General features: G+C 35.4%; 4 protein-coding genes across 9 annotated transcripts; all 4 read right to left on the bottom strand.

Moving 5' to 3' along the window:
• Window positions 1-3,607: 3,607 nt before the first annotated feature.
• On the bottom strand, window positions 3,608-12,484 carry LOC113094586 (phytanoyl-CoA hydroxylase-interacting protein-like). 2 transcript variants are annotated; one of them, XM_026260177.1, is made up of 5 exons: window positions 11,902-12,484; window positions 6,070-6,260; window positions 5,598-5,772; window positions 5,207-5,324; window positions 3,608-4,468 (listed from the first exon to the last, which is right to left on the bottom strand). In XM_026260177.1, exons 1-5 carry the CDS (start codon window positions 11,993-11,995, stop codon window positions 3,931-3,933), a joined length of 1,116 nt encoding a protein of 371 aa, XP_026115962.1. In that variant the 5' UTR covers window positions 11,996-12,484; the 3' UTR covers window positions 3,608-3,930. The 2 variants fall into 2 exon arrangements, with proteins under 2 accessions (XP_026115962.1, XP_026115963.1); XM_026260178.1 differs by lacking the exon at window positions 11,902-12,484 and adding an exon at window positions 7,572-7,640.
• Window positions 12,485-14,601: 2,117 nt separating this feature from the next.
• On the bottom strand, window positions 14,602-47,980 carry LOC113094583 (protein bicaudal C homolog 1-B-like). 4 transcript variants are annotated; one of them, XM_026260173.1, is made up of 21 exons: window positions 47,495-47,980; window positions 36,356-36,402; window positions 28,467-28,536; window positions 25,960-26,039; window positions 25,544-25,702; window positions 24,382-24,435; window positions 23,449-23,634; window positions 22,220-22,480; window positions 21,125-21,256; window positions 20,848-21,049; window positions 19,955-20,167; window positions 19,687-19,847; window positions 19,271-19,385; window positions 18,675-18,816; window positions 17,596-17,701; window positions 17,467-17,506; window positions 17,193-17,347; window positions 16,894-17,050; window positions 16,634-16,791; window positions 16,226-16,325; window positions 14,603-15,806 (listed from the first exon to the last, which is right to left on the bottom strand). In XM_026260173.1, the coding sequence occupies exons 1-21, from the start codon at window positions 47,679-47,681 to the stop codon at window positions 15,676-15,678; spliced, it is 2,856 nt and encodes a 951-aa protein (XP_026115958.1). In that variant the 5' UTR covers window positions 47,682-47,980; the 3' UTR covers window positions 14,603-15,675. The 4 variants fall into 4 exon arrangements, with proteins under 4 accessions (XP_026115955.1, XP_026115958.1, XP_026115957.1 ...); XM_026260172.1 differs by having other exon boundaries at window positions 16,634-16,794; XM_026260170.1 differs by having other exon boundaries at window positions 14,602-15,806; window positions 16,634-16,794; window positions 20,848-21,256.
• Window positions 47,981-49,053: 1,073 nt separating this feature from the next.
• LOC113094571 (ubiquitin-conjugating enzyme E2 D4-like) lies at window positions 49,054-51,682 on the bottom strand. Its single transcript, XM_026260156.1, has 7 exons — window positions 51,576-51,682; window positions 50,677-50,740; window positions 50,554-50,585; window positions 50,357-50,434; window positions 50,171-50,276; window positions 49,849-49,942; window positions 49,054-49,438 (listed from the first exon to the last, which is right to left on the bottom strand). The coding sequence occupies exons 1-7, from the start codon at window positions 51,660-51,662 to the stop codon at window positions 49,393-49,395; spliced, it is 507 nt and encodes a 168-aa protein (XP_026115941.1). The 5' UTR covers window positions 51,663-51,682; the 3' UTR covers window positions 49,054-49,392.
• Window positions 51,683-54,722: 3,040 nt separating this feature from the next.
• Window positions 54,723-57,062, bottom strand: LOC113094581 (visual system homeobox 1). 2 transcript variants are annotated; one of them, XM_026260166.1, is made up of 5 exons: window positions 56,646-57,062; window positions 56,117-56,195; window positions 55,900-56,023; window positions 55,626-55,806; window positions 54,723-55,372 (listed from the first exon to the last, which is right to left on the bottom strand). In XM_026260166.1, the coding sequence occupies exons 1-5, from the start codon at window positions 57,028-57,030 to the stop codon at window positions 55,119-55,121; spliced, it is 1,023 nt and encodes a 340-aa protein (XP_026115951.1). In that variant the 5' UTR covers window positions 57,031-57,062; the 3' UTR covers window positions 54,723-55,118. The 2 variants fall into 2 exon arrangements, with proteins under 2 accessions (XP_026115951.1, XP_026115950.1); XM_026260165.1 differs by having other exon boundaries at window positions 54,914-55,372; window positions 55,614-55,806; window positions 56,646-57,059.
• Window positions 57,063-57,869: the final 807 nt, after the last annotated feature.

A 57,869-nucleotide genomic window follows, 5' to 3' on the forward strand; every position in this document is an offset into this window, starting at 1 on the left:
CCTTGACTTCTGGGAATGTGCCATTAAAAATAACAGAAATGTCTTCATGTCCAATTCTCTCCTTTGGAAAGAATACTCTGCTCTCAAACACTAGATCCACAAACAGAGAGCCAGATTTCCACTGAAGCACCACCTGACTCCATCTTTTCCACTGAACAAATGCAGCCTGACCAGTCAACACAGCAGAAACAAGACAAAACGACCCTCTGTCCTGACCCTGCAAACAACACTTTTGGAGATCTGTGGGACTAAAGAGAGATAGAAAATGCAAGTGATAGAAATAAATATAAAAATATACTTTGAGAAAAGCATTATGACACAAAAGTTTACCTTTCACCTCAAAGTCAACCTCTCCAAGTGGCACTTTTTCTGTCCATCTTTAGTCAGCACACATTGGTACCGACCGCTGTCACCTGTCTCTGTGTAAATAATAGACCGAGAGAAATCTACATTTCTGAGGCCTTCTGCAGAAAGATATGTCCTGTTGAAGTATCTGCTGCCCTGGATAATTCTGCCAAGCTGGAACCACACAACAAGATGCTCTCCGGTCCACCACTGGATGTCCAGAAGATCAGACGTTATGATCTTGTGATGGCTGTCCTGACAGAGAAGAGTGACTGATATACCATGCTGGATGTCATCTTGATGGGTCAGTACCACGACCAGCCTCACTAAAAATAAAACACTGAAGAAGACTGAAGGGACTCGATCACTTTACAATGAACAGATTGACTTTTTTCACATTTAAACATTGATCAGGGAACATAAACAGAAAAACTGAAAATGTGGACTAAACCACATGATGCATATGATTACTTCTCTTTAGAAGAAGGTTAGACTATATTTCAGAATAAGAATATCTACTGTATATTCATGCTTTATATATATTCTGTGTTGATGCATTTATTTTTTTTATTTTTTATTTTTTTGCTGAATTTGTCATTTATGTTAATTAGTATGGGACATCATTTGGTCTCCTACTTAATTTGATTCCACCATCATTACAAGGCTGCAAGGGACCTGGAAAAATGTCATCCTGTCAAGCTGAAAACATCTTCAAAAAGGTACATTTGGACATTTCTGACACTACCTATTGTCTGCCTCAAATATTGCCACATGAGTTGTATATGAAAGACCAATATAAATAAAATCAGTTGGAGAGCTGACCTTGAGTGTTATTTTTGTCTTTGATGTGCAGCCACCCACAAGAAGAACAGCTTGATTGCAGATTAGAGACCACACAGCCATACATCTGTCTGAAGACTCTTCATTTTACGTCTGATCTTGAACATTAACACCATACAATAGCATTTTTTGTTTGCACTGAAAAGAACAATTTATGAATAACACTTATAGGATTAGAACAACACAAGGGGTGTTAAATACCACATTGTGTAGAATTTAAACAACAATAGCAGTATTACACTGTAAGGTGCAATATTAACACTAAAAATGCAACACTATGAATGGTGTACTTTTAACACTAGACAGACCTTATATTATCTTTAGTAGTGTTAAAATTGACACTTTAAGTGTTGAATTGACACTGAATGTTTTACTGTGCAGAACTTGCCAGCATGTGCATGAGAGCTAATTTTTATAGAAAGACTTCCCAAAAACTGGCACACTTAACACACACAGTAGTCTCACTCTGGATGATCTTTAATGAACAGTCACATTTGGTATTCATAAACATGGCAACAAGAAAAACAGTATTTACTGATCATATCTGTCAGTCTTGAGGCACATTCACACAGAGAGCTTGATTTTGGTTACTGTCCTGTGCAACATTTTCTACAGAATAAGATTAGAGTAAGGCAATAAAATTCATGAATTTGTGGAGTCAATAAACACATTTTTTTTGTTCCCTTTTCACCTTTATTTCACTAATGAAGGGCACAGATATTCCTGTGTCAAACAACAGACAACAGGCTTCCTGTGTAAAAAAATTTAACTAAGCAAACAGTTCCCGCTTTATCAGTCAAACAGTCATATCTCCAGCTGACACCACACTTGTGTCTAAACAGTTCTCACACTTAAACAGTATATACAGACAAAACATTCAGACAAACACAATCACACACACACACACACACAAAATCAGAACTCCCATAAAACACAAAACACTCACTGGGGTTTATGTTTTTTCACTACCATTAAAAGATTTGGTCTCAGTAAGATTTATGAAATAAATAAATAATTTTATTCAGCAAGGGTGCATTAAATTGTTCAATGGTGACAGTAAAGGCGTTTATAATGTTCCAAAAGATTTCTATTTCAAATAAATGTTGTTCTTTGTATTTACCAAATAACCATAAAAAATGAACCAAATCAGCATTTCTGATCATGTGGCACTGAAGACTTTAGTAATGGCTGTTGAAAATTCAGCTTTGCCATCACAGGAATAAATTACATTTAAAAAAAAAAAAAAAAAAAAAAAAAAATATATATATATATATATATATATATATATATATATATATATATAATTTTTTTTAATTGTAATAATGTTTCACAATATTAATGTTATTACAGTGTTACAATATTACAGTATTATAATGTATATTGTACTTCTTTAAACACACGCACACAAACTTTAAGAAAAAACCTAAGAGAAAATTTATGAGTACATAAAGTGTAGAATTTATTATAGTTTAAAAAATAATATCCTAATATTTTATTTTAAATGATGACCACAGATTTTAAGATACTGGCAGAGTTTTCAAAAAATTTAAAATAATGCATCCATGTCTGCTGCCATTGGTTTCTATTTTTGGAGCTTAAGGAACAAATAACAAGTTCAGAAACAGTAAAGCACAAAATCTTAGACATGCATCTCTGAAATTGAACTTTTTCACCACCAGAGGGTGCAAGAATGACCCCATCAGGCCTTTGACAGGACAGTGCAAACTCCTCAAGAACCTGGACAGAGCTGTGTCCAGAAATAGATATGTTCTACACAAATCAGCTCTACTTACTGTTTGACATTCTATCAGAAATCATCACACAACATTAATACTGCAACACATAAAACAAAAAAAACTATGAAACAAGAACATCAATATAATAATGAGTAAGAAAGGTTAAAGGAGAATTGCGATCAGTAGAAAATGAAAAGACTGAGGTTAAAGTAGAAGGTTTCAAGGCTGAGGTGGCATGTAGGTTCTTCAATGATCAATTGGCATAAAACTCTTAAAGCATTTGTTTTTTTGTCACATCCATCTGGATAATGTAATGATATGCAGTATACATGCAGTAGAAGACCTCAGAGGCGCATGTCAAGGGTGATTACAGGCACGCAGACCACAGGAGGAATGATCGGTGTAACTAAAGAAAATCCCCGTATAAAGGTTTAAAGGCTGAGGTGGCATTTAGATGCTTAAAGGATCAGACTTCATGCAGTACAAGTCCAACATAAAAGACACGTGGAGTTTGCCACAGCAGAAACTGAACAAGACATCCTTGTCTGAGAGTCACTGTGTTATAAAATAAAATCACAAATGGTTTGGGGATAAACAGGGCTGGGGGCTGAATTTCAAGCAGAAAAAGCACCAAGAACACATGAAAGATTCACAGTGGGATTAAGGTTTTTTTTTTTTTTTTTTTGGAAATTTAGCTTTTACTCTTAGTCTCCGTTTTCAAATTCTTCATTTTTTTTATATTAAAATCTTGGTTTGTTATCCTTATATCTTTCTCTTCTATTTTTTTCTGTTGCACTTTTTTTTTTTTTACACTTCTTAGTTCATTGAGCAAAGATATAATTTTCTAGCATTAGCTGGGGGGGCTAGGTGGCCCCCAAAACGGTCTGATTGCCACGTGGGCATTTCTGGAGGATTCTTTTATCTTGGGCTTCATCTGTATCTGGTTCTGTAATGTACCAAGCTGAGGTTGTTATGCACAGTTGGGCCTGTGTGTGAATGTTCGCCCAAGTTAGCGCCCAACGCTGATGTTGCAGGTCTTGCAGCTGGGGTCTTTCTTAGCATTGACCGTTGACAAGCTCATCAACTGGTGGCCGCTGATCTGAGAGACAGTCCCCTGGGCCAGTTGCACCGGCTCAGTATAAATCAGCTCCAGGATCACATCCTGCGCATGCTGAAACACCACCCGCCCATCCTCCCCGCTTACACGTGTGAGAAAGCGGTTGTTCGTCACATCCAGCTCTGGCAGGCGATCTCTACAGTAAAGGTCTCCACGCGAGCCCCGGGGAGCCAGGACGAGGATAACATAATGATAGGCAGTGTACATGCAGTAGAAGTCCCCGAAGTAGAGGCGAGTGTCAGGGGTGAACAGAACCTCGGCGGGTATCTGGAAGCGGAAGCGGCCGTAGGGGGAATCCTGTGGCGGCTGACCTGTGTTAAACTCAGTGTTGCAGCTGAAGAAGATGCCCTCCAGTTTACCGCTGAGAGGTGAACCATGACTACCGCTGTTATCCTTTACCGAGGGCATCATTCGGCTGCCAAGGACATCCCTGTGAGAGAAAAAAAGACATTTCTAAAATTCCTTATTCACATGTCTTTATATCATTACTCTACTGTTAAGTCGCTTATGCTCACTAAAGCAACATTTATCTTATTTTGCAAAAACAGTATTGTGAAATATTACTGCAAATTAAAACAACAGTTTTCTATTTCAATATATTTGATAATTTATTGATTTGGTGCTCAAGAAATATTTCTTATTACTATTAAATTAATGTTTTACTTTTTTGCCATGATAAGTTATTTTACTGTGATACATTTTTTCAGGATGAATACAAAATTAAAAAGAAAATAATTTATTTGAAATAGAAATCTTATTATAAAAATAATTTTTTCATATAAATAATTTACAAAATATTATTCTTAATATAAACAACTATTTTGTATTTATTGTAATCAGATTAAAGTGTATATGTGGAATAAAAGTATATATATATATATATATATATATATATATTTTTTTTTTTTAAATCATACTGACCCCAAACTTTTGAACATAAATGTAAGTGAAAATATAAAGGCATTTCACAAAAATCAGAAAGTAAACCTGACTTATTAATGAGGAAATTATTCCACAAGAGGGAGCTGTTTGCTTCCTAATGCCAAACTGAAAATCAGAAGTAAAGAAAGATAATCTTCATCTTCCTCAACCTGGATTACCTGGATTACCTTTCCCTTCTCTCTCGTATCCTTAGCATTTTTTACTAAGTTTATTTTTTTATTATTACCTGCAGTGTTGGAAGTAATCCTCATTCTGATTTCGGTAAAAGACGGAGAACTTGAGCATCCTGCCAGCAATGACTTCAGCCTTCTGCAACAGCTGTGTCAAATGCACAGAGGAATAATCTAGGAAATTGATGAAAATATTTAATTAGTCTTGTTAACCACATAAAAAGCCGATCAATATCACAACATTTTATTATCTTTATTCTCCTATTTCAAATTATTTTGGTATTTGGTATTTTTTTGTGAAATGTATGTGTGTTTTTACATTTTAATTTCAATCTCTTTTTCTAATGCCAATTTACAGCACTTTTAATTACCTTTGTGTATCAAACAGTCTCTATAGTCTTGTCTTGCATTCTTTTTTATATGTATGTGTGTGTTTGGGTGATTTACCTGCTGTACAAAATTCAACAATGTCACTCCATTGTGATACAGAGTAGTCTCCATCCGTCTGTTTGGATGCTATTTGCACGGCAACTGTGTATTCTGTCCGTGGACTCAGGAACCAATGGCCTCGCACTGTCATGGGCAACGGGACTGCCTTAGCAACAAGCTTCGTAGGCACATCCTAAAGACAGAGAGTCATCCAGGAAAGAATTGACTAATTAGTGACATTTAATCATTTTTTTATTATGACTATGAACAACAGAATGAAATGTACTAAAACTCTCTCATAAATAGGCACAAAAAAAGCCAATTAGTATTATAAACTTTTACAGACTTTGAAACCCCAGGCAATATGTCACATGAAAAAAAATTTACAGAATATTTGTAGAGTCATAGTGAAAACTAAAATTTTACTTGGCTATATATTTTTTACATAAAGGACTAAATAATTTGTGTAGTGAACTGAAACATTGAGTACCTTGTGTTTGAATTTGTTGGAGTTTTTGTTCTCCTTCTTGTTAAGATCAATGAAGTAATGTGTGATCTTCTCTGTGGTATGAGGGTCCATTTCCCAGCAGATCTTAAAGGAGTCACATGTGATGTTACTGATCTTGATGTTGCGAGCAACAGGTAATTCCATTCCTACCACTCCAGGATCCTCAGCCTTACCTGAGATAAAGAAAGAAAGTGTGTCTAAAATCCTTTGTACTGTTTGAAATATTTATACGTATGTGTTTCTCTATAAATACTGATACACTGACCCACATACACAATCGCACAGAGCAAGAAAAGTGCTTTGTTGGCTACAGTGTGTGCACTGTGCTATCTTAGTGTCCAGAATTGCACAACAGGAATGCCACACACACTCTAAACAAAGCACAGTGAACATTGAACCGCCTCTTAAAACCATGAATGGGGTCATGATAAAGCTTTACTGTACAATAAGCACCCTCAGCTCACTGTTCACTAGACACTGAGCCCTTTCTCTCCTAAACTGATTTCTTTACTACTGCTGACATATTCCTCTGGAAATAAATGACTATAATATGAACTCTGTATGAGTATTGCTTTATTGGAGGATGCATATCTGAATATGGACAGATGCTCTTATACTAAATGAATTATTGAACCCTGAAGTTTCACTAACATTTATGGACAAATTAAATTGATTAAAAAATGACAGTAATGACATTTATAGTGTTACAAAAGATTTCTATTTAAATTACATTCTGTTGTTCTGAACTTTATTAATCATATAATCCTGTAAACATGTATCATGGTTTCCAGAAAGTAATAAACACTGATAATAACAATTTTATCCTGAGCACCAAATCAGCATATTACAATGATTTCTGAAGTATTATGTGAAAAGCCAGCTTTGCCATCACAGAAAACATTTTGAAAAAGTTATATATTAAAATTGAAAAAGGATATTTTAATTATAATAATGTTTTGCAATATTTTTACTGTATTTTTAATTATTGCAGCCTTGGTAAGCATAAAAGACTTTACAAAAACATTGTCAAAAACATTAAAATTAAATCTTACTGACCCCAAAATTTTGAATGCTAGCGTATGTTTCATGCACCCTTGCTTATGACCACAGAACAATCCTGTAAAAGCCTGTTTCTGTCTTTGAATAAAAAATCAATCATGTAATAATGAGACTAAACGAAATAAGAAAGTCAAAATTTTGAGAAATTCACATTGTGTCACAATTATAGTTTCTACTACAATAAATATAGTTCAAAACAAGAAATGAAGTCAGCATAGAGAGACATAAAGTAATTTGGAAATACAAAGCCACATTGTGTTGTAAAAAGCCATATCTGTGATGAAGTCGCAATTATAGAAAATAAAGTGACAGTTTCACAAAATAAAGTTGCACTTATTTGATATAAAGTAAAAAATTAAAGAGACAAATGCATCAGAAGACTAATAAAACAGTGAAATGTCTTCTAGAAAAATAATAGTACTCACAATGTTCGGCTGAGTTATAGATATGTTCCTGTACTACACTAGTCCTCCTACAACACTGGCTCTAACAGAAGAAGCTCTCCAAACCCCGCCTCTACCAACAGCCTCTCTCACACAAACAACAGATGTCTGTTTATCAACCTTTGCTTTTCTCTGACGTCTTCTCACTGCAGAATCTGCTTTCCTTCACACTTTAAGAAACTGGTTTGATGCTGCATACGTTTAGAATACGCAAACAATTTTATCTCCAGCAAATGTTAATGTAATCTTATTGAAGCCTTGGTCAAACGGTCATTAAAAAAACTCACTACAAAATCATAAAGCAAGTGCGTAGAAATGAGATTACTTTATTTGCACCAAAAACAAGTACAAGACCAGCAGTATGCATCTCTCTAGAAACACCCACAGGTCCTTCAACATGCTTTAACAAAGACAGATGTTTCCATGGAAGCAAACCAAGGCCATTAATCAATGTAGCATAATTTAAAGAGGAAGATGGCAAAACCTTCACATACACAGTGATTACAGCTGCAGGAAGATAAATTAATTTTCATTGTCTCCATTTCTCAGAAAAGCTGACACCTTTTATACATCATGCACTACCGTTGAAAAGTTTGGGGAAAGGTTTTTTTTTTTCTTTTAAAAGAGCTTAATACTGTTTCATTTGTCATCAAAAATGACAGTATAGACTTTTTATTGATCAAAGTACCCTGGAAATAATGGTTTCCACAAAAATATTAAGCAGCACAACTGTGATAATAAGAAAACTTTCTTGAACACCACACCAGCATGTTAGAATGATTTCTGAAGGAATAAAATACATTTAAAAAATATAATAAAATAGAAAACACGTATTTTATATTGCAATAATAATGTTTTAGTGTATTTTGATCTAATAAATGCAGGCACATCAATCAACCACAAACTTTTAAATTGAAGTGTATATATAGACAAGAATTTGAGACTCAAAACAGGAGAGCACAGACAGAGAAATACCTGCTTAATCATGGGAGAGTATCAGACGGGGAACGAAAAGTGTGGAGCATCTGGTTCTATATCGACTCTAATAATGTCTAAAAGCCTCCTGAGGGACCACAGTCTATTTAAAGCAACACACACACACACACACACACATATACAGAAGAACCTACACTACTGAAACATCAGACATTTCAAATAAATCATTCACCAAAGTCCATTTTAAATATCTCCTTCATAAACATCTAAACAACCACGAATATCCATCAACAGAGAAGCTTGTGTGAGCTGCTTTCTCATAAAACTGCATTATTGCATAACAAAGCATAACATAGTTAGTCAGGCTTTACATGTTTTATGATATCTACTGCAAGTGACAGAACCTGCCACCAAACTAGCATGAAAAAGCTTGGTTAATGGTTATATACTGATTATTAAAAATATTTATCTACACTAAATAACTTTACATTTTGTTTATAAGGTTTTTAATGTTAATCCAAAGCAAACCATTCAAACAATTCCCACAAAAGCCTGCTAACATCTAACATGAGCAAAAAATATATAATAATAATACATTTTAAATGTTATATATATACACACACATATATATATATATATATATATATATATATATATACACACATATATACATATATATATATATATATATATATATATATATATATATATATATACACACACACACACACACACATATATATATATATATATATATATATATATATATATATATATATACACACATATATACATATATATATATATATATATATATATATATACATATATACATATACGTATGTATATATACATATATATATACACACACACACACACACATTTCTACATGATTCTCTTAGGATCCTAGCTCCAAATATGTGTGGGAAATTTTGCTATGAGCATAATCTGTTTCTCTCCGCCTACAATAAAGACACATTTACTTTGCAATTAACTTTTGCCAAGATGAGCTGCAGAGCTCACAATGAGTGCTGTGCACATAATATAATGGTAAAGCAGGCTGCTGTTTTCTAGTTTATGAGCCCACAGCTTCTCTAGGGGAGGGAAAATGAACTTAAGTCAAGCCTCAAGCAACATATAATAATTACAGCACTTAATCATACAGAATGAACTATTTGCATTTAATTATGGATGATTTTCCAACCAGTCTACCAATTAATTAAGCATGTGCTGTCTGTTATTCAGTAATTCAAAATGAATGTCTTTCCCTAGCTTGGAATTTGTTTCTTTTCTTTTTAAACAGCGCTGAATTGTATAGATGTTTTGTTTGTTAATTCTCTTATATTTCACTTATCACATACATCAAAGCCTAGTCTTCATATTGCATCTCTCTTCATACTTGTATCCCTTGCTCAAGGGCACAATGATGGAAGAAACAGTTTACAGTTCACTGGTTGCCTCTTACTGGAATCAAATCTACAGCCGCTTCACTACAAATCCAGGTCCTTATTAGATAGGCTCACTTCAACATCTTAAACTGTTTATGTTATTTGTGCAACGTTTCTCTAAACGTATTTGTTCATTTGTTTCCAGCTGCAGTCAGGAATTCCCAAGGTTGCTCAACATCCTGCATGGAACACATTCAGGTTTCTAGCTAATCTGATTTAGATATTTACACCAGCACTCAGCTGATGGATTAGAATTAGTCAATCCTAGAAGTTTCAATCATAATATGAATGCACACATTAACTAAAATCTTCTTTAAGAGCATAGTTTTTCAATAAAAATATCCAAAACATCATCTTATAAAGATCTTAAATTAGGGTGTTTAAAGTCAGATACAGCTGTGTCTGGTTAGGGCATCTGAACAGATGAGAAGTATGGTCCATGTTTACTACAGATAATTAGAGAGTTCAAGTAGTACCTCAAAAACAAACTCAGTTTGTTACAATTAAACAAAATGAAATGAGCACTGAAGTGTAAACGTGGTAACTCAAAGAGATAAGAAGCACTGTGCTGCCAGTACAGCAATCTATTCAGGCTAATTAATGCTGATTCAAATACATTCATGTGGGGAAGATAAAAGGGGTGAGTCATTGTGGAACACTGCATTCTTCTGAAGCCTGCCAAATTGCGTATTTGCAGTTTGTTGCTTCAGTCATTCTTAAAGAGGATGACACATTTTGACATTTTTCAAACACATGCTCACTATTGAAGCACTGATGGTTGTAGTGCTAATTAAAAAGACAAAGGTGATTCCTTCAGTTAAATGGATTTGCATTTATAGGCTTGCACTTCCACTCAAACAAAATGAGATGTTATCAAGTGATGAAAGTGAAAGGCAATTACTGTATCCTCATGTAAGACTCTACATCAAGCCTGTATGCCTTTAAAAGCCACAGCAGGTTCCTCCCAATATGAGTCCTGCTCAGTATGTGTGCGCAAGCACCTGACTTCACTTTCTGCTGTGAACATGTAGCTGTTAAAAATGTCTGATGCTCCTTGTAAACAGCTAAATAAGTTTAGTGATTCAAGAAATGTGTTTATGCATTATTTAACACATTTTAAATATTCATATAACGTCATAAAGTAACATAAATATATGTATATATATATTGGCATGTGCTCCTTGTAAACAGCTAAATATGTTTGGTTTAAAACTATAGTCTTTTTTTTCAAGGAAATGTTTTTTCATTATGTATATGAATTATGCATATGAATGTAATTTATACAAATTATTAAGACTAAACTAATATTTATATATCCGAAACAACACATATGAAAACAAATAAATTGCAAACTATAAGTATGCTATGAGTTGTTTAGGATATATGAATATATTTGACTATTATTTTTATATATTGCATGATATAAGTATATAAAATATACAAATAAAAAAAATGAACATTAAAACATATATAGCTATCACTGTCAAAAAGCCTCACCCCCAACACATCAGCATCAAGTGCTTTAGGGCACCTGAGATTTTTATATTTATATTATTTTCTACAATACCAGTTTCTTGGTTTCAGCTTGACCGACCGCATGATGATGAAAGGAGATTGCAAGAGAAAACACAGCTGACTACATGAGGGTAGTGTCCATGGTGCTGAAACGAAAGCCTCACACAGACAGTGAGATCAGATACCACAGCCAGCACACACAAAGGCAGCCTGCCATGTTTCACTATTCCGCTTTTCATGGATGTGACAGGCGATTTTTTTCCTACAGCAATGTATAACCCCGTGTTACTACAGTCTCTAAGCGCTCAATACATAAAAAAATTAACGAGGTCCCTTAGAAAGGTTTGTTAATAGGGGAAAACAGGCGTATATAATAGTGTCAAGTTTACAGTCTCTCACTGTGTGTTTCTTACCGTCTCTCTCGCACAGCTGGAGCGACTCCAGGCTCACGTTCTTGGTCATGCCCTCACGCGGTCTTACCGGGCTCGCGACCCCGTGTGCCTCCATGTCTGCAGAGGCGTGTGGATGTCTTTGGAAATAATTCTTCAGCTTTGGCTTGGAAAACCAAGTAGGCTGAGTCTGGTGCTCTGTCTCCTTGATTCCTCTCTTTCTTTTCCTTGTCGTTTTTGTGGAAAATGCGTCTTCACCACCACCACACTGTTGGACATGGATACATGGCCAGAAGCATAGACACTAGAAGTAGATTAATTTAGTTTAGTGGCTCAATAAAATGAAGGTAGTTGTCCTCATCTTCAGAAAATAGAAAGGTATCTTAAGTTCCCTCGTTCTGACAAACGCCACAAGTGTTTTCGATGTGGAGAAAGGGATTAACGCGAAATGAACAGAAGAACGGCGCGTTCAATTATGGTTTACGTAAAGAAGAGATCACGCTCAACACTATCGTTGATTCTCAATTTCAGCACACTTCGATCCTTTACCTCCGCTCTTTATTCCACCACCCATTTCGCTGACGTCACTTTAAACGGTCGAACTCATGTCCTTATTTGGTACCGAATCGGCCCCTGCGTGAACAGGGTGGGGATATTGATTCATCCAGTGATTCGAATCTTTTGAATTCGTTCTGTAAGACAGTGAACCCTTACATCAGATCACGAGTAAATGATTCAATAAAAAAATTGTATTCATGACCGACAAAACTTCAATTATATTGTATTAAAATGCATTTCTAGATTGTGTATGGTCATTAGACATTTAAAACAGTGGGTGGTGTTATGAGTGACATTAATTCACGACAAAGTCTTAAAATGAGTGTCAACACTGTGTATTATCAGCCATTTTTACATATTCATAAGCGAAAAATAGTCACTGCAGAAGAATAAGTCGTTCACTTTCCCTAAGGTGGCTTTACAATTTTGCTAAAACGGTACAAACTGATGGATTATTTGGAGCACTTTTCCCCCCACAAGGCTTTTATCAAATTAGCATTTCCTATTGATGTACTTTAAAGCAATCTAGGCAGAAATAGATTCTAACTGAAATCTACACCAAACAAAAGCTTTTCCCCTTCATGCATCTGATCTTCAGTCTGCAGTTTCTTTAGCTAAGGGTGGTTTATGTCTCACAGAATTAAATTAGCTTATTCTAAAATGGTTAAGGTTCAAAGATTAGTTGCTTGTTAAATTACACACATTTATTTTGCATTATACTTTTTCACATCATGCTGACAGCTTCACCCTCTGGCCTCCCTCTCTCTCTCTCTCTCACTCACACACACACACACACACACACAGTTCCTCCTTTAGAGGCAGATGTACATTGATATGCAAAACACACCACAAAATCCCACACGATCACCCATGTCTTTGCTTTTACTTGAATTTACAGAGAAGTGCCTGTCTCTGTCCTTTGAGATGTGGGAAGCAGAGTGATATTTTAGTTTTTCTGTGAAATTGCTACTATCATCAACCTTAAATGTGCTCTTACAGTCTCAACTTGACCAGTTAGCCTCATTTAATTTGCATTCATCAGACAACAGCCATACATTTATACCTTTTTCACTCCCTCTTTGATTTGATTGTGTACCTAAATAAATTGTAGTTTATGTTGAATGTCTATAGATTCATAGTAACATATAAAGATCATTTGATATGGCTTGCAAAACATTTTATTTTCTAGAACAAAACCACAAATCAGTGGGAAACATTTGAAATTTTTGTTCTTACACTTTAGCTTGAAATCCCTTTCTTGTTACGTTCATAGAGGAATACTCTGGCAACACTCACAATCACAGGCAGCAAATGGCTTCTGTCCATTTTAAGAGACACTGATTTGGATTTACATAACATTCTAACATAGGTAAAAACATGAACATTCTTTTTCCTTTGTCAAAGACTTAAATGTGATACAAATGCCAGTGTGACATCCAAAACAAAAACATTTCTCCCAGAATGCTCCACTCCAAGACAATGGTAGCACAATTAGAACAGAACAGTTGTTCCCTCAAAAAAAAAAAAAAAGACACTGTTAAACCAGTGAAGTTACTTCAGTTGAAATGTTGGAATAACTGAATGAACACACATGATTTGTTAAATGCAAAGAAAACAGCATAAATCTTGATTGCAACATACTCACTGGTTCCATTATGGTGAGGAATATGGAGGTGAATCTTACCTTTATACTTTATATCTCTATAAAGTCTGTATTTTTCATGTGAATGTTATGGTATTTTCACCTTGGACCTACAATCAAGCAATTAATATCACTGAGCAATAATACAAGAGTACCACAAGCATTCTGTGCAACGTTTCAATATTGTCCAAAAAACCCAAAAAGAAAACACACAAGCATAAAAAGAAATTAGCATGGCTTCTTATGGTGAAGCATTTAACAACAGATGTTTCAAAAAGCTCTTTTCTCTTATGCATTATACATTCCTGTTTGTAGGCTGTACCGTGGATATAATACAAACCTAACATAAATGAAAACCAATTAAAGTCCAACACTGATTTACTGTGAATGCTTCTATTAATATACACAATCTGGTTGGAAAGGAACAACTACATACATATGAATATATATATATATATATATATATATATATATATATATATATATATATATATATATATATATATATATATAAACTTAATAGAATGATGAACAAAAAATGTAATTTCTGATCAAAAGCAAGTATCTAAAAAATCATAAATTTACCAACAGTAGCCTTCGAGTTTCATTTATGGCTTTGAGATATGATTAATGGATTAGTACAAACATGCACATAATTATGCACACAAACCTGAAAAAAAAAACACCTGCCAGATACGTGTTTGCACATACCAACATTAAACTTCAACAAACACCCCACTTAGACTTGAAAAGTACCTAAGACAGCTTAAATTTGATGTCTGTGCTACGAGTAATAATGTAAATACTTATTAAAGATTTTCCTAAACAAATAACAGGAATTTTATGGATAATATTTCCAAACATACAGTATTCCTTCAAAAAAGACTTCATTTACACCATAAGAATGGCTGACATCTGTCTGAGATTACTATTACACATTCTGACAAATCTGACCACAGATTAAACAATAAAAACAAATTATGTCAAAACAACCAAAACAAAAAAATAAACATAATGCCTTTTAAAAAGATTAACATAAAAAATATGAAAACATAATGAAACTATAAAATTAAATAGAATATATTTAAAATACAATAAGACCACAATAACCAATGCGTAATTAAACTGAATATGAATATAACAGTCCGGTAAACAACATAAGCATCAGCTGGTTGTGATTGCCAAGCAGATGATCTTTTGAGTGTTATCTGGAAATTCCTACTAAATAAGTGGGTTTGCTACTGGACAGCCCAATGTTACAAAAGAAAGACACTGCATACAACCTACCGGCAAAAACAGCAGAGTTTAGAGATTAAAGTGCTAGACACCAATACTGAAGCACTCTTGCTGACAGTACGGTTAGTTTTTAACTCTGTGCTTTGCCTGTTCATCCAGAGTAAACACACGACAACATTAACAGCACATTCTCTTAACAAAAGTTTCTAAATTCCCTTCCATATATTTAGGCACAAAAAGCAACCTTCATAACATTTTTTTTTTTTTTAGATCTGAGACAATCTGCATTGCTTTATGGCTTTCTGTATCAATAAGAGTCCTGTATGAAGTGGTTTGGGGTTCACATTCCCACAGGTAAGAGATCACCAGCGACCACTGACACTCGCCATGTCTGGGTGGAACTGGCGCAACAGACGACCGCTGGCCCCGCCTTCTAGGAAGGAGGAGCGAATGTTGGGTGTATCAAAGAGCTTCCTCCTGCTCTTATTCAACTCTGAGGAGACATTCAAATATCATCAGTAATCTGTCAAGTAAACACATGAGCTGTCTCTCTGCCTACATACAGGCAGCTGTATTTTAAGACAGAATCTTAACTCAAATGGAACTTCATAAGTTACTTATTTGAAACACTCTACATAGGCAGATATTCTTTTAACAGTCACCAGCACACATCACATACAAGTAAATGATAACAGCATTTTTAGGTGCTGTCTAGATAGGCTGGTTCACTAAGTTTGTAGTAAAGATACTATATAGTATTCCAATGTTAAGAATTTATTAAAGGTCATCATGGAAGAAACTGCTTGTTTTACAAAGCAGTGATTTCACATCATATTCTTTCCACATCTTTTATTTGAGTTAGTCTCTTTTTTCTGTTGAACTGTAGCTTAGATTTAAACCAAGTTTACTGACCCGAGATCGCCAGTGACATTTTCCTGCGAGCACCAAATGTTGAGATTCCCAATTCCTTCAGGTCTGGATCCGTTAGTGTGACAAATGTTTGCAGATCTATCTATTAGACAACAACGTACAGACATACACATACTGTAAAACCACTAATCCACATTTATTACAGTGCTTGCAAGGTGAAATAACAAAACATCTAACTTTATTTCCTAATGCAAGTAGAATAATCAACAAAAAAAAATAATCAAGGCATATTTTCCACACCGTTTTTTTACTAAATGAACACAAGAAGGAATAAAATAAAATAAACACTTCATTGACATTTTTTGAGTGACGATGCACACAATAATTTGCTTTTATCATTGCGAACACATGCAGATCTAAATCCATTATTAAATGTTGTTCATGAATTACCTCCTGCTGCTGGAAGATGTCTGTGTATTTGCCGAGACCGAGTTTGCTGAACAGCTCAGGGAGATCTGTTCCTTTAAGAGATGAATTGAGAGAGCAGCCATTGCTGCCAGACATAGAGATACTGTCCATATAATTACTGCTGCTGAGATACTGCTCACCTACTGACCCAAACACACAGATAAAGTGAAAGACAGAATTCCTGAGTAGGCAGTTCATTTGTTGCATCTTGTTTAGAAGGAGTAGAAACTCTTTAGTCTTACGAGATTTGTTCTTGATTCTCTTTGAGCTGCTGACAGCAGGGGAATATTCTGAATTTCCTGGCAGTCCGTTCCCATTCAAATCCCCCCAATTATCAGATTCGGTGTCGTTACCCAAACCCTCCTGACTCCCAGATTGTGAGAGAGATAGATGAGAGTCCTGAAACCATACAAACAAAAAGCAACGTTGAAACCCTGCTTTTTGAAATAATTTTAGAAGACATCATTATCAAAATCCTTAGATGAAACTTCAATTAAACAAAGTTCAGGCTGCATGTGTCTGTGCACTAGTGAGTTTGTACCTCATAAGTTGTGCTTATGCTGGGTTTATACGGTACATGGTGTGCCCTGCGCAGCTCTTTCATGCTCTCTGCTGGCATTGATTTAGAAAAGCCCAATCCGCTCCAGGTATCTGTCGGGGTCCGAACCTCTGTCACAACCGGCTTCTTTAGCATGGCTATACAAAAACAACACAAGTGTTTAACCACAGCCTAACTAGTGATCACACATTCAGATGTTATTTCATGTATATTTTTCCTTTCAGATGTTATATTAAGAGATCAAGTCTTTGCTCACCTTTAGTGGCCAGTAGCTTCTTTTTTTCATAGTCAAAAGCCTGAAAATCATTAGTACACAGTGTGACTATGTGCTAATTTGTGTACACTTGCATGTGAAAACAGTGTGTGTTTACATGTGTATATAAACCTGCATATGTGGTGCAAGTCGTCTTTCTGCAGCTCTCTCACTTCCTGGTGCTCTTTTGTCCGCCACAGGGTTCTCACAATCAGAATCAGACAACACACACTCAACACTGCAGACACACATACAAACAATATTTTGAATACTGCCTTTCATGCAGTGTGTAATGTAGCTTTATGTGAATGTAAACATTCTGCAAAAGAAAAAATAGACTCTGAATAGCCTACACGAGTCATCAGTAATTCGAAACCCACTTCCATGATGGCTACACCTGCCTTTTTTCTACGTTGTTCGTAAACTTGACCTCACCCTCAAACACTGTATCTTGTACATGTGGTTAACATCATGTCAAGAAGATGCTGTGTCCTATGGTGTTAAAATAAATTTGTGTTATTTTCACTTCTGAAAGATGAGGCTACAAAGAATCAGTGGTTTTAATTATTTTTTTCCACTGTACCACATCAGTACAGCCCCAATCTTTTTTGTGTTCCCATCACGACTGCTTCTGTAACCTCGTTGAGTTCAACACAGGATTCACAAAACGCTTGCACTTGAAAGATGTCTCAGTACACAGTTTATTTGGACCAGCTGGCTCCACTGAATCACAACCTGTATGTATGATAAATAATAGATGTTTATATATGTTTATTAGTATTACTTTGTATATATTTATATTTTTGAGTGTTCAAAATACGAAACTATGGCAATGGGCATATGGTTTCCGGCATGTGCTGTTCTCTGCAGACCAATCACAAAAGACTGGGTCATCTGACCAATCAGAGCAGGGTAGGCTCATAGAAAGGAGGGGTTTAGATGGACTGAATCTTAGAACTGCTTCAAATTAATTGTTTGAGAATCATTGGAAAATTAGGAAATATTAAATGCATATTTTAAGAAAACAAAAGTTTTTGACCTTTTGGTTTTGACCTTGCATGAATGCCAATCTTTTGTTGGAGACTCCCATAACAAAATAAGAAACCTTAAAAACTGCAGAATTGGGGCACTTTACAGCTGCAGTATAACCTTAAATAAATTAACAACTGAATTGTTATGATGAGATAAGGTCATTTTATGATTAAACATACTGAAGAATTGAGTTCTTGGCTCTCTGCAGAAGTTCCACTGTTTGTCGTTTCCCTGACGAGGCCAGCATCTGCTTCAGTTCACTCCCATTGGCTGAGTGAGACGGGCTTCTGGGCATGCCCACTTCAACAAACGTATCCGAGCCTGATACACAGATAAACAGTGGAATAACTATATAATGCATCAATATGGTGCAGAGAGAATTAGAGTTGCAAAAAAATGTGAGATAGACAAGACAGATATTCTGCATTTACAAATGCGCAGTGTAAAGTCATGAAAACACGTTGCCTCTGAACTCATGTTCTGTGGAGTGACAAATCATGCTTGACTATTTGGCAATATGATAGGAGAGTCTGGACTGTGCATAACTGTGCCCTAGTTACCTCACAAATGCTCTAATGGATGAATTGGCAAAGATTTCCACAGAAACGCTCCAAAATCTTGTGGAAAGCCTGTTATAGATTCAAATGGGGGACCTACTCCATTATTAATATCTATGTATTTAGAATGTGATGTCATTAAAGTCCCTTTTGGTGTAATGTTCAGGTGTCCCAATACTTTTGTCCATATAGTGTATTAAAATAAAAGTGTTTTATACCTTCATCTGTAGATTTATTTGAAATCGATTCTGATTGGGCATGTCCAATAACTTCCTGGGTTGTGTCACAGTGGGCAGAGTTCAGTGATACAGAGGAGATTCGACTGTAATAACTCTGGACATGCAACATCCAGCAGAAACACAAACAGGAAACATAATGAGATTAAAACAGTTTGAACAGATGCACTCATATTGGCATTGTCTTATCCACAAAGGACACATATGATGCTGCCTTGATTTTGGACAAAAATACTTTTCTTAAGAAGCAGCATATGAGATTATATTAGATTAGATTCGTCTTTATTGTCAATATGCAGAGTACAAGAACAGAGTTAATGAAATGCAGTTTTTAAATCCACAATGCCTAAAATGTTGCCTACACATAACAGTTTGGTAAATCTGATGAAGTTTCTCACATGTCCATTGAGATGTTCTGCACTGGCTGGTTTGTGTATTGGTGCGAGTCCAGGTGGAGGGGATGGTGTGTGAGCATGTGCTTGACTCTGGACCCCTGAGAGCAGAAGACCACTGAGAGTCGACTGAGAAACTGACTGCAGCATCAGGTCTGTGGAAAACCCTGAGCCAACGAAAAAGAGAGAGAAGGTTATGTAAAACACACACACACACACACACACACGTATGTGTGTGTGTGTGTGTGTGTGGTTGAAAAGAGCACACACTCACCTGTTGTGTTAGCTGATGAACTGAGTGCACTGGCCCAAAGTGAAGGTGTGTGACCAGGAGCATGTGAATGTGTCTGTGAAGGTGAATGAATGTGCTGTGTGTTGTTCAATGCTCCGTTCTGAATCTTTAACACAGAGCCGTGCCCCTTAAGAACACAGTTTGGGTTTGGGGAACCATTAGGGATGGAGCTGACAGATGACCTTAGAAGACCAGCTGATGAAAGAGAGAGAAAAGAAAAAGTGCAAAGTAAATTCTTTGTGCACAAAGTGTATACTACTCAACGTTTTTTTGTTTTTTTTTAGTTCCACTATAACTTTCAAGTGAGATACATTTCAACAACAAAGAATATTAGCATACTACTTGATCCAGAGTTATTTTGTATCATTCATACACTTTCTGTTAATTTTTTTAATTCAATTTAATTACTTATTTCAGATTTTTATTTTATTTATAATTTTTTTTTTTTACACTGAACAAAATTATAACTGTATACTGTAACTGTATTGCAAATATCCATAATTTGTGCATGAGAACAACAAGGCTTGAGTCTTGAGAACAACAGAAGTGACTGATTTAAGTCACATTAATAGTGTGTGTGTGTGTGTGTGTGTGTGTGTGTGTGTGTGTGTGTGTGTGTGTGTGAATGTGGAACACAGGCAAACACAAATGTAGCTTATTATGGGTCTGCTTGGCAGCATGAGTTGTAATCTACGAACACAGACAGTAGTAATTATAGTGACTGCAGAGCTAAAGCAGGACTGTGTATGCAGTATTGATATAAACAGGCCTTGCTTTGAATACACAATCAGTGAATTACTTTTACATCATAAATGTACCTTACACAAGCCATAAAATATATATTTAAAAAATATCTAAATATACAACTACATTACCCAGAGTGCTTAGCCTCAGTCCAGCTGAAGCGAGGGTGTCCAGTCCAATGGAGCCAGGCAGGGGAGGGGAGGCAGGAGCATGTCCGTTAACAGCCACATGGCTGATAGGAGGCGGCACACAGCTGGACTCCAGCCCCAACAGTATCCTGCGTACCTCATACATACTCCCAGCATTCCTTTCCACACTCTTTACTATCACAGACTGAGAAAGAGACATATAGTCAGTGACAGAGGCTAAATGTACCATGTGTACACAAAAGAGCTGGCTATTTACTACCTTTCTGGGTTGCTTCGGTTTAGGTTTAATACTGATGAAGACATCCAGCTGCTCCATAAGGGTCGTGATGACCTGAGACGCCACCTCCATCTCCTCCTTAATGTCAAACAGCAACACCAACGGCAGACAGCCCTAAAATATACAGACACACTTATAAAATGAATCCCCAAAAACACACCTTTGTATCATATAAACCCAAAACCAGCATAATTATACCAAGTTTCCTTAAAGAAATGTTCCAGGTTCAATATCTTTTTTTATGTATTATTATTTATAATTATTGTGTTTTAATATATACTATAATTATTATATGTAATATACTACAATTATTATAATATACTATATTTATTCATGACTATTATAATTATTTTTATATGATATAATATATTAATATTATTTATAATATTTGTTATTTATAGGTATTTTTGCTGTTGACAGAGCTTAATTTTTGAAATCAGAATGTTCCTTTAAATCATTTTTAGAAATCGAAATAAAGCTGCATTAAAATGTAAATACTACATTAAAAAACTTGTTGTTTTGCCAATTAAATGAAATAACGTTAAGCTGAGCTACTAAAATAAAGTATTTAAAATTAAATAAAAATCTTAAATTACTTATAACAAACTAAAATGAAAATGTTGAATATAACGTTCTATAATAGCATAGAAATAATACTAAAATAAAAATGCTGATTAGTCTGCTACTCCTACAATTCACAGACCAACTGATTTTGAAAATATGTCGTTTTGCACATGCCTATTATGAGACCTCTAAGATTAGATCATAGTTTGGCAGTGAGACTAAATCTGCATTTCCAGTTTTGAAAAAAAAAAAACAAGATCAGAGGAGAAGAATAAGTCTGGCATGAGTCTTGAAATCCCTCTGGTTGGGCACGTTTTCTAAAGCCTCAAGGTCTTCAGCCAGCCCAGCATGAGTATCATCATCTGTCAATATTTACAGTGACTTTCATCCAAAGATCTCTCTCAATTTCATCTCTTTCAACATATTCACCGATGAGCCACAAACATGGAGAGAGACAGTAAATTAAAGAGCATAAGACAGAATAGAAAAAAGACAGACAAACTGTTGCCATACCATTAGCTGCTGTCTAGCCGCACATACGGCATCAATGCTGCCCTGTATGTAGACTGAAGAGCGGTTAGTGAGTGTGCTGTGATTGTTGAGCTCGGGGAAGTGTATGTGGGCTCCAGTGTTTTGGGAGATATTCTTGACGTTGGCTCCGTTGCGCCCCAGAAGGAAGTTGTGGTGCTGGGGTGCGATGTCCAGTTGTGTACTGACCAGCACTGAGCTGGCCAAAGACCCAGCTAGGTGCTCCAATAACAAAGCTGTACCATGCTGAAATACACACAAATATGTTAGCACACACTTGATATAGATCTGCAGTTGCAAAAACACACACAGGGATGCCAGCATGTGAGCTTACACATAAACGCACTAATAAACCATCACCCATGTCCTGTAATGTCTAACATTTCTTGGTAGAGGCTGCTTTTTCTGGTTTCATTTCTGGCGGCTCTACTTGAAAATTAAATCTCTCCATTTCATGAAGTGACCTAGTTTCTGTAGTTCTGCTGCTCAAGAGCTTCACTCATTTCATATCTGCTAATAAATGCAACTGCTGTAGGAGGTTTTGATTTTTTGGGGTACAAAAAAAAATAACACTTTTTGGAGATGACTTAATAATAAAAAAAATATATATCAAAAAAGTTTTTACATTTTATTTTTGACATTTTTTGAAGATCATCACATTAACATCTCATGGAAAATTTTACATTAATTTTTTATTAATTTTTTTCACCTGAAATGATTTTCACATTACCATTCAAAAGTTTCAAGGTTAGTGAGATGTTTTATTTATTTTTTATACTTTTGATCAATTTAATACATTCTTGCTGACGAAAAGTGACAAAGAGTTTTAAATTGTCATTAAAATATTGTTCTTTTGAACTTTTTATTCATCAAAAATATAACTGTTTTCAACACTGATAATAAGTAATGTTTCTTGAGCACCAAATCAGCATATTAGAATGATTTCTGAAGGATCATGTGACACTGAAAAATTACATTTGAACTTAATTATAGAAAACAGCTGTTGTTGTAACTGTATTTACTGTTGTTACTGTAATGATCAATTAAAGACTGATCTAATGTTATCATCAGTTTTTATTATGCAATCATATATAGTTCACTACTTAAATAATACAAGCATAATATTGTATAATGAAATTATAATAAAATAGATTAAGTAAAATACAAACAAAAAACAAAACATTAATTTCTAAGTCTATCACTTCATCCCTCACCTTAACGCCACTGGCATTGTTCTGGTTGCCACGGACGATGGCAGTGTTGCCATAGAGACGAGAGGGTGGTTTGAAGGAGATGGAGACGTTGTAAGTGTGGGAAATATGCTGAACTACAGGAGAGGAACAGTCCACATGCTGCACCGGACCACTGCATTCAAACATCAGCATCAACGGCAACAGCTCCTACAGAGAGCATGGGGAAGAATGATGCTTTTGAGGAAATAACAACACAAGGGTTAAAGATGATGACATTTCTACCACTAGGGTGCCGCACATAAAGCTCCTGGTTGAGGCTAGATGGCATACAGCAAGAACTACTTAGCATGCATACATCAATAGAGAATAATTTTTCTCACACTGCACAACAATTACTATTTTTGCATTATTATAAGGGGTAGGTTTAGGGTCACAAGCCTAAACAATGGTTGACTTTTCAAACAGGCTCGCTAGGGGGCGCTAAAGAAGCCTTGAGAAAACAGACAGAAATGCTTTTAAGGCTGTCAGAGTTATTAATTATATAGCCTTATACATTGATATAGGTTTGTAAAACTATTTATTTTGTAAGTGTAACTTATAAAATTAAGGCAAAATTCTCTATAATCCAAATTTAATTGAAAGGGTTTCTCTTCAGTCTTTACATTGAATACTGTAATGGTGGGTAGAAAACGATTAGCTGTCAGCTTAATTGAACATATTTACAGAAATATTTGTTTACAGATTATATTTTAAATTGGTTAAGATGTAGCACAGACACAAATAAAAGACGATTCATATTCAAGACATTGTTTTTATAATCCTTGCTACATTATAATTGTTCCTTTGTGTGAAACATGGCAACAAAACGTTTGAAAACCTGCACTTAGTGTCAAGTGACTATGAAAAAAAAAAGAGAGCTTGTAAAGCAAAGGTAAACTTTTAAAAAATTCTCACTCGTATTTTAACTCTGGCTGCTTCCACGCCAGTCAGCTGCCCCGCTATTGACACCTGAGAGAAAAATAGAGAGACAAAGAAGTGATTGTACTTCATGATCTTTCTTCAGAACACGTGCAGATGTTTATTTCTTTCTGACATCCTGAAAGCTTTTTATGTTGAGCTTAAATAAGACACAGTGTCCCATCCAGAAACCTGATTTATTACCCATCAAATATTACATGAGAGTATGTGTGTGGCAGTGCACCAGTAAAAAAAAAAAAAAACAACATAATTAAGGTCCTGCATGTCTTTTTTTCTTTCCATCATCTCATCCCGACAACCACACGTTTAATCACGCCCTGTGAGAATTAATCCCGGTTCGGCCCAGTTCAGAGAGTCCATCTGGTTTGGCTCTGAAGTCGGTGATTGTCCATGCATGCACTTGTATACGCTGCTAACATTCCAAACTGTCTGCACTCCTCATCAGACCACTCAACAGTCTATTTAAACCTGAGAGCCATCCAACAGCCAATCAGATGCATCATACTCCAAACCATTCTTATCCTCCAGCCAATACAAATTGCTTCATGTCCCTCAGCCAATAAAATGATTCTGCTAGAGCTTAGCCACTGCTATATAGTAAATGTTGACTGTTTTGTGCTAAAATTTGCTAAACATATTCCCATATCAGGGATAATTCAAGCAAAAAAAAAAAAAAAAGTGGTCATGTATTCACCCTCATGTCTTTTAAAATCGGTATAAATGTATTTATTTTTTAAAATCTGTATACATTTATTTCTTGTTCCTTGAAGCAATGAATTTTACACATTAAAACACCAAAAAAAAAGTGCAATGAAATGTTATGACTTGCGCAGTATATTTCTTAAGACCAAAATGCAAGTAATTATTTGCTGGAAATCTTCCCTCAAGTGCATCACGATTAGTCCACAATACATGCAAGAACCAATGACATCATCAGTTACGTCATCTTACAGCTTTAAAAAAACAAAAGCACCAGCACATGAAAGAATTTTAGGGGGAACCTTTACGAAAATAAAAATGGAGATCGTGAAAATAGATGTGATAAAATGTTAAGATGAAAATGTGTATGGCTGATCTGCTGGTCTTGGTTGTGTCTGTTACATTTCATGTGTGTGTGTGTGTGTGTATGTGTGTGTACCTGGTTGCTCTTCTCGCCCTGGCTGTGTCTGTTGGAGTCAGGGAAGTGTATGTGACAACCAGTCTCCTCCATCACTCGTTTGATGTTATTCCCTCCTTTCCCAATAACATGGGAGTGCTCGGTGTGTGACACGTCCATCTTCAGGGTCACACGATTACTCTGTAGGTGTCAAAGGTCACAGTTCGGAAAAACAGCAGAGCATTCATGGAAACCTATTAGAGCTGAATTAAAATCCTTTAATCCTACTCCTAACTCTTAGTAGACTGCATTCAAATACATTAATATTCAAAAAGGTAATTTAGCTTTTGTAGAGGTTTAGTGTTTGTTTTTTTGTTTTTCAAGGAAAAAAAATATACTGGTTTAGAAAAGTAGGTCTTTGTAGATTTTTCCATGACAATCATAAGCTTAGCACTTACCTTTGTGTCAAGAACGGACATTATTTTCTCTTTTGCCTCTTGCACATCTTCCCTTTTTCCGCTGACCTTAATATGTGGATCTGTGAGGAGGAGGTTGAAGAGAGCAGATGAAAAGAAAGGCATACACTAATAAAGATGCTTACATTCCATTTGTTTCTCAACGCAATAAATTAAACGACAGCTGTGGATAGACAACCCTTTACATACATCATGAGAAACAGATTTACTGCTACTCTCTAAAAATAGCTCGTGTAGTGTAACTTCTTGGAATTCTGTTTTTCTCTACACACATTCTCTGACTGCCGCACTTCCCCTAAAACACTCCCACGAACTTTGGGATTGGGCCTAGAGGAGCGTGGGGGGGGAGTGGGGGGCTTTGGGATTCAAACAGGAAGGATCACTGTCTGAGACACACACATACAAAGTACATTGCTATTAGGAGAGGTATTAGAGTAACACCAGCAGGGGTCTCCTTGTCCAACCCACCACACTATCCTCTTCCTGCCATGTGGTAGTCATCAACTCCAACATGTGTGTGTGTGTGTGTGTGTGTGGGGTTGCATCTGTGGCCAGTATGTTTATGAATGGAGAACGTCTATGCATGTCTGTGAGGAATGTAATAGTTCATATGTGCATATATGATGTTATGATATCAATGCCAATGTCTGTCTTTAATTTGAAGTGCTTAACATATAGATGAGGCCGAGTAGCTATATACTATAGATTATCTTTCCTTTTTTGTGTTGATTAAATATATATAATAAATAAAGAAAACCCTTGACCTCAAGTATCTTTAACATGGTTTCAATAAATTAATTAATTTCTGTTCTCAACCAAACTGCCTGGTCTTTTCTCCAGTTGAGAGTGACTTTTTTTTGTCTGACAGACAGCCTCATTTAAAAGTGCTTTACTGACTCAGGACGGAGTGGAACAGACATCTCTCAGATTGAGAACATCTGTTACAGAGGCAGACAAAAGAAAAAAGGAAAAAAAAAATCAAGAGAAAATGAGAAACCAGTTGGAGACCTGGGAAAGTAAAATATAGTATGTGAGTCACAAAAACAGATACAGAAATACAGAAAACACGGAGAGAGAGAGAAAAAAAGATCTTGGGCACATCATTAAAAAGAATTGTGATTTGGCTGGGTATCTTATCATGGGGTGACCTGCACTATGTGAACGAAATCTTAATTTATAAGGCTACCTGATAGGATTGTGTCCATCTTACGGGGGTTATGTGAATTTGAGGAGGATTGTTATTCTGAATGTTAATTTCTTTAGGGGTTTTAAATAGACAAATTACTGAGTGTAGGTGAACCTCCTAAAATACACTCTTTGAATCTTTCAGTCATGTGGCAATGAGCAACACACCCAAAAAACGTTTGCAAACATTCACAGTCAGACAGATAAGCACAAAAACAGGTTCACAAAATACTAGCTTCAAAACTACCTTCATATGAACATTCATCATCAATTGTATGGAAATGCACAAAATAAGAGCCTGTAATTTTTTGAATGAGACTCACAAGAATTAAAGCAATCTGGCCTCTTGTCTTTTAAAAAACATTAAAAGGTAGCAAAGAACATTAATCTCATTTTAAGACTCTTAATCCATCCAATTTCATGTCACTCTTCAACCACACTAGAATCAGTTTTTTTCCTCTCACATTAATCATTTAGGAAAAAGCCTCAACAGCCTGATTATGTTCCACACTTTGTTATGATGTATTGCCACAGAATATTAGAGAACTCACAGACTTACTCCACCTAATCTCCATTACACAATCAGGCTCTAGTTAACATTTACATTTTACATACACCAACATTTAAACATTTGGGTCTGAAAGATTTTTTATGTTTTTGAAAGAAGTGTCTTGGGCTCACCAAGGCTGCATTTATTTGATTAAAATAAAAAACAGTAATATTAAGAAATATTATTACAAATTAAAATATCTGTTTCCTATTTTAATATATTTGAATTTATTCCTGTGATTTCAAAGCTGAATTTTTCAACCGCCATCAGGGTCAAATAATCTTTCAGAAATTATTCTGATATGCCGATTTGATGTTCATAAAACATTTCTTATTATTTCAATATTAAAAGCAGTTGAGCTGCTGAATATTTTGGTAGCAGGTAGTTTATTTTTGATAAACAATCTTTGATCAATGCCTAAATGGGAAATGTTGTGTACCTATCGAAACTCTTAAACAGGTCCCTAAAACAAAATCTCTTTAAAACTGAGACAAAAACAAACTGAGAAAGACAGCAAGTCTGAATACAACCAAATTCTCCATCGGGGCAGTTACTTATTAGCAGATTGTAGGTTTGGCGTGACATGGGGCCAAGTATGGTAACCCATACTCAGAATTTGTGCATTCATCAGAACTCTCTAACCATTAGGCCATGACTGCCCATGGTTTTGTGGATTGTGGCATGTGACTAGCAGACCTACTTTCCGTCTGTCTGTCTGTCTGTCTGTCTGTCTGTCCGTGTGTGTGGTGCATACCTTTCTTTGACTTTGCTCCAATCTTCAGTTTGGATGGCCAGGCAATCTGAGTGTTGGTTTCATCCATGACCTTATACACAAAAACCAATGACATAAGTGGAGGCAAATTAACGTTAATCCAAATATGAATTCAAAAACACATAAGCCTGCTAAGCTAATATTAGCAAATCCATGTTTAGCCATTCTCAAACACAAACACAAAAGAACGCACACATTTCTGTTATGCTAAAATATTCACACTGACAGTCTTACAATCATCTCTCTGGCTAAAACATGCCACACTTTTTCCCGTTCTCACACACAGCTGCTTCGAAAGCCCATGAAACATGTTACAGCCAGTTGGCAGAGCGTCTTTGACAGTCCTAGTATGCTAACCAGTGGCATATGTGAAGGAAAAGAGAGAGAAAACAAGAATGTGTTTTGTGTGCCTATAAAATACACAAAAGAGAAACTTATGGTCATTTGCAGCTACATGAAAACACAGGTTCGATGTTTATTAAAACTCTGCCGTGATTTGCCTGGAGCGCAGTCCTCCTCTGGAGCGCTTCACTATTTTTAATGGTGTTGTCTTTAATGTAATTCATTTTTTTAAGAGCAAACCGCAGCTTTGGCAACACAGACCTTTGTCTCTATACAAAACACATTTCTGTACCCGTTTTGTGGTGCACTTTCTTATCTTCCTGCCTAGAAAAACCTCTTGGCTTTCATGGTCAGCAAGGCTTTACTGTACAGCAGTTCTCATGAGAAGTTTTGGCAAGGAACCCAATTTCTTTCAGGAAAAAAAAAAAAATCTGAGCATGAAACTGCAGAAATGAATACAAAAAACCTCCAGTTTAGATTTCCACATGACATTTAAGAGAACTTCAGCCTTTGTGCTAATACCAACAAGGATTACATTTATTTTAATTAAACGTGGCATAGCTTTGCACCTGCTCCTCTATGACAGATTGTCTGAATATAATAAGCAGTCATGTAGTTTTATCTCTTCAAAGAAGCTTGGAAAGGACAGGCTGTCGTGAGTGATCATGACAGTTACTCATGCAGTGTAAATACTCCAGAATGCATGTTTACACCACAGGCTGCACGTGCTTGTGCATAAACTGGAAACATTCAGCCTCGTGCTCTTCTAAAATTTACAGCCCATGCTTTTCCAAGTTTCATTAGTCTTGGACCTGTGGTTCAACAGCAGGCTTCAGTTTTTATTTTGGTTTGACACCCTAAAGGACAAAAAACATGAGAATGTTTTTTTTAACTGAAGGAACAAGTTTATTAATCTCCCCAGATCTTCTTAAGACTGTAAATCATATGCACAGCTGTGATTCATCCTGTGATTTAGAAATGTGAAATTAAGGCTTGAAAACAGCAAAGTTCAGCAGAGCTACAATAAAACAGCAATCTATACACACCCTGTCTACAGTGTTCTTAAATCAGGCAGTTTCCTTCAATATTATAACATGCAAACACATCAGCAGTCTGACCCAAATAAAGCATAACAATTCTGACTATTAAAACATCAACATATAAATTACAGGGTTTTTCAAAGTCCAAAATTCATGCTTCATTCTCGATCATTCTGCATTTGTGATGTCATGAAAAACAACAACAAAATACATCTTAAGTTTGTTGATCTTTGTTTCATGTGTATTTATGTCTTGAAAACAGATTTTTATTTTTTATTTTATTTTTTGCATTTATTACATTGCAATTTTTACAAATTCTGCTGATTTGAATGTCACCAATGTAACAATATGTAATTAGCTAACAGAGAAACAGAACAGAAAATTATAACTAAAAGTATACAACTAAGTATTAAACATACAGGTCCTGTGAAAAAGTTCTTTATTTTCCATAATGTAATGATAAAAATTTAACTTTCATATATTTTAGATTCATTGCCACCAACTGAAATATTTCAGGTCTTTTATTGTTTTAATACTGATGATTTTGGCATACAGCTCATGAAAACCCCAAATTCCTATCTCAAAAAATTAGCATATTTCATCCGACCAATAAAAGAAAAGTGTTTTTAATACAAAAAAAGTCAACCTTCAAATAATTATGTTCAGTTATGCACTCAATACTTGGTCGGGAATCCTTTTGCAGAAATGACTGCTTCAGTGCGGCATGGCATGGAGGCAATCAGCCTGTGGCACTGCTGAGGTGTTATGGAGGCCCAGGATGCTTCGATAGCGGCCTTAAGCTCATCCAGAGTGTTGGGTCTTGCGTCTCTCAACTTTCTCTTCACAATATCCCACAAATCTCTATGGGGTTCAGGTCAGGAGAGTTGGCAGGCCAATTGAGCACAGTAATACCATGGTCAGTAAACCATTTACCAGTGGTTTTGGCACTGTGAGCAGGTGCCAGGTCGTGCTGAAAAACGAAATCTTCATCTTCATAAAGCTTTTCAGCAGATGGAAGCATGAAGTGCTCCAAAATCTCCTGATAGCTAGCTGCATTGACCCTGCCCTTGATAAAACACAGTGGACCAACACCAGCAGCTGACATGGCACCCCAGACCATCACTGACTGTGGATACTTGACACTGGACTTCAGGCATTTTGGCATTTCCTTCTCCCCAGTCTTCCTCCAGACTCTGGCACCTTGATTTCCGAATGACATGCAAAATTTGCTTTCATCCGAAAAAATTACTTTGGACCACTGAGCAACAGTCCAGTGCTGCTTCTCTGTAGCTCATTTCCTGCACACGCCTGTGCACGGTGGCTCTGGATGTTTCTACTCCAGACTCAGTCCACAGCTTCCGCAGGTCCCCCAAGGTCTGGAATCGGTCCTTCTCCACAATCTTCCTCAGGGTCCGGTCACCTCTTCTTGTTGTGCAGCGTTTTTTGCCACACTTTTTCCTTCCCACAGACTTCCCACTGATGTGCCTTGATACAGCACTCTGGGAACAGCCTATTCGTTCAGAAATTTCTTTCTGTGTCTTACCCTCTCGCTTGAGGGTGTCAATGATGGCCTTCTGGACAGCGGTCAGGTCGGCAGTCTTACCCATGATTGCGGTTTTGAGTAATGAACCAGGCTGGGAGTTTTTAAAAGCCTCAGGAATCTTTTGCAGGTGTTTAGAGTTAATTAGTTGATTCAGATGATTAGGTTAATAGCTTGTTTAGAGAACCTTTTCATGATTTGCAATTTTTTTTGATATAGGAATTTGGGGTTTTCATGAGCTGTATGCCAAAATCATCAGTATTAAAACAATAAAAGACCGGAAATATTTCATTGGTGTGCAATGAATCTAAAATATATGAAAGTTTAATTTTTATCATTACATTATGGAAAATAATGAACTTTTTCACAATATGCTAGTTTTTTGAGAAGGACCTGTATTATAAAATTGTTATTACTATTATTAGATTTATGTTTTTCATGCAGTTTTAATATTATAAAAACTGACATCCTGTCAAATTTAAATATTTTAAATTACATTTTTTTTGTTCTGTTTTCTTTTCCAATTAATACATTTTAAAAATGTTATTTATTCCTCTGATGGCAAAGCAGATTTTCCAGCAAAAAATCATTTTTGTTAAATTTATTGCACAAAGCTGATGAGTCACTTGCAGACACTAGAAACAAGACACTTGTAAGCTAAAAACAAAGTAACTTTATGATTTCAGCAGTAGAAAGAGTCATCCTGTTATTTTTGCCACATTTTACTCCTCAGTAAAGTTAAATATTGTGTTTCTGTTGAACAGTGGAAAAACATCAGAACACTGATGACCTTGAACCAAACGAAGGCACAATTAAACATGCCTGAAGGAAACTCGAACATTTCAGAAAGATGAAAAGGTGAATGGTGCTTAAAGTTTGTACAGGCAGAGCACCAGTTCCCATCTCAATTCTGTGTGTTTGCGCTGTGCCGCCACACTGCTGTGCATTGTATAGGTCTTTATTCCCAACCTGCTCTCACTTTCTCTCTTGCCTGCTTTCTTTGGCTCCAATCTGCAGATGAGGGAGATTTCTGACAGACCACACAGTAGTTTTGGGGTCTGCGGTTTATTTTTGTGAAGGACCAGCACATACCTCTCAAATGGGTCAGACGATTTCAGAAAAACTGGGTTAACTATACATTTGAAAATGTTCCTTTCCTTTTCCCCTCACACCCAATATCATCCTGTCACAGGTATGCACTCACCGTTAACAGGAGAGAGAGTTTGAAACGGCAGTGACTTCAAAGTACTGGAGTCACTGATCTTCATTAGGTCATTAAAAATGGGCACCGTGATGTAAAACAGAGTGTTTCTATTTGACAAATGATGTGTATGAGAGAGTGGATGTGCACGAGCATGTGTAAAGAGATCTGTTTCCGGTTTCCTTTGTTGATTCAGCTGAGGAGCACTCAGAAGAACGAGCAAAGAAAAGAGGTGTAAGGAGGAGAAAAGGAGGGAAACGGAATAAGAAAAAATAGAAAGTGCTGGGAAGCCTTCAGTTTGAATGGAGGCTGAGCAGCACAGGTGTGTTCTCTGGAAAAAACTAACAAATCCAATACAATCTCTGTAGTATATTTACTGATCTATAATACAGGCTCCTTTTGAACTGATGGGAATTAAAGCAATACTCCACACAAAAATGAAAATTCTGCCATTATTTACCTCACATCATTCCAAACCAGTAAGCATTGCTTTTCTGATGGAACAAAACAACACTGGAGCCCACTGACTTGATGACATGAGGGTAAATAAATACAGATATATTTGTATTATACACATTACCGTTCACATTTTAGGTTAAGATGAAAAAATTTTCTACCAAGGACACATTCTATTTATCAAACGTGACAGAAGACATTTATAATATTAAAATATTTCTATTTCAAACTAATTTTGTTTTATTAAAAAAAAAAAAAAACTGAAAAAAAATAAAATAAAAAGTCTCACAGATTCCACAAAAATATTAAGCAGCACATCTATTTTTAACATTTATAATAATACTAAATTTGTACTAAATACTATAGCACCAAATCAGCTTACCTGAATGATTTCTGAAGGATCATGTGACATTGAAGACATGATGGATCATGTCATTACATTGAAGTAATGATGCTAAAAAATTCAGCTTTGCCCTCAAAGGAATAAACCACATTTTTAAATATATTAAAATGAAAAATCAATTTGTTTTATTTTTACTCCTTTATTTTAAATTGTAATATTATTTCACAACATAACTGTTTTTACAGTATTTTTGATTTAATAAATGCAGCTTTGGTGAACATATGAGGCTTTTTGAAATAATTATATATATATATATATATATATATATATATATATATATATATATATATATATATATATATATATATATACACACACACACACATACACACATACACACACACACACACGTACAAAAGGCAACAGTAACTCAAATAACCACTCGTTACAACCAAGGTATGCAGAATACCATCTCTGAACACACCTGTCGAATCCTGAAGCAGATGGACTACAGCAGCAGAAGAACACACTAGCTGCCGCTCCTGTCAGCTAAGAACAATTTGCACAGGCTCACCAAAATTTGACAATAGAAGATTGGAAAAACAAAATCCCCCTGTCTGATAAAAAGGTCTCTGAAGATGCTTTATGATGGCAGTGGATGGGTGGTGAAAGCCCAAAAGTGAAGCAATGTGTTTGTGTAAGAAAAATATCCTTATTTAAAACTTTATAAACCGTAATCTCTAGCTTCCTCTAACTGTTGTATGCACGTTAATGAGAGAGTGGCGTTCCAGCGGATGAGGTTTATAATGACTGCTATTATAAAGCTTGGGAGAGCCAGGATATTTTTTACTATAACTCCATTGTATTCGTCTGAAAGAAGAAAGTCATAAACACCTAGGACTGCTTGAGGGCGAGTAAGTCATAGGGTCATTTTCATTTTTGGGTGAACTATCGATTTATTACTGAAACTTACTATGACTGCAGCAGTGTAATGATTCAAGATAACAAAGGTCCAAGATAATACTCATCATGTAATGTTCAAGATATTAATCATAAAGATATGGAAACAGAGACACAAAGAATGGCTGAAAAGCAAGAATGAGCAACAGTCATAATTCCAACCCTTTCACAACAGGGAAAGAAACTCAATAAAAGGTTTAATCACTGAAATGATGACTCTCTACTGCCTGCCTCCCAGAAAACCCAGTGATATCGCTTCCCATGTCACCACTAAAAATCTTTTTTGATACTAGTTTACTAGTGGATCATTCTCAAAAGTCCAAAATATAGACAACATCAGACAGAACAAAATAGTACAAAAAAGGAATACACATCACATACATAGGCAAATGTACATGAGACACAGAAACTATAAACCTATATTTATGAGGGTTTTATGCCTTTAATGGGAGTGGACATTGGAGAGCTGACAGGAAAGTGTTGGGTGGAGAGAGGGGAGCGGGATCGGCAAAGGACTGAGAGGCAGGAATCGAACTTGGGTCACCGTAAGCCCAGTACCGCTATATGTCAACACACTAACCACAAGGCTATTGGCGCAGACACCTTTATCTATTTTCGAAACATATGTTATTGATCTTATTGTGAATTATTCATCTGTGCAAAATTAACAGCTCATAATTTATCAAATTGTCTTGAAAAGATCCCTCACTACATCAATTTCATATAAAATAAAACAAATTAAAATCACCTACACACCAAATAAACTGCCAATAAATTTACCAACTGAACAGTGAATTGTGCTTCTGTATTGTTTATATATCATACATGAAAACCTGAATCATCAAGTCTGCTGTAATTTGATCTCTTACGAAGATGCATACAAGAAAATGTTTTCGGATGCATAAAAATGTCTAAATGCACCATGAATTTCCTGGGAACTGGCATTTGCTAAAAAAGATAACCACAAAGGCCTTCTGGATCGACCATAGGAAGACAGCAAAAGTGCAAGTGAGGACAGAAACCAGTGATCGTATCAATACCGCAATCAGAGAAGTACTGTTCATAGACTATACACAAACCACAATGATTTGAGCCAAACCAAGAACATTCTGATAATTTAATTGGCCCTTGTTATCTCGGTTTATTAGAAACCTAAGCAGGGATAATTTTTGGACCAAGTCAATCAAACTTCTGAATTGGCTTCTCCATCGAGTATCTTTGGTCAGATGTACTGTGTTTGAAGAAGCCTCACCACAAACTCACACACACACACAAACCAATATATGCTGGAAACACCAGCATGCTACTGCAATATGAATGACAGCTGTGATAGAGTTTGTGCGTTACATATCTACACTGTGGGATGCAGCAGATGGAAGGTCTACTTCCATCCTGTTTTGAAGCTAATGCTGAAATTGGTAACAATAAACGCATTCTTATCATTTACAGTGAAGCTTGAAGGGCTGGCTCCCCAAACAATGTATAAACAGGTAAAGTGGGACATCACAACATCAAAAACTAGGCCTACTGTTCAAAATTTTTGCGTTAATAAGATTTTAAAAGATTTTCAAATGTTTTTTTAAATATGTCCCTTATGCTCACCAATAAATTTATTTTTGATCAAAAATACAGTAAAAAAAAAATCTATTATATTTTAAAATGGTTTTTTTTCTTTCTTCAGTGTCAAATGATCCTCCAGAAATCATTCTAATATGCTGATTTAGTGCTCAGGAAACATTTCTTGATACAAAAATATTTTTGTGAAGAACGTGATCATTTTTTTTCAGGATTATTTGATGAATAGAAAGTTCAACAGTAATTATTTGAAACAGAAATATATTTTAACTTTAGAAATGTGTTTCCTGTCGCATTTAAATAAAATATTTAAAAAATATCTTTAAATAAAATGTTTTCTAGTAAGTATTTATTTCTTTAAAAAAAAAGAATGTTACTGACCCAAAACTCAAAACAAATAAAAAAATGTATTACCTTCTGAAAAAAATCCTCTCCTCCATTTATCCTCCCCTCACTGGCCGCTGTGTGAGAAAAAAAGAGAGACATTTAGATTAACAACTTTCTGAATGATATTTATGCAATAGGTTATGAGAATCCATGCTATATCGTGAATGAGTTACATTTTAAGGTTGCTATCTGGCACGATATGAACATTTTAATGCCAGATGCACATTCTCAATATGTATTTAAAAGACAACCACAAAACACACACACATACTAGAATCACACAGCATTCTCATAACCTGCTGAAACTAAATGCATTTCATATGTGACACACATGCTTTTCTTTTACACACACGCAAGAAGCTGTATGCAAGCTCACACTCATGCACTGAGTTATAGATGACAAAAAAACAGTTCATAAATCTTAATAAACACACTCACAGCATCCCACACATGGTATGACGCTCGCATATGGCTTAATGCATGTACAGCATGTGTCGAAACTACTCTTGGACACTGCAAAAAATCTATTTAAACTGAAACATTTTTCCAACCATTATCTATTAAAATGTAATTAAACTGTGATATTGAAAAACAAAACTGTTCGAAGACTCTCAGTCAGGTGCGATGAAAGCATTGGGCTCACAGGAAAATCTGAGAATTTGTTTGCTTTGGTGGGACGCTGAGTCTCCAGATGTTTGGTTGAGATTGATCTATCATATAAAATGAAACATTCTTGTGTATGTGGCTACATAGAGGGTGACTCATCTAATAGTGCCTAACCCTCTCCTTCACTTTTCTTTATCTTGAAATAAACTGAAATATGGATTTCATTGAGAGGTCAGAACAACAAACCCCAAAATGGGAGGAAATAAAAGGGTTGAAAAAAGGACAATCTTCTCATCTAAATGTCTTAATGACCCTAAAAAAACACACACACACACACACACACATCCACCCATCTCTCATGATCAAAACAAGGAAAGGAAGAGCTACAATTACAAGAAGTGCCCATCTTATTACCAGGGTTTGGTTTGATTTAAAGCCTCCTTCAATACACAGCATTGCACCGGCTAATCAATGGAGCAATGCAGGGATTTATACGGCAATGATTACATTTGGAGATTCCTTTGGAAAACAAAGAAATGGTATCATCACAATTTCTCAACAGTGTCTGGCATGTGGTAGAGAGAGAGAGAGAGAGAGAGAGATGGATGAAAACATGGACATAGAAGTGGTTTCAATTTTCAAAAAACCCCTGTGTTCCCAAAACAAAATACTTTCATTTATTATACCCGGTTTTAATAAACACAATCAGTGTTAAAAAAAAAATATATTATTTCTTGTACGTTTGCAATTTTTGCCTGTTATACTAAAATTTGAGACATGTCTAAATATAGTTTAATATGCATTTTTGTTTTTTTTTATTTAACAATAAAATCTAAATTAGATCAAATTGTACCATATTCATGGAAAATACAACTACTTCACTAATTTTAGTCAGAAAACCACTTCACACTTTAAAAATCACAAGCAACTACACTTTAAAACAAAGAGCCATTCACATTAGCTCACACAGGTCTGATTTTAGGTGAAGTGAGGACAGAGGAAGTTGTGAAATCACTTCATATCTCTTCTATCAGATGGTGTAAATTGAATCAACAGTTTCATGGGATGTTTGGATAAAATTGTATCCCTGCAGCATCTGTAATGAACACAGCATGCAACAGATTAACACTTCTGAACTAAACCTGTCCCCACTACTCACAGACCAGAACATAAATGCTTATGGTTCTATGTTAACTTCAAAAATGTTACTTTAAAATACTCTCCTTCTCATACTCAATGAAACAGGCGCACATCCAATAGAAAACATGTACATACTCAGGCTCACACACAGAGAAAAATATGAAAATAGCTAGCCACAAACCAGACAGAATGTTAAATGCAGAGAAAGAGAGTGTGTGTGTGTGTGTGTGTGTGTGTGTGTGTGTGTGTGTGTGTGTGTGTGTGTGTTAATTTCAGGCCTTTCCTGTGCTCTATTTAGGATGTGTGTCAGAAAAACTCCAGAGAAGTGTTTGATTATAGCACGGCTCCAGTAAACTATGTGTGCGTTAGGAATGTGATGAATAAGCGAGTGTAAGAACAAAAGTGTATAATTTGAGTGCAACTTCCCTTCAACTCTAGAGGACTGAGAGTGGGCAAGACATCAGAGAAACTGACCCATGATCATCATCTGGATTCAAATCTTATTCAGAACTATTAAAGATTTGAAGCCATCTGTTCTGAGTGGCGTCACAACCTACACTGCAGTTCAAAAGTTTGGGCTCAGTAAGATTTATCTTTGGCAGAAGTTAATTTTGTTCAGCAAGGACACATTAAATTGATCAGAAGTGACTGTAGACATTTATTATTTTATAAAAGAATTGTAATTTAAATAAATGCTGCATAAAAAAAATATTATGGCTTCCACAAAAATGGGCCGAATGCTTCTCAGAAACAATGTGTACCACTAAAAGACAGAAGTCTGCGAAACTATTCTACATACGATGGAAAATAGGGCAATAATCAGGCAACATGAACTGCAGAACTATTTGGGATTATAAATTACCGATGTGCTGAAAACCCATTCAAGACCTCTCCAAAGGTAGTGAGTGAAAAGGATTTGTCTGTAATGAGAATTAAATAATGTGGACATCTCATCTCTTGATGACGATAAGGAACTTTACCCCTGTCTGACAGGTTATATGAACAAAGATGAGCTTTCAGCCAAACTAAAACTCTCCCGGCACAGTTTTAGTATTCCAATACATCAGCTTCTTATGATTTATCACTCAAGTATTTTATTAAAACAATGCAAAACCTAGACCCAAGAAACTGATTTATATTTGCAAACATACAAACAGAAGTCTTCTTGGAAGAAATCTGCACCAATTCTGGCAGTGAATTTATAGCACTAGCAGAAAATGACCTGCCAGTTGCTGAAACTGAAAAAAAACATGAATAAAATAATATTAAAAATCAGCATGGTGCATCTGTCAATCCATCAAACTTTTGTTACCAAGACAACAGTACCTCAAAATTCATTCTAATACTACAACATGTGATTAATAATTCATAATTACACATCAGTTATATTGATTTATTGCTTAAATGTATTGTGTGCCTTTAATATTCAAACTGCACATGTATGCATAAAAAAAATCTAAATCCAAGACAACAGACCTGTGCTTCCCTGACAACAGTGCGCTGAGCCATGAGCACATTCCCAAAACACATCGCAATTCCTGTTGCTTTGCTCACCAATCCAGGCACATGCAGCATGTTAAGAATGATGGGATTGTATTATGCACCCAAATTATACTCAATAAATAAAACCCACATGTCAGAAAACATGCTGCACGCACAAGCAAATTAATAAAATACACAGCACAGTTATGGTGGTATCAAACCCGACCTACACACACATTCACACACAAAAGCCAGGATTAGATTGAAAATTAACTCACCGGCAGGTCATCCAAGATGTAGAGGAGTTTGTTTCTTTAATTGGAACAGATCTGGAGAAATTTAGCTTTACATCACTTGCTCTCCAGGTTATCCGCTGCAGTGAATGGGTTCCGTCAGAATGAGAGTTCAAATAACTGATAAAAACATCACAATAATCCACAAGTAATTTAGTCCATTCAATAGTATGTTTGTAAAAAAACAAATCCATCAAGAATCTGGCCAAAATACGAGTCTATAATCCATAATAATGCTTTCTTCAGTGAAAAAGTCCATCCCGTGTAGTCCTCTCACATCAAAATCCACAGACATATCGGTTTCGAATAGTTTCCGCTTGTAAACTATGCTTGCAATTTTCTCTCCTAGTTCAGACAAGACAACTTTTTCACTACAGAAAGAAAAATTATGTATAGAGGGCTTGTATTTTAGCTGGAATCAAAGGTTTGAAGTTATAAATGCACAGCTTTTCACTTCACAAGATGTTAAACGGTGAACTGGTGAACTGATTCGTGATGATTATTGTGTTTTTATCGGCTGTTTGGACTTTCAGTCTGACGGCACCCATTCAATGCTGAAGATCCATCAGTGCGCAAGTGGTGCAAAATTTCTCCAAATCTGTGAAGAAACAAACTCTTCTAGATCTTGGCTGGTGTGAGATGTACTGACATTTTGATATTTTATATTTAGTTTCACATCCTGCTGCGATAAAGAAAAACCTACAAAAATCACACATTTGGATCAAAAAGCCCCCCCGGGGGGGGGGGGGCATACGATTTCCATAAAGTCCCGAAATAAACTCCGTTGAACAAACATTACGTTTTTAATTAAAACCACACATCTAATGTAACAGCCATTGGGGTAAAGTAAAAACTGAATCCTAATATACAAACTATTCCCATATAAGTAAGTGAGAGAGAGAGAAAGAGAGACAATGCATTATTAAACTGTGTTTACATACTTTTCCCTCCGAATCGTCACTTGTTTGAGTGATTGTTTCTACATAAAATAACTTTTGTGCTTTCCTATTAAACCCTAAAGCTGTTCAGATTCCCTTGCGTGAACATTAATCATAGGTGAATCACTTTTCTCCATTAGTCTTTCTGAATAAGTCTTTAAAAATGAGCTGATATAGTTGTAGACTGGCCAAAGGGGAAAAGCACAAGAGTGGGTCTCCCTTCTGTTTCTCCCTCACCACGTTCGTCAATGTTCTTTTTAAGAAAAATTATTTTAATTGTAACTCTCTCTGTCCTGTTTCTCTCACTCTCTCTCCCATTTCCAGGAAAAGGGGAGAGAAACTGTGCCACACAATAAACTTTCACACAAAAACACACATCGCTAGATTTATGATCACGTCTACTGCTGCATCCGACCAATCAAAACAACAGCCATTCAAAACACCTCCAGATGTTCCACATCATCCGGAGCAAAGAGATGATTACGAGTCACTGAATCATAGGTGTGGGAAAAAATGCACTCATCACTACAACGATTGTAGAGTAAGCATATGAGTGTGTGTGAAAAGAGGTGTCGACAGTCTTGAAAATGTGGTAGCCTGGTGCTCTTAAGCACTCTTGTGCTGAACTGACCTTTGACCTGGGGGTCCAAATATCAAAGAAGCATTTACTCATGCAATCACACACATGAAGACATAAAAGTGGTGGAACGGGACTGAGAGTCTCAGTTTTTCCACTTTTTACAAACCATATAGTTGTAAAATTCAACAAAATACTAGAATGTAGTAGATATCAAAAATATAGTGATATCAAAAATATATAAAGAAATATGGTGAATTTTTGTGAGGACATTTTCACCTGCAGTTGCTACAGACATAAACTGTTTTTGTGAGGAATAGTTTATCCAGAAATTTTAAACACTGTTATTATTTAATTCAGCAAAATACTCATCAAGGAATACACACACACACACACACTCATACATAGATATATACATATACAGTGCCCTATACAGTGTATTGGAACAGTAAAGACAAAATGGTTTCTCTGCTGTGGAGTCAAGACATTTGCAAATATGATTAAAAGATGAATGTGCAACAAAACTACAGAATGACATTTTATTATTAGGTACTTCGACACATACATGTTTAACCATTTAAAAAAGACAGCACTTTTAGAGTTAATCTCACTATCTGATGTGAGCAAAAGTATTGGAACAGTCGAATTTAAGGCCGATGTAAAAGATTAAAAGCTAATATTTAGTTGCAGATCGCTTGCATGCAATCAGAGCATTGAGTCTGCAACCCATAGACATCCCCAGACTCTTGGTCTTATGCTTTGAAATGCTTTTCCCCAGCCTTTAACGCAGCCAATTCCAACTGTTTTGGGGAGTTTCTGTCTTTAGTCTCCTCTTCAGCTGGTGAAATTAATGTTCATTCGGATTTAAATCTGACTTTAAGACTTTACAATTCTTTGCCCTGACAAAGTCCTTGACTGAACTGGCAGGGTGTGTTGGGTCATTGCTCTGATCCAATATGAAGTGCTTTCTAATGAATTTGGTGGCATTTTCTTGAATATTAGAAAATGTCACCATTCATTCTGTTACTGCCAACATACATTAAGTCATCATTAAAATTAAGAGGTCATGTTCTAGAGACAGCCATGCATGCCCCATGCCATGACACCACCTCCACCAAGATTTACAGATGAGGTTGCATGCTTAAGATCATTTGCAGTTCCCTTTTTCTCTCCACACTTTTGATTTCCAATCACTTAGATTAAGGTTAATCTTTGTCTCATCGGTCCATCAACTCAGTTCTAAAACTCTACTGGCTCACATTTGAGAAGAAACTTGCTTTTCTCTTTTTGGTGCTGTTCAGAGTTTTGAATGTTGTGTATCTTCTGTAATCCTGTGTCAAATTCTCCTGCGGACTGTAGATTGACAGAGCATCACCCCAGCTTTCAGGAGATTGTTGGTGATTTTACAGACATGTATTTTAGGGTTCATTTTCACAGCTTTTATGATCTGTCTGCCTTCAACTACTGTTGTTTTTCTTAGCCGATCAGGTCGTAGTTGGTTGCTGATGCCGCCGGTAGTTTCCAAACTCTTGATTTCTCCATGCCCTTTGTTTTTCCTATAGTTCTAACTGACTTCCTCTATTCTTTTAGCATCAAAATAGCTTGTCGGCTTCCTCGTCTTCATCATGGTTTGTGTGTGTCATTGTCGAATGCAAGACTTAGAATGCAGAAGCAATGGATATAACTGATAAGAAACATTCCCTGCTTTTAATATCTAAATAATTAACGCAACGGACACAGCTGAACACTTAGAAAGACCTGCGAGGCAATTGTTCCAATACTTATGCTCACATCAGATAGGGAGATGAAACTCTGAAAGTGCTGATTTTCCTATCTGGTAAAACATCTTTGTGTTGAATAAACCAATAATAAAATGTGACATTCTGTAGTTTTGTCTCATTTTCATCTTTTAATCATATTTACAAATTTCTTGTTCAAATTTACAATACTTATGGAGGGCACTGTACATATATATATAAATATATATATATATATATATATATATATATATATATATATATATATATATATATATATATTTGTGTGTGTGTGTGTGTGTGTGTGTACAGTGGGGCTCGAAAGTTTGGGCACTCTTAGCAGAATCTGTGAAAATGCGAGTAATTTAAAAAAAATAAGAGAGATCATACTAAATGCATGTTATATTTTATTTAGTACTGTCCTGAGTAAGATATTGTACAAAAAAGATATTAACATTTAGTCCACAAGACAAAAAAATTGCTGAAATTACTATAATAACTACTATAATTACTCAAAAGTTTGGGAACCCTTGGTTCTTAATACTGTGTTCTGTTACCTGATGATCCACGACTGTCTTTTTGTTTTGTGATGGTTTTGCATGAGTCCCTTGTTTGTTCTGAACAGTTAAACTGAGCAGCGTTCTTCAGAAAAATCTTTAAGGTCTTGCAGATTCTTCAGTTTTCCAGCATCTTTGCATATTTGAACCCTTTCAAGCAGTGACTTTATGATTTTGAGATGCATCTTATCACACTGAGGACATTTGAGGGACACAAGTATTTAAAAAGATTCAAACATTCACTGATGCTCCAGAAGGAAACAAGATGCATTAAGAGCTGGGGGGTGAAAAAGTATTATATATATATATATATATATATATATATATATATATATATATATATATATATATATACTGTAATTCCTCAAATAAAAAGTGGTAGTCAAATAAACACTGGAATTACGGTAATTATATATATATATATATATATATATATATATATATATATACACACACACACACACACACACACACACACACACACAGTACAGACCAAAGGTTTGGACACACCTTCTCATTCAAAGAGTTTTCTTTATTTTCATGACTATGAAAATTGTAGAGTCACACTGAAGGCATCAAGGGCTATTTGACCAAGAAGGAGAGTGATGGGGTTAGAGCTGCACGATTAATCGTTAAAAGATCGCGATCTCGATTCAGACACCCTCTCGATCTCATTTCTAAAAGACGACGATTCCCCGAGTCTGTTAAACCTTTGACAAAGTCTTGCCGGATCATTCAAATCCGTGCGCGCACTGCCGCTGACACAGAGAGAGCTCTTACCATGTTTGGTTAAGAAACATCTTCACAAACAGTCTTTTCAACTACACAGTATTATATCTGTCTTACAGTCATTTATATTATCACAGAAATACTGGGATAAAGTTTATAGTTTAAATATAAACATTGATGTCTATATGGCAGCGATCAAAATATAACAAATCCCCTTTTGAAAGTACTGCGCTTTAAATAACGTTTGTGTCGATTGCATTGTTTCACCAATAGGTGGCGACAAGTGTCTTAATTTATTTGTCAATGAATTAATTTTTCATTCAAGAGAATCGTTCAAAAACCCCGATTCATCCAGAAATGAAACAAGTGTAGTAGGTTTATGAGTGAGTCGTTGAATCAGTGATCTAAACAACTTTTTCATCATTCTAATATTAAAAAAACTGGGGTTTTAAATATATTATATATATACTACCAGTCAAAAGTTTTTGAACCATAAGATGTGTAATGTTTTTTTAAAGTCTCTTCTGCTCACCAAACTATATTTATCTGATCCAAAGTACAGCAAAAACAGTAAAGTTTTGAAATATTTACCATTTAAAATAACTGCTTTCACTTGAATGTATTTTAAAATTCAATTTATTTCTGTGATGTGCAGCTGTATTTTCAGCATCATTACTCCAGTCTTCAGTGTCACATGATCTTCAGAAATCAATCTAATATGCTGTTTTGCCGTTCAAAAAAAACATTATTATTATTATTATTATTATTATTATTATTATTATTATTATTATGTTGAAAACAGATGAGTAGATTTTTTTCAGGTTTCTTTGATAGAAAGTTCAGAAGAACAATAATTGTGTGTAATAGAAATATTTTGTTATAAAAGTCTTTGTCACACTTGATCAATTTAAAGAATCCTTGCAAAATAAAATAATTAATTTATATACTTGTGATAATGATAATGTTAATAGTAATAATAATAATAAAGAATCGAAGGAGAATCGTGATCTCTATATGAGATCAAAAAATCGTGATTCTCAATTTATCCAGAATCGTGCAGCCCTAGATGGGGTGCTACGCCAGATGACCTGACCTCCACAGTCACCGGACCTGAACCCAATCAAGATGGTTTGGGGTGAGCTGGACCACAGACAGAACGGAAAAGGGCCAACAAGTGCTAAGCATCTCTCAGGGAACTCCTTCAAGACTGTTGGAAGACCATTTCAGGTGACTACCTCTTGAAGCTCATCAAGAGAATGCCAAGAGTGTGCAAAGCAGTAATCAGAGCAAAAGGTGGCTACTTTGAAGAACCTAGAATATGACATATTTTCAGATGTTTCACACTTTTTTGTTATGTACATAATTCCACATGTGTTAATTCATAGTTTTGATGTCTTCAGTGTGAATCTACAATTTTCATAGTCATGAAAATAAAGAAAACTCTTTGAATGAGAAGGTGTGTCCAAACTTTTGGTCTGTACTGTACTGTACTGTATTATATATATATATATATATATACACACACACACTCACAAACTTTTGGTCTGTACTGTATATATATATATATATATATATATATATATATATATATATATATATATATATATATATATATATATATATATATATATATATATATATATATATATATATATATATATATATATATACACACAGTACAGACCAAAGGTTTGTGAGTATATATATATATATATATACTTACACACACACATACATACGTATTTATGAGTCAACATCCGTAACTATATTGAGTTGGGTTGGCTTGTATGTATGGTAACAAATGCAACTACATGGCCTGCTATAAAAGACCAGAAGTTTTGTACTTGTTTAGAATACGTCAACACCAAACCACTACTGACCTAAACTTGTTTAAAATTGTACTGTATTAAAATTACAACAAAAGAAAACCAAAACGCACTGAACATTATTCTGCAGTAAAATAAACTGTCCACTGCTGACAGAGTGACTGTAAAATAGGATAAAATATGATGCGAGTGTTGAATTATGAAATTTAACCAGATGATGTTGCTTGAAAAATTTTTGTTTGGCTGTACTTGTGAGGAACGAATTTGTGAAAATGTCCCCACAAATTTAGCTAATCATGGTGAAATCTGACTTGTGAAGTGGTCCTTACGACTTGAAATGCTCATACATCAGCCAATTTGACACAACTGGTTTGTGTAAAGTTCAGTTTAAGTTCAGAACAGTAAATAGCATTAACCTAGATTAAAAGAAAACTCTGTGTCTATGAGAGTTCCTCACTGGTATAACTTCAAAAGACACAAAAACGACATAAATAGGTTTCTATGTGGGATAGTTCAACAAAAATGAAAAGTCATCATTCATTCATGTGATGTCATTCCATACCTGTATGGCTTTTTATGTGGAACATAAAAGAACGAATTTTCAGAAATGCCTCAGTGTTTTGTTTTCTGTCCTTTCAGTAGAAGTTAACAGTAACCAAAACTAGTTCTTCCAAAGAAGAATGAAAGTCATACAGTTTGGGAACCACATGAGGTTGAGAGCACAAAAACCAGTGTGTCTTCGAGATCTTCTCACCAGTATAGCGAAACCAGTATTCGTGTAACTATGACAGAGGTGCCCTTGATGGAGGGGTAATATTGCTCTCATATTTATAACTTACATCTGACATTTTATTGTGATGCTACTGAATTCATTGACTGGAATTTAACTTTCATGGCAGTACAATAATAAATGACTGAACTTATTTCTTAACCATGTTGTGAATGTCTAACCGCCACATATTTGTGCTCAATGAACATGAAGAGCTTTTTAATAGTTCAAGTGCAGTTAGTTCATGTGACTGCGGGTCGTATTTGGCTACTAAATTAATCTTTTTATCACCCCAATGCTGGTTTTTATGTGTTACACAACGATCAGTGTCCTCAGCACTTCTCTTTCAAGAGGGATTTCGAGGAAACATTGTGTTATTTTTATACACAACTATTTATGCTTCTCGACGCCATGCAACACTGCTAAAAGCATTTTCCAGACATCAAATTGTCTTCCCAATTCATTATGACAGTGTTTAAGAAGTTAACATACCCAGTAACATAGTTTCGAGTTTCTTGCGGTCAACTCGAAACCTTTCCTCGGTCCAGTCTGGGTCAGGCGGGGAGATGTGGCCGCAGTGCCCGCTAGAGTCATCCTCGGACACGGCTGACGGCGAGTCGTCACTCCGCTCGCTGCTGGAGCAATGATCATGATGCATGAAACCCAGCGGCTGTGCCATTGCGCTTTCAAGTGTTACTAACGTTCTAAACGCGGTTCATATGTGGAAGAGGCAAACGGCAAGTCAATATAAGGAGTAAAACATTACGTTTCCAGGCAAGTTTTTCCTATTCTGCCTTTGAAGTCCTTTAAGCCCCTCTGGCCAGTTACTGCCCCCGAGAAAAATCAGTCTGCCTCTAGATTCCTCTCCCCTCCACTTTTCCTCTGGCTCCAAGACCAGAACACACTATTGTTGGAGGACATGGATCCGATGCATGGATGGATTATGCTCCTTTGGGAGCATTCACGTGTCAGGATCACCGCCCACTCTCCTCCCAAAACTTTCTCATCATCAAATCCAGTTTGCGCGCCTAGTTTCCCGTGCACGCGCAAAATAGAACATTATTAAATTTTTAAAGTTGAAAATAGATTACAATCCAGTCTTACAAAACGACTTTTATGCACATTTTCTAAGATTCTATGATAGACATGTTTTCAATTACTGAATTAAATATATTATTTATATGTTGCCTTTGCATGTATTTATTTATTAAAAACCTTTTTAACTTAAAAAATGTCTAGGCAGTGTAACTCTAGAGAAAAAAAAACATAATTAAAAGAATGGCATTCTTGAAAAAAGAATCGTTGGCACTAGTTAAGTAGTTTGCTGGAATGTTTTATAAATATCGGTGAAGCATTTATTATTCCAATAGACGTTTGCAGTGTGGCCTAGCATACATGAATTCCATGTTGTTGTCGCTTAAAACGAAAAACCTTATACACACACACACACACACACACACACATTTCAATAAAAACAGAAAATAAGACAAATACACCTATACCTTATTCATAAATTGAAATATTTCATTCTGATTAAATGGAGCAAACTCTAAAAAAAAGGTAATTCACTTAAAATTTTACGTAAACGTCTTAGTATTTTTATGTAAGAGAAAGTGTTTTCACTTCACAAGGATATTGACGTTTTTAGTCAACAAATGAACCCTTTTGTAGAAAATATTTTTAAATGTATAAACATCGCCATCTAGTGGCACAAAGCTACGACACAACATAAAATTTGAGCAGAATGTGTTTAGAAGGTTGTCCAAACTCGGTCCAGGAGGACAGCTAGTGACTCCTGCAGAGTTTAGCTCCAACTTGCACCTTCCTCGAAGTTTTTAGTATGACTAGTATTACCTTAAACAGCTGGTTCAGCTGTGTTTAATTGGGGTTGGAGCTGAACTCTGCAGGGCCCTCCAGGAGCAGGATTGGACACCCCTGGTGTATAGTTGCATCCCTGATGTGAGCCAATTCCAAAATTACACAGATATGGAAAACATCTCATTGTCAAACAATATACCAGAGTCATCATAAAACAGCTGCACTGAGACATATTTTATAATAACACCTTTTTAATGCAAAAACAATAAAAATGATCCAGTATTGTATTTATTTCTATACAATAAAATTTCTAAAATGTAACTAATTCATTGGAAAATAAAACAAGAATTTTTTGTTATGTGTTAACTGACAGTTTGTTCCAGGATGCCTCTGTGAACAAGGGACAAGTGACTCGGCCTCCTGAACAAGGATTTTATATGTATTTACTGTACGTGTGTTTGTGTTGGGGATGTTTGTCTGTTGATAAACGTCTCGTCTCTGTACAGGTGCATTGCAGAGTCGTGTGCAGTAATAGTGTCCATGTGCAACCATGTCAGAATCTTGCCATCCAGTTACATCGCATACTTCTGAGTCCATTCCCTTGCCAGTCTGTTATACCTAAAAGACAAGAATAGACATCTTCATTAAAAGGAATAGCACTCTTGATGAAGCATTCGGAGTCATTTGGGTACTCAAACACTTTTTGTATTAAAAAATAGTAATAAAAAAAGAAAATGTAGAAAAGAAATGCAGTTTTGATTGACCCAGATGGTTCATACAGACACATCCCACCATATCGCTACCAATTTCATCCCCAGTGTTCATTTCCAGTAAAAAGATGACAGAAAGTTCAATCTCTTTAAGTTATTCTTGACTGTGCTGTGATTATTGACTGCTTTGATGTCGTGCAATAAGGTAGGACATTGTTTTGATACTTCTATCCCCTCCTTCTATCTCCACCCAAGAGTTAAATGCATACAGATAGAGCCATTTTACAAATAAACTCACACTTAAAAAAGCTCACTTACTTATCTTTGTCCGATTTGTAGATGTGTGCAATATCTGGAACTAAAGGGTCGTCTGGATTCGGGTCACAAAGGAGGGAGCATATGGATAATAAAACTGAAAAACAGCAACAGAAAACATCTGAATCATTTTAGTGGTGCTAATAAAAGTAAGATGAATATTTCTCATATTTAATGAAATAAAATCACTTAAAGCCTTAATTCTGAGCTCCACCTCTTTCAGTTGTATACTCCTTGCAATGGAGGATTATATTTCCTTTATCAGGATCTAGATGTAATCTAATTGGACGTTTATGATGAAAAGACCATATTTGTGCTCTCTAACCTTTGGATACCGTGAGGGCGGGTGACCACTGGGAGCGCAGAATGTCCAAACAGATGCTTCCATTACTGTTGATATTTGGGTGGTAGATTTTTGTTGTGAAGGCAACCTTTAAGCAACACAGTATCAGGTTATCTAATGACAATTCAGTCATTGAAGGGGAAAGAACAGTTGTATTTCTCCACTCACTTTTGGTGGTTTAAAAGGATAATCAGTCGGGAAATGGATTGTGAGGAAGAAAACCCCTCCCTGATATGGACTATCACTCTAGGGGGAGATAAAAAGAAAGCATTTGTGTATGACAGAAGCCAATCCCTTTGTTTTACTGAGCCAATAACTAATTTCCTAAGATAAACATTAACCTGGAATTACTCATGTGTACTTACTGGGCCCATTATTGTCGCCTGCCAGTGAAACACTGAAAGTGCAAATAGAAGATATATTGAGCAGACCGTCCTGTCAAAGTATTAAAGGCCAGTGATGAGTACATAGTTAGCAGGCACACTTACAGTCTTCTCCAAGTGGTCCAGCTGAGCACTGCGAGGGTGGATCCCGTTGCAAGTCCTGTAGCTCCTACAAATACAGTATAAATGCATGTAAATGTCTATGCTTCAAAAACAGACTTGCATGTTGCTGTCAGTTCAGATAAAAAAAAACGACAACAACAACCTAATATCAAGTTTTGATATATATATAAAATTCATAAGCAGTAACCCAGGTCTTATAAATGAATAATAGGAAATAAAGAATGTGTTTTACAGTATTGATTTAATAGCTTAATCTCTCTTTCTTGTTATTTTAAATGTTTATTTTTAAGTAAACATTGTTATGTGCTTCTGTAATTTAGTCAGTTTTGTACTTTAAATTCAAACTATTCATTTCAGTTAGTTTCCAAGGCTCTGTTTACGTTTTTCATCGCATATTTACATTTCATTTTAACCTTAATTTAATTCATGAAAACATTTTATTTTAATTTAACACACACACACACATATATATATACATACCAACGTTATATTATAATCAGTGTAGTTATGACTTTCATATTATATTGTACGCTACATAGATAATTATTTTATGAGATACTTACTATTTAAATAAGGTAAACCTTTTTAACTAGAGCTGCTTAAAACATCCGTCGACAGTCTAAATCAATACAATGTTATACACATTAGAATTATAATGTAACATTTTTGATGTCCTGTAAGACTTCTTACAGTCCTCTTTGTTCTCAACATCAAGCTCTTCTCATCTGGCCGACAAATAAATTCTTCAACCCTTCTGACTTTAGTAATGGGGACCGAGAGATGGTTCACTGTATCAGCCATGTGTAGATCTTTTGGATCGCCGGTATGCTATTCTACTCTCACGACATCTATTCCGTTTAGAAATAAAATATATATATTACCTTTTGGATCCTTTTCAAAGCCATCAGACCTCCGCTTCTTTTCTCCGCCTGAGGATGTGAAGGGAACAACAATGAGAGGGTGGACATTAGGGCAGTCTACTTCAAAATAAAAGTCTTTGTAACCTGTCATGGAACTGTGCGCAAACAGCAAAATAAAGCACCGCGTGGGATGGCTTATTCTGTGAGGTTCAGGATGAGAATGATTTAGATTTGTTTCAGAATTACTATGACTTTAAATAATAATTTATTTAAATTTAATTTAATGCATTGGTACACAGGTACAACTTCTGTTTATTTGAGAAATTCAGATGGCTGTGCTCAGCCCTCATTTTAATGGAACTAGGTCATTGGACACTGGAGTCCTGGCAACAAATAAGAGTTATCCATAAAATCCTGCACTAAGTGTGTGTATGTTCCCAAGGAATGACCAATGAATACTAAGTGATTTAAAGCACCTGCCAAATGAATGCATGTAAATGTAGCCCCAAATGTATTAGGCAGGAAGGCAAGGCAGAGTGTTTAGTAGTGGATGGGTGGCGAGGGATTACTGTAATTCATTTCTGATGCAGGATGCAGGGTGCAGATGTTCTGTTTGCTAATCACAAATTAGAGCTAATCCCAATAAACAACATATCAGACAGAATTACTGCCAGCATCATCTGCAGTGGGCTCTACTTCACTTCGCTTGTTTGTGTAGTTTTGTGCCCATATCTTTCAAAACATGTCTGTTAAGACATAATTTCATGTTATAAAGGTTGTTCATACTGGTTAATTGTTTCCTTAGAGTCAATTTTTTAAAGTATTTTTATTGTATCATATTTGTATCTTATTATGATGTTATCTTATATAGACTCAGTAACCAATTTCATTTTATTATTATTTATTTTATAATTATTTAATATATGATTTCTATTGTTTTTATTTATTTATAATATTATATCATATTATTGGTATATTAAGTATTCTATATATATATATATATATATATATATATATATATATATATATATATATATATATATATATATATATAATAATAATGTTTATATATTATTTATATATGATACATAATTTAGAAATGTATTGTGTTATATTTAATGCATTAATATGAAGCAAAGGGTTTAGCTCTTATTTATTTGATTTATTGCAGCTTGCAGCCTTCTTTCATATGGCCACTAGATGGAAGCACTACACGATCAAAACATGTTCAGCTGTTATTGCGTGGTAGACATTGTGCATCTCATTGCCTTTAGATTCAGGACACTCAGAAAATTTACACTAAGTTATATATATTATATGTCTGCCACCCCATTGAACGCAAACACAAACAATATTATTATAGAGGTTTAGTGTATTGTTTACCAGCTGAGGTGAGTATGCACAGATTATATCGTACCCTATGACATTACAGAAACTTTAGTAGTCAAACCACGAAAATTACAACATTGGCTTGGGTATGTGTTTTAGTTATGCATTAAAATGCCAACTGGTCTCGCTTCAGACAACCTTGTCAATTTCATCAGGGAAACGCTGAACTAAATCGGCTTGTTCAGTGATTTCACAGGGCTTGCCAAACGACTACCGAGTGCCAAAAACACATCTGCATGTTTGGAGCTCTCCGCACTGCTAAGCTACTTACAAATTAGCAGTGGACATAATATTTTCTCTTCATCATTATCATAAACATCACAGCTTTGGTGTCTGCCAATCACAGACACTACAATAAACATGGCTAATTTTTGGCTCTGAATCATCTGAAATCCTGTGTGGGGTTAAAGTTAAACCTATAATCAGAAAAGATGTTGAAATGGGATTATTATGATTATTTTCTGTTATTATTATTATTTAATTATTATTATTATCTGTTTTATATTATTATTATTATTATCGCGACATTCAGCGGTCTGTCAGATGTTGCACTTACAAAATTATTCAAAAAGTAACGGGGTCTACTTTTAGAGGGGAAAAAATAAACAATTAACTATAATAGTTTAAAAAGGACCCATCATGTTATTCTGTTAAGGGCAGTTGACACGAAAGATTATTGGGATGATAGTATTTTAATAATTTAATTCCTGGGTCCTGAGCTTGTCTCGGGCTGAAGTGTTTTTAATCTCTGTTTTCATGCCCCTCTCCTTTGTTAATCTGTTTTTCTATTATTCTCTTTAAACCCCTAAAAAAAACAATTACTTTCCCTAATGACATATTATTGAGATTACCTCAAAAGCAATAGATACTATCAAATAGTTTATATACCCATTAACAAATGACAGTAAATTTAGCCTAAATGATAACTGGTATAACACGCCAATACATATATTATTAATAAAGTAATAATAATGTTTAAATATTATTTTGTTTACAATTATTTATGTTAATATTTGTTAGATTATTCCAAAGTTGCTGAATTGTAAATGGTTGTTTTTAAAGCAAAGCCATCTGTGTGAGAATATGAATTATGATGATATGCCACGGAATTAGAGCTAAACCTTTGCATTAAACAACTGGATAAAGAAGTGATTTTAATGAATAATGAGAATCAAAATATGGTAATATTACAAACACTGTGCTAATCGGTTTCCATTGACCAGATGTGACTTCAAACATGGAGATCTAAATAATAACTGTCTAGAATAGAAAGAAAAAAAAATGAACGTGATTTTGTAGATCTGCAGGTGATGTTATTGCAATGCAGCATTTAAAATATCTGCAGAGCTTTTTGCTGAGGTTGTTAAAATAAAAAATATCTGGGAACGGATCTTGCAAGCTGATGTGTATTAAATATGAATGGGCTGTTGAGTAGTTTGACAGTTTCTGGGAAATAAACTGCTTAATCTTGTTGTTGTTTGGCTTAAATAAGTGTTAACAGACCATCTAATAGGTCAGTTGTATAATGGAAGACATCTGTATACGTTTCTCATGTGTTTGACAGCAAGAAGACTGGGACCAGTGATGAGCCTTTTTCTTAAACTTCCTCTTCTATGTGACATGTTAATGTCTTTTTTTTAAAGTCAAGGCAATATTTTTATGTCTGTGTGCTGAAACATTAAAGAAAACAGAAAGCAAGTTTCAAAAGCATAATTTTTGTTGTTGTTGTTTTCATGATATGGATTTGTTTTTGCTGGTATTATATTGCTCTGTTGATGACATTGATCAATGCAAAATATTTATCATCACAGCAGGTGAAGTGCTTTAAAATCATTTCTCTTCCATAGACACACACTTTTTGACAGAAAGAGAAAGAAAATAGAAAAAAATAATAATAATTTAAAACTCATTTTAAATCAGATTTATGGATAATTCCCATAATATTTAACACTTTTTACATGAATATTTTTTACACATGAAAGATACAATAATTTAGAATAAAACAGTCTCATATTCAAATACTTGATAAACAACAACAAAAAAATAAATCATAACACAGGAAAGCTGACAAAACAAAACCATTTTCAAAAGATGACAGACTGTATAAACCTTTAGTCCTTTTTGTCCCTTTTTCCTTCTTGTGCACTTCAATAGTGTCCATATTCATTTGCATATTTAACTCTCAGTTCCAGAATCACTGCTGTCTCCTGTGCCAGGTGGTGATCTTTTCAAAGTGCATTTACTCTCTTGTTTTGAAGTGCTGGACAAATCTATTGCCATGTCCTCTGAGTCGTCTGCTCCGGTAGTTCCACTCGACCATGTTGTGTCACTGTCCTTCCCCTTGTGTTCGTCTGAATATGAATCTGAATGCATTGATTCAGGTGAACCGGGAGCTTTTTTTGTGATTTCCAGAGATTTTTTGTGCATTCCTGAAAGAATAAAATGCAGATGCAATTTAAAAAAAATGTAGCTTAAGTTGCCAAATATTTGTAGTTGGATTACAAAACACTTTTAGGTCTGTTTAAAGCCCAGTTCATGTAAATGTTAATTTTATGCATTGCAAGTGTAAAATATGGGCAACAGCAGACAGACATTCACAAGACACCTCAGCTATGTATTCAATTGATCAAATACATATTTGAGACTTTGAGTATTAAATAGAAAAACCACCTGCTGGCTCACCTAGAAGCCAGGGAGCACAGGAGCCCATCATGCCATTCTTGGCTGAATTGATGATGGATTCTGGAAGAGGAATGGAGTGACGGACCATGGCACCATACAGCCCATATTCTGCCATAACGCTGCTGCGGCCCCAGCACTTCTCCCTTTTCCTCCACTTAGCACGGCGATTTTGAAACCATACCTGGGCAAAAACAAATCTGAGCATTAGCTAATGGAAAGAGAGAAAGATCAAGTTAGAAAAAGAGAGGGAAAAACTGTGAAAATCATTGTATACCTGTATCCTGTCCTCTGGTAGCTCTGTCTTCATGGCCAGCATTTCTCTTGCATACACATCTGGATAGTGCGCTTCATGGAAGGCTTTCTCCAGCTCCTCAAGCTGATGCGAGGTGAAAACTGTCCTGAAAATCAAAACGAGATGTGTGGTTAATAAAATGGATCACCAGATCCTTACATAACAAACATTTAATGTAATATTTAATTTCTTTACATACCTGTGCCTTCGCTTTTTCCTCTTTTGTGAGTTCCCTGAGTTTTTCCCATCATTGTGATCCCCAGAAAGACAGTCATCATCTGTAATTAAAAACATTATTTATTTTTATAAAAAATAAAATTCCTTGACAGATTATAATAGAATTTCATATGTTTGGTAAAGGGGATTTATTATAATAAAACATTATATATATATAATATATAATATATATAAAGTAACTAAAATGTTCTTTAATTTAAGTTATCAGTTTTTACAAATTCAAAAAAGTCAAAAACATTTAATATGACTTAATAAACCTGACTATATTAGGTAAAATCATCAATTATATCAAGTAGATATTTTTACCACTAAAGATTGCCAATTTTTATTTAGATTATTATTTCAGATTCTATCAAATTAGAAGTAAATGAAAAAAATAAAATAAAAAAATAATTGCAAAAAGATAAAAGGTAAATTTCAGGGTCAGTTTCAGCACCAACTTCAGTGAACAGCTCTTTGGCTGATTCAACAAACAATAAAGTGATTTGTACCAGAATAGGCGTCCCGTTGCTGTTCTAAATTCTGCATGAAGTGACTCTCTGTCCGTGACTGCAGGAGAGGGATGTGGCTCGGGAGGAAACACGAGGAACCGGGAGGTTGTTGTGCTGCCAAACTGCAGAGAAAACCCAAGCCGAGCGGGAAAGAGCCTCCGGGGAAAGCAAATCCTCCGAGCGCCGCGCTCTGCGCCTCTCCATTGGACCCCGCACCAGGACCGGACTGATGCGGCTGAAGTTCCGACTCCAGACCGAGCAGATCTGTGATTGCGAATCCTTTGGACCTAAATCCAGATCCATTAAGACGTGATTTGTCGATTCCGAATGATGGATAAAGTTTAACCTTAGGTTTTTCGTCTATAGCCTCTTCTTTACCCGTCATGGTGGCAGTGTGTAAAAATTCACTCTGTCTCTGAGGAGGTCAGGTTGGTGGGACGGTTAAGCGCTCTGGCGGGACCATTTATCCGTCCGTCCAGTCCAGCAGATAGCCCTACTGTCCAATCAGATTCAAAGTCTGATACGTCCATGAGAAGGCGTTTCCCTTTTTCAATCACAAAGGATTAATTGCCACCAATTTTCCCTTTAATCCGATAAGGATTTTCCTCTTCTATCTGAACTGGTCCTAAGAATTTTTGCCCCTTTAGATGGAAGATTTCACTCATATGCGCAGACTGTAACGCGTTGTGGATTTGGAAAATGTTTAATGTTTCATTTGGAGTCAGAATATAAATTAATTAGAAACAAGAAACCAGAACGAGATAGATATTCAAAATTGTAGTGACTAACTAACGTTTCGTGATATTTCTTTATCATTCGATATCTGTAATCTAATTTGAAATATAATGCCGGAATAAGGCTACAAGGCTATTAATTAGCCTATACTGAGACAAAATAAATAAATAAATAAATAAATAAATAAAAATAATTATGTTATAAAATAATAAAAATAAGAACTTAAAACAATCTTCTTAATCCTATAACCATAACCATTCATTTAAATTATATATATAAGTTTGCACTGGACTACATAGGCATGTAGATTAATTGTAAATAATTAAAAAAATTCTCAAATTGCAGTTGTTGCGATTTAAATGAATTTTTTTATCTGCCTTAAAAATGCATATTAAAGAGTCTTTTCATATCCTCCTGACAAACAGATGGAGTTTGTCCTCGAGGACATCATTTTTTAGCGATTTCTCTGACCACTTCCTTTCATTGATC

Source organism: Carassius auratus, unplaced genomic scaffold (assembly GCF_003368295.1).
Source record: "Carassius auratus strain Wakin unplaced genomic scaffold, ASM336829v1 scaf_tig00215410, whole genome shotgun sequence".
NCBI lineage: Eukaryota > Metazoa > Chordata > Actinopteri > Cypriniformes > Cyprinidae > Carassius > Carassius auratus.

Excerpts from the sequence above, each read along its gene's own strand:
- LOC113094586 (XM_026260177.1), bottom strand. The coding sequence starts at position 11,995 with ATGGAGGCACACGGGGTCGCGAGCCCGGTAAGACCGCGTGAGGGCATG. Across the intron at positions 5,773-6,069 it reads CCAACAAATTCAAACACAAG|GATGTGCCTACGAAGCTTGT; the intron begins GTACTCAATGTT and ends CTCTGTCTTTAG. Across the intron at positions 5,325-5,597 it reads TGTTGAATTTTGTACAGCAG|ATTATTCCTCTGTGCATTTG; the intron begins GTAAATCACCCA and ends TCAATTTCCTAG.
- LOC113094583 (XM_026260170.1), bottom strand. The coding sequence starts at position 47,681 with ATGGCACAGCCGCTGGGTTTCATGCATCATGATCATTGCTCCAGCAGC. Across the intron at positions 26,040-28,466 it reads TGGAGCAAAGTCAAAGAAAG|ATCCACATATTAAGGTCAGC; the intron begins GTATGCACCACA and ends TCCTCCTCACAG. Across the intron at positions 18,817-19,270 it reads AAATAAATCTACAGATGAAG|GCTCGGATACGTTTGTTGAA; the intron begins GTATAAAACACT and ends TCTGTGTATCAG.
- LOC113094571 (XM_026260156.1), bottom strand. The coding sequence starts at position 51,662 with ATGTCCACCCTCTCATTGTTGTTCCCTTCACATCCTCAGGCGGAGAAA. Across the intron at positions 50,277-50,356 it reads ATCCTTTTAAACCACCAAAA|GTTGCCTTCACAACAAAAAT; the intron begins GTGAGTGGAGAA and ends TGTTGCTTAAAG. Across the intron at positions 49,439-49,848 it reads TACAAATCGGACAAAGATAA|GTATAACAGACTGGCAAGGG; the intron begins GTAAGTGAGCTT and ends CTTGTCTTTTAG.
- LOC113094581 (XM_026260165.1), bottom strand. The coding sequence starts at position 57,030 with ATGACGGGTAAAGAAGAGGCTATAGACGAAAAACCTAAGGTTAAACTT. Across the intron at positions 55,807-55,899 it reads TACCAGAGGACAGGATACAG|GTATGGTTTCAAAATCGCCG; the intron begins GTATACAATGAT and ends GTTTTTGCCCAG. Across the intron at positions 55,373-55,613 it reads GCTTCTAGGTGAGCCAGCAG|GAATGCACAAAAAATCTCTG; the intron begins GTGGTTTTTCTA and ends TTATTCTTTCAG.